Below are 72,089 nucleotides of genomic sequence, written 5' to 3'. Positions count from 1 at the left end.
TGGGCTGGTTTAGGCTGGCTGGAGCTGATTTGTTGCGAGAGAAAAATACTGTTGGCTAGTTGAATAAGCCTGGCTGAAATCAACAAGCGAACATGGTGATTTTGACAATTGTAATTTGCATGTATGTACCATAACTAAAAACCAATCTTTGTTTTAGGATTTTTTTTTCAATTACAAAGTACAACGTAGACACTGACAACGCACAAACACTCATCTTATGAACGCACGTACGTAAGTCTTACCCTTATAGGCATCTTCAAAGACTGAGCTGGCAAATCATCGAGATTGATGAAGTTACCACAGACATCTTGTTGTCGAGGAGAACGCCACCAACCATTGAAAAGCACAATGCCATCAAATCTAAAATATTCTTTTTTTATGGGGAGTTGTGGACCACTCAAGGCGTGTTTGATAAGGTGGGCCAGCAGCCCAGATGCACCCTTGGGCTACAAGTGCCGTGTTTGGTGTGCTTTGGCCCGCTCCCCGGCCCATCTCGCACGCTGCTCAAAGCACCTAAATGGGTGGCTCCCAGGAAACGAAGTGGAAGTTCATTTTTTCATGGCCTGGCCCGGTGGAGCAAGATGGAACAAGCGGTGAGCAAGCGGGTCATCTTCTGGCCTCTCACCTCTCACCTCGACGCATCCCGCACTCGCTCAACGCGCTGCTCTCCCTCATCGTTGTCTCCCTCGACAGCTCCATCGATCTTTGCCGAGCTCTCCTACTCGTCCCGCTTGTGGCCCCTCGTGCTCTGCCTCTCCACGTTGCCCCCGCATGTGATGCGGCTCCAGATCGATGAGGACTACTCCACCACCACTCAGCCGCACCGCCAGTTCCATGTCCCCGATGTCCTCTTCCCCGACCTCGAGGCTCGGACGCTCCACCTTTGCGAGCACAGGACTACCGTCGACGTATCCACTGTCACGCTCTCCTCCGACCTTGACGTCGTCATTAAGCACGATCTATTCGAGCTTACCGTCCACCGCGTTGGGTCGGGCAATCCTGTTCTCTCCTTCAACTCCCACGGCCTCTTTGACTTCGAGCCGATGCGGGATTAAGCCGCCTCCACGTCGCGGGACCAACGCCGTCGATGTGTTGGTCCAGCTCGTGTTCCTTGCCGCTGCCTACCAACTACTCGATGAAATGCCAACAAGAGAGAGGGGAGGTAATGCTACCGTATTTCAGATGCAAGATGACCATATCTATCTATACATCCCATCAAACACAATCTCTACTAGGGTTGGTTTATTTGTTATAGGTAACCAAACAAGTGGGCCTTGCACCACTTCAAACAGGCCCTGAAACAAGCCTACAGGCCGAGTCGGCCTCAACCATGAAATCAAACATGCCCTCAGTTTCCACACACCGAGGGCGACAGCCAATGATGACCGCACTCATGCTCACACCCTGTGGCCAGGCCCCGATCGATTTTACCCAGGAGGGTGAGTGAAAGTGCAATCAAGCCTTAATTGTGGGTTTTGGTGATAATGACCACGCAATTAGAGAACTAATGAGATTTATCGAGATGACAAGCAGGGAATTTATATTCGAGGATGCTATATGAAATGGAGGAGCCCTCAATTATAAATGTAGATGGCTTCAAACTCAAAGGAGGTTTAATTTCTTTTATATATTGAATTTGAATATAGGAAAAGCCATACTATAAAGGGGGCACAATACTTAAGCTAACATATGCTACCAAATGCTCAAACAACTACATGCATCCTCAGATTCACAGCTAAGATAGTCTACACTTCACTATTACCCTTGCTGTCTTGCATGATGCGAGCTCTGACTCGCCTGACCCCTTAGGTGTGAGCTCTGACTCGCCCGACCCCTTGGTCGTGGGCTTTGACTCGCGCGACCATAAGGTCGAGGGCTTCGTCTTACCCGACCCCAAGGTCATAGGATCCAGCTCGTCCGACCTCTTGGTCGTGGGTGTCTCACCCGACCTCAAGGCCACAGGCTCTGTCTCGCCCGATCCCTTGGTTGCAGTGAACGTTGGGGGATGGGAGTTATATATACCTTTTCCTTTCCTCATCAATGGCTACCTACAATTTAAAGTGATCGTTGGGGGCTAAGGGTATATGTACCTTTCCCCTTCCTTCCCAACAGGCAGGAACCAATCTGCTCACTTCTTCTCACTTCAGCACGACCAAAACAGAGCAGGAGCTCTCTCTCTCTCTCTCACTCCATTATTGACCTCAAGCCCCCAAGTAAATCCATTGATTTCCCAATCAATCCTTGAGGGATAAGGGTCCAAAACTCGATTTGAGAGCAACTTCATTGATTCCCAAACTCTAAAGAGCACTTGGTTCATGTTTTAGCTAGTGGTTGTCTTTGTTACTCTTGGAGCTTGGCTCCTAGCCGGCTAGAGTGTCACCCGTGAAGCTTGCCAACTTGTGTGGCAGCTCTGGGAGGTTTGTAACCATCTCTTGAAGCTAGTAAACTCACCCCTCATCTCAAGAGTTAAGTCTCTTGACTTGAGAATGAGGAAGGGCTAGAAAGCTCTAGCGTTAATATCTAACCTCAACAACATGGAGGTAGGCAAGTGTGGCAGAACCACCAGAAATAACACACCTTCGAAGGCGCTCGTCTACCACCAGACAATGAGCACCCTAAGAGCGAGCTATATCGAGCGAATTCTGTCGAGCACACCCCAAGGGAGAATCCAAATAATCCACGTTTTCTCCTCAGGATCCAATAATGAGGCCGAGTTTACAATACTTAATCCATTTAATACAACCAGAGTTCTTAGCAATACATTATTACAGAACCAAATTCAGAGTGTGGAATTTAAATAAACATCTATCGATAATATACAAGGATCCGTCTATGCCCACCAGAAGAATCCTTCACACAACAGCTACTCCTCAAGCTGCACCTACAATAGGGGTAAATAAACCTTGAGTACACAATGTACTCGTAAGACTTATCCGACTAGTGGGAATAATTTCCTAGCTCTAAAGGATATGATAAGCTTTATGGGTTGTTGGGTTTCCTTTTTACGGAAAGCAATACTAATAGTGAATCCTTATATATGTTTATTATTAGCAGTCATGATTAGTTAATTATCTAACCATTCTATGTAAGCACATGTTCTACTTTCAAGCAAGGGTTGAGCAAACAGTTCCATTTCACTATCTTTTATCTTCCAGTTCTTACTATGATGCTAGACTATAGACAAGCCATACCGGATTGCCCGGTGATTCACAAATAAATGTGCCCAGCTAGGTACCCCAAAAAAACACACGCCCCGCTTGTATCATAGACACAAGTAGGACCAACCCACCACTCTCTTGTCAAGGGGTCTAGGTCCTCATCCAAACTTGGACTCCAAGCCCCCACACCTGAGTTCCGGACTCAGTGCGGTGCTTAGACCTCCACCATCCCCGCCTCCAATCAGTCGGTTCAAAAAAAACCGGAACCCATGACAAAAGAGTAACGAGCCTTCCCTATTCCCATAAACAAGTATGTGCTTAGGATAATAAGTCTATGACTTGCCTAGAACCCAATGCAATGGCCGGTCCTTAACCGACACGGATAAGGAAAATAGTGTAACCAAGCTATGCCTCATTGGCCGCAGGACACAACCTCTTACACCCAACAATACCTATACCATATCCCTGTCCGGTCTCTATTTTCCTTTCACCATTTTATTATGAGAATGATAATAATAATCACCTATTATGAGTAACAGCAGGTTACTCACGCTACCGAAAAACCTAAGCATAGCACACTAGTACCGAAACAAAGCTGTACTCCTGGTTGGGAAACCCCTTTAGTCCTGGTTTCCCAACCGGGAGCACGAATCCAGGACTAAAGGGCTACTCTTTTAGTCCTAGTTTCTCGCCTGGGACTAAAGGTCCACCTTTAGTCCCGGTTGGTAATACCAACCGGGGATAAAGAGGTCTCCTGGCCTGGCCACATGGGCCAGCCCTTTAGTCTCGGTTGGTATTACCAACCGGGACTAAAGGTTTTTTTTTTCTTTTTTTGTTTCTATTTTCAATTGATGATTCATTTTGGTTTTTGAATACGCATTCTACGTTGCTAATAATATACGTATTCTACACGCTTATAATGTTCAAACATTTTGTACAAATTAAAGTATAAAACTAACGTATATATTACATGCATATACATATATTGTACGTTATTTTATGTACATATAATATGTATATATATATATATTATACAAATAAAGCTTGCATTGTATATTATATCATATCCTTGGGATAACAAATTCACTCCATCTGGTTTGGCTTTCATGTTTCGTTCATGTCATTGTAGAACTCACCGGCGGGGTTTAAGACCTAATCATTAAGAAATTCTGCTATGGTCTCTTGAATTGCTTTTAGTTGGTCACGTCGTATGACTTTTTCCTTCAACCATAGAGTCTTCAATAAAAGTTAAAGGAAAAGTATAAATATATATATATATGTATTGGTCACGTGATTACTTATATATATGAGCAATAAAAGAAATTGTGAATATATGAATATATTTATATAACATACTTTGAGGATCTCTTCAGGAGTTCTTTTTGAGTACGCCATGATGAACTCGCAAACATAGTATCCGCAGTAGTTGGTCCCCTATTCTTGCCTCAGAACCCACTTTTACGAGAAAAAAGATCCGGTGAATTGAAAGCATGCATGGTGTTAATTGAATTATATATATAAATGTAGCTAGTACTTACTTTGTGTGCGATTACATCCAGTGGCGCTTTGCAATGTTTCATGTGGTGTTCCTCAATGAAACTTTTCCAAACACTGCGCCCAATAAAAAAATTAATTTGGCCTTTAATAATTGTTGCAGTTAAGAGATCGGGGTATATATAGTTGCTAGAGAGACCAAATTACCCTTGGATAATATCTATCATGTCTTGGTACTCTGTTTGCTCTTTTCTTAATGAGTCTGAGATGCTCAACCGACTATTGACTATATCGATGACCATCAATATCCAGTGATCGCTGCATATATTTTTATACACAAATATGATCGACATTAACTAGAGTCAACATATATATATGGGAGATAGCTTAGCTAGTAAGCAAATAATTGAACAAATGTCCATATGATCGACATTAATTATTTAACACACACTTGAAGTTGTAGGGGAAGAGTATGTCCTTGTTTTGTTGGTTCACTAAGAACCACATGAGATTTTCTCGAGTTCAGCTTTCCATTTAGGCGGGGGATTAGGGTATTTGAATATGACATTTGGATCAACGAAACCAACATCATTATCCTTTCTCTTTCTGAACTCTGTCATCTCATATCTGCATATATAAAAATATAGTGTGAGGATATATAATTTATATATATACATGTAGCTTTATATATACACTTTAATAGTAGAAAATAATCACACTTACAGACAATAGCAGCTAATGAGACTTTTGTCGAGAGAGTCCAGGTGTCATAGTTGGTGTAATTCTAAAAACTCGACATATATAACATCATCGCCACGGAAGTAATGTTGGTTTCTAACTCTGATAGAAACAAAGGTTGTCCCTCCCCGTTCACACGCCGTCATGTACCACTTGTTTAGTAGGTACATTTGCGTACCCAGTTCACCTAAGGCCTTAGGGTTGTATAGACTCTTTCCATGTTCAAATTTCTTCCAAGGGTCCACTTTCGAAGCAGATGGTCCTTCAGCAAGCACTTGGGCAATGTCTAAACCAGTATCCTCGTAAAACTGAACCAGGTCCTCAAAATCGATGTCCAGTAAGTCTAAGTTTGAACCATATTCATTACGAATGACAAGAGGGGGGACTGATTGTTGCGATTGTTGTCTGAGTTGTGCAACACCTTTCCCTGCTCTAGTCTTTTTCTATGCTGCCTCAAATGACTTGGTGAGAGAACGGTCGTAGTCCGATTTTGGCAGGGTCTTTTGAGATTTCTGCTTTTTCTGGTCCACCTTCTTTCTTAGAAGATCTGGAGGTAGGTAGAAGTACGGTTTCTTCGGGTTCTCCCTTGCTTCTCGTTGCTTTCTTACTTTTTTGAAGAAACTGTTCACATCTTTTTGTACTACAGCATTAAATTCCTTTTCACTTTTCTTGTAAGATAGTTTTTGGGAATAACTGGATTAGAGGAGGCTTTCTTCTTTATCGGCTGGTGGGCCAACAGCTTTGTTTGTGGGGTGGACCTCTTAGGAGCTGGCTGCTTTTTGGTCATCAAGGGAGGCAGGGCAGCCATTGGAGACCTCCTTAGAGGCGTTGGAGACCTCCTTGGAGGTGGCGGCAGTGGCGGCGTTGCATAATCATTGCTCGGAGCACTATGATGATCTGGAGATTGAATAATTAGACTTAGGTTGGCGGAGGCCCTGCTGTGTGACTATAAAAAAGAATAATTAGGTATAAGAAATTGTTATTATTAATCATGCATGCCAATAGAAAATTAGTGAAAATATTGTTTCATTCACTTTTATCCGCACCTATTGTCTGGCAGTTGAGGAAGCGGTGGTGGACTAGAGACCCCGGGAATAATGATGTAGCGCTAGCACCATAGTATGAATGTCTTCTCTGCTTCTCCTAGAGTCTTCTCCCTATCACCTCCTGGAATGTCAAGAGCCAGATCACTAAAACATTTGTTAACTCTATCCACTAAGACGCTAACATATCCAGGTGGTATTATTGCCCCATGGATTCTTGGTGTCTTGGTAGGATCTGGAGGAGAAAAAATACCGAGCGCCACCATGATTGTGGCATTCCCTTTTGGAATATGCAGCTCACATGATGTAAACGGTGCAGTGATGTCATCCACGGGGAAATGTAGCATTGCGTCATCTTGATTTGGCAACTTCATGGAAGCGCAACTGTTTTTCAACTGATCAAGGGGGCTAATATTAATGTTGATTCCTAGATTTGATGCCTGCCTTTGGGCACTTATTGCTATTTGCACTTGCTTTATGATTTTCTCATGCATTCTAGCTTGCATGTCTTTTTTGCGCTCCTGTGCTTGAAGCAACGCCTCCCGTGACTCACGAACATATTCCTCCAACCTGCTGATCCGCGCTGCTTCCTCATTCTTCCTTCTCTGCCGGCTTCTGTAGGTATCTCTATCGTTAGGGAAACCATGCTCCCAAGAAATATTCCGTCCTAAACCTCTCATTCGGCCACTGTGTTCAGCAGTCCCGATAGCATATGTCAGTTCATCCTTCTCTCTATTGGGCCTAAACACACTAATAGCTTTAGCTTGTAGAGCATAAGAAAATCTTTGTGTTGCTCTTTCGAGTTTTGGGCCATGAACCAGCTTCCCGCTCTCTAGGTCTAGTCTTTCCCCATGAGCGAAAAACCAATTCTTTGCGTGTTTGGGCTAATTGAGTGATTCTGGTGTGATACCCTTGGCAAGAATGTCCGCTTCCATTTTTTCTCACTTGGGAATGGCAATCGCGTAGCCACCTGATCCCATGCCATGGTGGTATACCTTATGTTGGGCATTCTCTTGGTTTCTTCTCACCCGTTCCTCACCCTCTTTCGATGTCTTGTACTGTACAAAATCATTCCAGTAGGGCCTCAACATCGCGAGCGGACCCCTAGTATTGAAATTGGGCATTAGGTTCTTCTTGACGTATTTCGTGTATAGGGATTTCTTCCAAGTCTGGAATTGTGTGGCCATCTTCTTCATAGCCCACTTTCAAACTAGCTCCTTCAATTCATCATAGTTGATATCATCATAATCATCCGCTTGCAACGTGAAATGTTAAAGGATATCATCCCAAATTAAATTCTTATCAAGATCAGAGACAAAACTAACATGAGGCCCGTTGATCTTTTGCTTCCATTCACGAGCACTGATTGGAAGTATGTCCCTTACAAGGTACCCACAGTGTTGCACGAATTTCCTTGCATATGGACCAAGTGGTTCGCCTGTCTTAATATTGAATTCCGATATTATATAGCGCCCCTCCAATGGCTTTTTCGGGCCTCGAATATTTTTGTTTTTCGCCGTTGTGGTCGTCGATCCAGAGGGCTACGTATAAAAAAAGAATAAATAAATATCATGCGTACACATGATAGATGATAGATATTCAAATATATATATATAGTATTCAAATATATATATAAATATATATACCTCACTAGTATTTTCTTGCACAATATTTTCTTGCTCATTTTCAAGAGTCAGGTATTGACTCCCGTCATCTACATCCTGCTGGTCACTATTGGCAAATTGAGTGCCGGTTTTGATAATATCCATCATTTCTTCATCCATGTCGTCTCGGGGCAGCCATCTAACTTTTACACCACTAGATATATCTATAAAAAATAAAAATCATATATCTATAAAATGGATCTTGTCATGTGCTTAAAATTAATTAAATAACTACACTCAAAATTCAGGTCTCCAAATCATAACTTTGATTTCTTATTTTCTAGAAATATTTATTGGCAAGTGATATATATAACAAATTTATATATATAACAATATAAATTTAAAACTCTCTAATACATATAACTACACTCGAAATTTATTGGCAAGTCTTCATTTCGTCGTATTTTAAGTCTGACGCAATGACGTAGACATAATTTTTTTCAAGACTACTAATTCAAAGTGATGAGACCATCTTTCGACAATGCCCATTCAAAGCGATGGGACCATCTATATTATGTAGCATAATAGGTTGTTTTAGTTTTGCGAAAGTCTTCTAATTTTGACTAAGTTTAAAAAATATATCTTAAAATCTGTACCAAAAAATTATTGACAGTACACTAGTTTAAATTATAGCGGATGGTGCACTTATCTAGTATTGCAGTTGATGGTGCACTTATTCAATATTATAGTTGTTAATGAGATATTTCATAAACTTAGTTAATTTTAAAATAGAAAAATATGACTTGCAACAAATTAAAACAACAAACGCATTGACCATGGGCCTTTGGAGTTGCCTTCAAAATCTTGTCAGCACTTGGCTTTTCAATCAAACATCACATAAAAAAACATCCAAACACAGCGATTTCGACAAGACATCAATACCATAAACTGAATCAGCGGCCAATTTCATACCTACAAACTGAAGCAATGCTATATTTTAAATATGATTTTCATACCTATAGTACAAAGCAGTGCATCGATAGTCAAATTTAACAGAGACGTGAACACAAAAATAAGAGTACAAGACATTGGAACTGACAACATTGGCATGTAAATTTACAATGCAGTGTTTCAATTTTTTTGGGGTTTTTTGAGACATGAAAATAAACACACACATATAATATATATATATATATATATATATATATATATATATATATATATATATATATATATATATATATATATATATATATATATATATATATATATATAGACCATAGAATCTATCTAGACCGATGAAAGAAAACTTCTCCGATGACAACAAAATAGACTAAACTCTTCTAGACTAACTGTTTTTAACCAATTTCTGCTAATTTTTCTTATACCGATACACAACACATCAATAGACTGGAAGTACGAGTAATAGCATTAAGGTGTAAAATAGATGAACCATGTGCAAGGACGAAGCTAGTCAGTCACCCTCGTCGGGCCAGCTTGTGGAACCATGTGTAAAACAGATGAACCATATGTAAACAGATGAACCATGTGTAAAACAGATTGGAAGTACATTCTGCGGTGGCAGCGGCTCGCGGAAGAGGCGCACGGAAGAGGCGCACAGCCACGGGCGACGGTGACGAGGGCGGCGGCGGCGACAGTGGTGATGGGCGACGAAGATGAAGAGTGAGAAGGAAGAAGAAACGACCGTCATATATAGGGGAGGGACCTTTAGTCCTGGCTCCTGTAAACACCCAGGACAAAAAGACCTTTAGTCCTGGCTGGTAATACCAGCTGGGACTAAAGGTGTATTTTGGGGGGCCGCAAAAAATGCAGCCCACCTTTAGTCCCGGGTGGTCGATCTACCCGGGACTAAAGTTGGGCTGCAGTTTCACTTCCCGCCCGTTTCAAGCTCCATTTATTTTTTTATATATGTCTTTCTATAAAATATTTAAGTCTTGTTAATTGCACAGTAAATTAAACACAAGGCATCAAATTGTTTTAAAAGAATATGGATTTACTTTTGTTTTATTGCACATAGGAAAATTGTGTGACCTGAAGTTTTTTGTTTTTTTTTATAAATATTGAAACATAATGTCATTAATAATTACTATTTCGTTAATGCAAAAATATAGTGTTTAATTTAAATCATTAAAACTTTTGTTTTCGATTGAAAATTTGTTTTCACATCATTTTAACGTAAATCTTTTCATTTTTTCATCACTCATTGTCCAAAAGCGACATGAAAATCCCACCATCAAACACAAATTTAATCTGAACATAGAAAAAAAAGAAACACCTAATAAACATCTCTGAATTCATAATTATTACATAATACCTCTAATACACACTATTAAACATCACTATATATATCAAGCGGGCACAGTAGTGAATTTCTTCTTAACGTATATCCCTTGTTTATGATCACGCCGTAACCATGGAGTGTCCTCATTATTTAGCTGGATGCTTGGGTCTTTGTTCACTATGAAGGGTAGAATTCGGTCATCCTTTTTATAATCTTCTGATATGTCTGACTTGTCTTCAATTCCAACGATGTTTTTTTCCCTGAAAGAACTATGTGGCGCTTTGGCTCATTGATTGGGTCGTTGTTGTTTTCCCTCTCTTCGGTTTTGTAGACATGTCCTTGACATAGAACACCTGATTCACATCCTTGACAAGGACGAACTGTTTGTCTTTGTACCCAATATTGTTGAGGTCCACGGTTGTCATTCCATACTGGTTGTCGACTGCTACCCCGCCTCCAGTCACCTTTACCCATTGGCACTTGAACAAAGGTACCTTAAAAGTAGGTGCATAGTTTAGTTGATATATCTCCTCTATGCGGCCATAATATGTTTGCTTATTTCCATTAGGGTCGGTGGCATCTATGCAGACACCACTGTTTTGGTTGGTGCTTCTTTTATCTTAGGCTACTGTGTAAAATGTATTCCCATTTATCTCGTACCCTTTGTATGTGAGGATATGCCACGATGGCTGCCTAGCCAACAAATACAGTTGCTCATCAATACTGTCATCACCCTGACATTCTTTTCGCAACCAGTCGCTGAAAGTTTCCATGTGCTGACGCGTAATCCAAGCTTTAGACTTCCTTAGAAACTCGTATCGGAGCAACTCTTTATGTGTCTCGATATACGGATCCACCAAGGAGGAGTTTTGTAGAACTGTGTAGTGTGCTTTATTAAAATAATTATCCTGCGTACCAATATATGATTTCTTTCCTAGTGTCCCCTTTCCACTTAGTCTCCCCTCGTGTCGCGATTCAGGAACACCAATCGGGTCAAGGTCGGGAATAAAGTCAACATAAAACTCAATGACCTCCTCTGTTCCATAGCCCTTGGCGATGCTTCCTTCTGGCCGAGCACGGTTATGAACATATTTCTTTAGGACTCCCATGAACCTCTCAAAGGGGAACATGTTGTGCAGGACACATAGGACCAAGAATGCTAATCTCCTTGACTATGTGAACTAGGATGTGTGTCATGATATTAAAGAAGGAAGGAGGGAACACCAACTCAAAGCTGACAAGACATTGAACCATATCATTCTGTAGTTTAGCTAGATCCATTGGATCAATTGCCTTCTGAGAAATTGCATTGAGGAATGCACATAGCTTCATAGTGGCTAGACGTACATTTGGAGGTAGAATTGCTCTTAATGCAACTGGAAGCAATTGCGTCATGAGCATGTGGCTGTCATGGGACTTTAAGTTTAGGAATTTCTTCTCTAGCACATTTATTATACCATTTATATTCGAGGAGAATCCAGATGGTACCTTGATGCTTGCTAGGCATTCAAACATGTTTTCCTTCTCTTCTTTGCTAAGAGTGTAGCTGGCAGGACTTAAGTAATGGCGTCCATCATCTATCTTCTCTTAATGTAGGTTGTCTCATTCTTTCAAACACCGTAGGTCCTATCGTGCTTCAAGTGTGTCCTTAGGCTTCCCATACATACCTATGAAGCCTAGCAGGTTCACACAAAGATTCTTCATCAGGTACATCACATCGATCACACTACGGACCTCTAGGACTTGCCAATAGGGTAGCTCCCAAAATATAGACTTCTTCCACATGGGTGCGTGACCGTCGGCGTTGTTCAGAATAGGTTTGCTACTATGTGCCTTTCCAAATACTACTTTCACATCCTTGACCATATTGAGTACATCCTCACCAGTTCGGTTGCCCGGCTTGGTCTGGTGGTCTGCCTTACCTTTAAAATGTTTGCCTTTTTTCTTAGGGGGTGATTCGTAGGAAGAAATCAACAATGGCCAAGGTACACGACCTTTCGACATTTTTTCAAAAATATACCTTTAATGCCATTGAAATAGTGCGTGCATGCATTATATCCCTTGTTTGATTGTCCTAAAAGATTACTTAGAGCAGGCCAATCATTGATTGTTACGAACAACAATGCTCGCAGGTCAAAGTGCTCCTGTTTGTGCTCATCCCACACAAGTACACCTGGTCTGTTCCACAAAAGTAGAAGTTCTTCAACTAGTGGCCTCAGGTACACATCGATGTCGTTGCCAGGTTGCCTTGGGCCTTGGATGAGCACTGGCATCATAATAAACTTATGCTTCATGTATAACTAGGGAGGAAGGTTGTAGATACATAGAGTAACAGGCCAAGTGCTATGACTACTGCTCTGCTCCCCGAAAGGATTCATACCATCTGTACTTAAAGCAAACCTTAAGTTTCTTGCGCCATTTGCAAACTCTGGGAATTCTCTATCAATTGCTCTCCACTGGGACCTATCAACAGGGTGTCTCAACATATTGTCTACCTTACGGTCTTCTTTGTGCCATCGTAACAACTTTGCATGGTCTTTGTTTCTAAACAGACATTTCAAGTGTGGTATTATAGGAGCATACCACATAATCTTGGTAGGGATTTTCTTCGTGGGATGTTCACCCTCAACATCATAAGGGTCATCTCGCCTGATCTTATACTACGATGCATGACATACCAGGCATGCATCTAACTTCTCATACTCCTTGCCACGGTAGAGGATGCAGTCATTAGGATATGCACGTATCTTCTGGATTTCTAATCCCAAAGGGCATACTACCTGTTTTGCTTCGTACATAGTGGTGCACAATTCGTTATCCTTCAGAAGCATCTTTTTTTGGATTTTTAGTAACTCCCCAAATCCCTTGTCAGATACACCATTCTTTGCCTTCCATTGCAGCAATTCTAGTGTGGTACCCAACTTTTTCTACCCCGCATCACAAGTTGGGTATAGCAATTTCTTGTGATCCTCTAGCATGCGCTCGAACTTGATCTTCTCCTTTTCACTTTCGCATTCTTTTTGTGCGTCACGAATGGCCTGACCAAGATCATCACCGGGCTCATCTTCTGCCCCTACCTCTTCTTCAGCTTCCCCCATTGCAGTATCATTGAAGGCACCATATTCAGCAATAATGTCATCATCGTCCCATTGTTCTTCTTCACCTTCTTCCATTACAACCCCGGTTTCTCCATACTTCGTCCAACAAATATAGTTTGGCATGAAACCCGACTTCAACAAGTGTGAATGAAGACTCCTTGAGCTAGCATATTTCTTCAAATTCTTATATATGGCACATGGGCAGCACATGAAACCATCGTGTTTGTTTGCCTTGGCCACACGTAAGAAAGAATGCACGCCCTCAATGAACTCTTGGGAGAGACGATCAGCATTGTACATCCAATGCTGGCTCATCTGCATTACATGACATACATACCATATTAAAACCTAGAACATAATTAGTTAATTATATGACATGCATGCCACCACACAAGGTATTAATTTATGAAAGTCTCGCTACAATGTAGACAATCCCAACTACCACTAAAAAACTAAAGCTAAAATTCACTTCAGCAGCATAAGGATTTCGTGACCAATCCCAACTAAAACAGATAGATCATGTGTTTGTTCAACATCTATGGGCTTCTTCCGTAGGATCACTGCCTCATCAGCCACCGTAGCCGCCTATGCAAGAGAGTTTTGCATGTGTTCAATATACTCTTCCTCCCAGTACCAGCCTGAATATCCAGTGCTATCCCACTGAAATTAAAACAAAAAATTAGAACTTTAATCACAATCATCATGAAAATAAGTATAAATTAACCATAATCATCAAATGCGACAAAATAACTCATATTGCGATCCGGACACTTGTAGAAGATACGACCCTTGTTGGGACACTCCTTCCTCACCTGGTACTCCATCACAATCTTCTCCTCACACTTGCCGCATGCAATGAGAGGGAGGTCTGGCCTTAATCGCTTTAGAACCCGATGAGAGGCTGAGGACCCGGAAGCAGTTGCCATCTATTCTCTATACTCATTTTTAATATAATATAAATTTCTCATTTTATAAACAAATAAAATTAAAAAAACTCTAAAATTCTCTATATCTCTAAACCATGAAGTGTGCTATGCATGCTAGAAATGAAAGCTAAATACTAGTTTTGAATAACTACTTTAACCTTCCTTCATCCAAATATGCAAACTTTAAAGTGATTTTGAGCTTAAATGACTTACAAATAAAAAATCCACCATAAAAAAACACATATATCTAGTCCATAAAATGAGATATGCTACTGATGAAACATGAGAGTATAAAGTAGGTAACCTTTAGAACCAAAGAATCGATGGAGGAATCGAAGAAATCTTGTGATTACCGACGATGAGGAAGAAGAGAGGCCGGTGATGAAGCAAGAACACTGAGCTCGAAGTAGCTCAAGCTCGGGGAGGAAGAAGTGGTATATAGGAGGAGATCTTTAGTCCCGGTTGGAGACAGCAACCGGGACTAAAGATCCCTTTCTAGTCCCGGACGGAGCCTCCAGCCGGGAGTAGACTTTTACTCTCGGTTGGAGGGACCAACCGGGAGTAAAAGTTAACCTTTAGTCCTGGTTGGTAGATCCAACTAGGACTAAAGGTCCCCTACAGCAAAAGCTTGCCGCAGTAGCCATTGGGCAGGGACCTTTAGTCCCAGTTGGAGCTACCAACCGGGACTAAAGGTTTCTCTAGTCCCGGGCACGAAAAATACCAGGACTAAAGCCAAATTTTGAAGTGGATCAAAAGTCGTTTCTCTACTAGTGGCAGCTACTCGCACTTGTACTAATAGGACTCATAGGATAGATATATTTATGCAGGTGGTTTCCGTAAAATGCCTATAACGTAAATGCATATCATAGGTATATATATTCAGTGCTTATTCAAAATAAGGTTATGCACCAGGCCTTGCCTTGGGCAGGCATGGTATCAACAAAGTCAGTCGCTGGTGGCTCCGAGGCTCCCTCCTATACAAGAATCTCCTCCTCGTACTCTTCAATTATCTCCTTGTACTCCTGCTTGCCCATGGTCACGAACTCTACCAACTCGTTATCTATATGCATGAAATGATGATGCAACACTTAGTAATACGGCAACGGCAACTCTTAAAATAAGAATACATCTACCAAGCTAACTCTAATGACTAAGATGCTAAGCTACCTATTATTCCCACTAAACATGTATGAAACATTTCACGTATTATCTTAGCAACTAAAGGCATCCTTATTCTTATTACCGATTTAATATATATACTACAAAAAGGAGTACTTAGCAACCATATTTCTCAACCTATTCTAAGGCTATAAAAATTACAGAGAGCACACAATAATAGAATGAACCTACTGTAAAAAATTCATGGTCAAAGCTATTACCAATTTGCCACAAAAATTCCTACAAATATTAATCTAATTATATTAAACATTCACAATTGATTTAATGGCCGCTGGTATCAACAAATATATATATATATGAACTAAATACACTAGCAGATAGAGCACAATTTTAGGAACCTAATAAAACTAGTTTCATAATTTTTAGACACCTACATGATTTTATATAATTTACTAAATTAGGTCAAAACTAAATTAAAAAGCATTTATTGATTCCCTGAGAAAAAAGAAAACCTATTCCTCCGCATGGCCCGCAATGCGTGGCCCACACGTGAAAGCTCTAGTTTGGTTTTGGTGAATTAATGAAACCCTAAGTGCTAACCTAGTTTATCAAAGTGATTATGAGATAGGTAGGACAACTCCAAGTGGTGAAGCAAATGAAGATCATGACTTGATGATGGTGTTGCCATGGGGATGATCAAGTGCTTGGACTTGAAAAAGAAGTAAAAGATAAACAAAAGGCTCGAGGCAAAGGTATAAGTGGTAGGAGCCTTTTTGTTTCAGTGATTAAGACACTTAGCGAGTGTGATCACATTTAGGTTCGATAGCCGTACTATTAAGAGGGATGAAACTCGTATTGAAATGTGGTTATCAAAGTGCCACTAGATGCTCTAACTCATTGCGTTTATATTTAAGATCTAGTGGAGTGCTAACACCCTTGAAAACATTTATGAAAATGTGCTAACACATGTGCACAAGGTGATACACTTGGTGGTTGGCATATTTGAGCAAGGGTAAAGAAGATAGAGTTAAAAAGGAGTTGGTCGCGCGGGTCACAGAGTGACTAGACACGTCCGGTATGGTGACCAGATGCATCCGGTATTATCGATCGAACTCTGGCTCAGAGAGCAACCGAATGCTAAGAAGTTACTGTTCTACGTCCAGTCAATGTGAGTTTGCTTAGTTCAGGTTTGTAGAGAAGTGACCAGATACGTCCGGTCGCCACATCGGACGCGTCCGGTGTGAACCAACGAGTCTTGGATTTTCTATGCTAAAATTGATAGGACTCTGAGAGCGTCTGGTTTGGTGTGACCGAACACGTCTGGTCGGCCTAGAGTGGCTTTGGGAGCCCTCTAGACTCGACCGGACGTTGAGTCTCCTACGTCCAGTCTGGAGTGACCAGACGCGTCTGGTTGGCCCAGAGCGGCTCTGGGAGCTCTCTGGACTCGACCGGATGCTGCCCGTCCTACGTTCGGTCATCCACATCGGACGCGTCCGGTCGCAGTTGAGTGTGTTACTAGTGGTAGCAATGGCTACTTCATTTGAATGGGATACATGGCGAACTAGCAGTGACCGGACGCGTCCGGTGCACACAACCGGTACGTCCGGTCATCCTATAGTCTGCCCAATAATTGAGCCAACGGCTCTATTATTTGGGGGTGTCTATAAATACTATTTGGCTAGCTCAAGCTCACTCTCTTGGCCATTTGCATTGACATAGCAACCTTGTGAGCTTAGCCAAAGCCCTCCCACTCATCTCCATTATTGATTCATCATCTTTGTGAGATTGGGAGTGAATCCAAGTGCATTGCTTGAGTGTTTCATCTAGAGGCACTTGGTGTTTGTGTTTCGCAGTGGGATTCGCTTGTTACTCTTGGTGGTTGCCACCACCTAGATGGCTTGGATCAGCGAGGATCGTCAGGCGGAGGTTGGTGATTGTCTCTGGCTCCATTCGTTGTGATTGTGAGGGGTTCTTGACCTTTCCCCAGCGGAGAGCCAAAAGGTACTCTAGTAAATTGCTCATGGCTTGTGTGATCCTCATCTTGTGTTGGTTGTGCGGCACCCTATTGAGGGTTTAGTGTATGATGCCAATTAGCACATGAACCTCCAAGTGAGTGAATCGCCACAACGAGGACTAGCTTGCCAATAAGCAAGTGAACCTTGGTAAAAAATCATTGTGTTATCATTTGATTCTGAGGTGATTGGTCTTCATTGGTATTCATTCTTATGATTGATTGGTTCATTCCTCGACCTGGCGGTATAACTATCTTGCTCTCTATCTTTACATTATCGCAAACTAGTTATCAAGCTCTTTAGTATAGTTAGTTGTGAGAGCTTGTTAGTTTGGTTAGTGTGGCTCTTTAGTTAGCCTTTGAGAGCACACTAACTTAGTGTAGTGATATAGCCATTGTGTGGATAGAGACTATAGAAACTAGACTTGTGGTAGGTGGCTTGCATTTTTAGTAGGCTAGCGCAACACTCGCTTCGCCTCATATTTGTCTAACTAGTTTGTTAAGTGTTGTTATAGAAATTTTTAATGGGCTATTCACCTCCTCTAGCCATTAGGACCTTTCAAGTGGTATCGAAGCCAAGGCCACCATGATTTGAGGCTTAACAACCTTTGGTGTAAAAATGGCTCAAATCAACAACACCAAGAAGCCACCCCAATTTGATGGCTCAAACTATCCCTATTGGAAGGCTAAGATGACAACTTATATCAAGTCAATCAGTAGAAAGTTTGGAAGGTGGTAGAGACCAAGATTGAGATTGATGATGAAGAGGCTCCCACCGCCGCCGAAGAAATGCTTCTCCAAAATAATAACATTGCTCTTAGTGCCATCCATGATGCTTTGGATGAAAGAACATTTGAGCAAATCAAAAACATTGAGAGAGCTCATGAGGCATGAAAGAAGTTGAAGGAATCATTTGAGGGCACTCAAGCCATGAAGGTTGCAAAGGCATACATTCTCAAAGAGAAGTTTGCAAGCTTCAAGATGGAGGATGAGAGTGTGCCGAAGATGTTCCATAGGCTTCAAGTGCTTGTCAATAATCTCAAAGCACTTGGAGAAGAGGTGAAGGACAAGGACTTCTCCGACAAGTTCTTGAGATGCTTACCTTCAAGATTTGGCACATTGGTTACTATTCTAGTGAGGAGTGGTTTGGACACCATGACACCAAACTAAGTGTTGGGAGATATAATGATCGATGAAACATATAGAGATGATGATGAGAAGGAAGAAAAGAAGGAGAAGAAAGATGAGAAGAAGGATGAGAAGAAGAAGAGTATGGCATTCAAGGCCACATCATCCAAGGACAAGGCAAAGAAGATACATCAAGTGAAGATGATGGTTCATGGGATGATGATGATGTTGATAAGATGGCTCTCTTTGTAAAGAGATTTGGAAAATTTATGGTGAAGAAGGGCTATCGTGCAAGAAGGAAGAAGTCATCATCAAGGAACAAGGATGAAACAATGAGGTGCTTCAAGTGTGGTAGCAAGGATCATCATATTGCTCAATGCCCATACAATAGTGAAAATGATGATGACAAGAAGAAGGATAAGAAGGAAAAGAAAGAGAAGGACAAGATGACCTTCAAGAAGAAGAAGAAGGGTGGTTCATATGTGGTCACTTGGGATAGTGATGCTTCCTCAAGTGATGATGATGATAGTGATGATGACAAGACCACCAAGAAGAAGGCACTTGCAAGCATTGCTATCAATGAGAAGCCTTCTCTCTTCGACACTCCATCATGCTTCATGGCTAAGGCCACTAAGGTACAAAGTTGTGATGATTGAAGTGATGAGGAACATGATAATGAAAGTGATAGTGATAGTGATGATGACGAACCCACTAAAGATGAATTATTTGACATGCTAGAAGATGCTAAAGAACACTTTGACATTAAGAGAAGGGAATGCAAGAGCTTGAATAAGGAAGTAAAAGCCCTTGATGAGCTCAAAGCAAATCATGAGAGGCTAGAGGAAGCCCATGAGATGCTTGGCAAGGCTCACAAGAAGCTTGAAAAGGCTCATTCCTCTTTGCTTAATGAACAAAATAAAAAAAAGCATGTTGAAACTTGTGATGTTGGCTTAACTTGTGATATAATTGATGAATCATTATCTACGCCTATCATTGTTGCTCCCGCTAACCCTTCTTGTAGCACTTCTACTTCCACCTCATCTAGTAGTGATGGTTTCACTTGTGATGCCTCACTAATGGTTGAGAATGAGACCCTTCAAGAAGGAGGTCAATGAGCTCACTCACACCTTGGCTAAGGCCTATGGTGGTGAGGACCCCTTGCTTATGTGCTTGGGTAGCCAAAGAGCTTCTCTCTACAAAGAGGGATTGGGCTATACCCCAAGAAAGGCAAGGCGGCCTTTGCTCCTCACAAGACTAGTTTTGTGAAGAACAATAGTCAGTTTTACACTAGTTGCAAGCAAGTAGGTCATAAAGAGCATGAGTGTAAGAACAAGAGCAAAAATGTTAATGTATCTTCCATTAAGCTTGATTCTTTCTATGTACTTACCAAGGGTGCAAATGGTGTAAAGGCTAAGTTCATTGGTAAACCATGGATTGGCTCAAAGAAAAAAGTCATTTGGGTGTCAAAGAGCTTGGTCACTAACCTTCAAGGACCCAAGCAAGTTTGGGTACCTAAAAAGAATTGATCTTCTTTTGTAGATCAATTACAAAGCCGGAGGAAGGCATTGGATTCTTGATAGTGGGTGCACTCAACACATGACTGGTGATGCAAGAATGTTCAACTCAATCAACACCAATGGCAATGATGGTTATGATAGTATCATATTTGGTGACAATGGCAAAGGCAAGGTCAAAGGGCTTGGTACGATTGCAATATCCAATGACATGAGCATTTCCAATGTGTTGCTAGTAGAGAGTTTGAACTTCAATTTGCTATCCGTGGCTCAATTATGTGATCTTTGATTTAAATGCATATTTGGGGTAGATTATGTAGAGATCATAAGTGTAGATGGCTCTAACTTGATCTTGAAAGGCTTTAGATATGAGAATCTATACTTGGTTGATTTCAATGCTAGTGAGGCTAAATTATCTACATGCTTGTTCACTAAGTTTAGCATGGGTTGGTTATGGCATAGAAGGCTTGGTCATGTTGGAATGAAACAATTGAATAGATTGGTTAAGCATGACTTGGTTAGAGGCTTGAAAGATGTTGTGTTTGAGAAGGATAAGCTTTGTAGCTCTTGTCAAGCCGGCAAACAAATTGGAAACACCCATCTTGAGAAAAGCATGATGAGCACTAGTAAAGCATTTGAGTTATTGCACATGGACTTGTTTGGACCAACTCAATACACTAGCATTGGTGGTAACAAGTATATCTTTTTGATAGTGGATGATTATACTAGATACACTTGGGTACTCTTTCTAGTGGACAAAAGTGATGTGTTTGCAACATTCAAATCATTTATCAAGGGTATTCACAATGAGTTTGAAACAACCATCAAGAGAGTTAGAAGTGACAATGGTAGTGAGTTTAAGAACACTAGAATTGATGAGTTGTGTGATGAATTTGGAATTAGACATAAATTCTCGGCCAAGTACACTGCACAATCAAATGGCCTTGTTGAGAGGAAGAATAGAACACTCATTGATATGGCAAGGTCTATGCTTAGTGAGTACAATGTGAGTTAATCTTTTTGGGCCAAAGCTATCAACATGGCTTGCTATCGTAGCAACCGCCTCTATTGTCACCCATTGAAAGAGAAGACACCATATGAGCTCTTGAATGGTAGAAAGCCCAACATCGTATATTTTTTGGTCTTTGGTTACAAATGCTATATCTTGAAGAAAGGCACTAGATTGGGAAAATTTGACAAGAAATGTGATGAAGGATTCCTACTTGGATATTCCACTACAAGCAAAACATATAGAGTTTGGAATTTGGATAGTGGTACTCTTGAGGAAGTTTATGATGTTGAATTTAATGAAACCAAGGGTTCACAAGAAGAGAATGAGAACTTGGAAGATGTTAGAGGCATTCAACTTTCAAATGCCATGAATAACATAGATGTTGGTGAATTAAGGCCTAGGCAAGTGAATGATGATGAAGATGATCAAGTGCAAGTGCTCTCTAACTTAAATGTGCAAGATGATACAAATCAAGCTAGTACAAGTGGTTCTCATGATAATGAACAAGATCAAGTGGCTAGTGCATCATCTCAACCCAATGATCAAGCAAGTGCAAGCAATCAAGTTCCAATCCTCCAACCAACAAATATTGCAAGAGATCATCCATTGGACACTATCATTGGTGATATTTCTAGAGGTGTGCAAACTAGATCAAGATTGGCTTCATTTTGTGAGCACTTCTCATTTGTGTCATCTATTGAACTAAAGAAGATAGATGAAGCATTGAAGGATGTTGATTGGGTGAATGCTATGCATGAAGAATTGAATAACTTCACAAGAAATCATGGGAATTAGTAGAGAGATCAAAGGAACACAATGTGATTGGAACCAAATGGGTCTTTAGAAACAAGCAAGATCAGGATGGGATAGTAGTAAGGAACAAAGCAAGATTGGTAGCATAAGGATATACACAAGTTGAAGGTCTTGACTTTGGAGAAACATATGCCCCGGTTGCTAGATTGGAAGCAATTAGAATCTTGCTAGACTATGCTTGTGCCCACAACATCAAGCTCTATCAAATGGATGTTAAGAGTGCATTTCTCAATTTTTACATCAATGAAGAAGTATATGTTGAGCAACCTCCTGGTTAAGAAGATGACAAGAAGCCTGACCATGTATACAAGTTGAAGAAGGCACTGTATAGCTTGAAGCAAGCACCTAGAGCATGGTATGAGAGATTGAGGGACTTCCTACTCTTAAAAGGGTTCATGATGGGCAAGGTTGATACCACTATTTTCATCAAGAAGATTGGCAAAGACTTATTTGTGTTGCAAATATATGTTGATGACATCATATTTGGATCAACTAATCAAGACTTTTGTGAAGAATTTGGCAAGATGATGGCTAATGAATTTGAGATGTCCATGATTGGAGAGTTAAGTTACTTCCTTAGTCTTCAAATCAAGCAATTGAAGAATAGTACTTTTGTGAGTCAAGGTAAGTATATCAAGTACATAATCAAGAAGTTTGGCATGAGTGATAGTAAAGCCATTAGCACACCAATGGGAACAAATGATAACTTGGATAGTGATGCAAGTGGCAATAAGGTGGATCAAAAATTGTATCGGTCTATGATTGGAAGCCTACTCTATGTGACCGCCTCAAGGCCGGATGTCAAGTTTAGTGTATGCATGTGTGTAAGATTTCAAGCCTCACCAAGAGAAAGTCATTTAAAGGCTACAAATATAATATTGAGGTACTTGAAGCATACACAAAATGTTAGTTTATGGTATCTCAAAGGAGCAAAGTTTGAGCTAGTTGGTTACTTTGACTTGGATTATGTGGGATGCAAGGTTGAAAGAAAGAGCACATTGGGCACATATCAATTGTTGGAAAGATCACTTGTCTCATGGTCATCAAAGAAGCAAAATAGTATTGCATTATCAACCGCCGAAGCCGAATACATATCTACCGGTAGTTGTTGTGCATAAATACTTTGGATGAAGTCTACTTTGGGTGACTTTGGAATCAAGTTCAAGAAAGTGCCATTGCTATGTGACAATGAGAGTGCAATCAAGTTAACCAACAATCTGGTTCAACATGCAAGACAAAGCACATTGATGTCCGCCACCATTTCATAAGAGATCACCAACAAAAAGGGGACATTTGCATTGAGAGTGTAGGCACCGAAGATCAACTTGCCGATATATTTACCAAGCCACTGGATGAGAAAAGGTTTTGCAAGCTAAGGAATGAGTTGAACATATTGGATTTCTCAAATATGTATTGATGCACCCCCCACTTATATGACATGCCTCTCCTTTGAGTAATCTAAGGTAAAAGTTGATTGGCATGGCATACATCCTTGCTAAGGACATGTTTAGTGCATCTAGATATCTTTTATATTTGATAGACTCATTCATGAAAATCAAATGAATTTGATAATTGTATGGTACCACTATTGCTTCTATGCTTGATTTAATCTAATGGTAGCATATGACATGTTTATGGGCTTATAAACCTAGTGTTTGATCTAGAAAATGAGCTCTAAGTGTTTAACTCAATATGGTACAAGATAACCCTTATTTGGAGGTATGAAGAAGCTTGTCCTTGATCAAACCGAGTTAAATATCCTTGGCAAGTGTTCTAGATTAAATCAAATTTCAGAAAAATGATCATCACCCCATTGATTGACATTGATAATCCTAAACCCATCTACATTTTGAACCTTTGTGGTCATTGATAACAAATGGGGAGAAATAGTGTACAAAGATATAGTGAAAAGACAACTAAGGGGGAGAGAAACAAAGATATAAGTGATAGGGGGAGAATTTAATGTAGGGGGAGAAATATGACAAAGGAAGAGGATCAATTATAATTTTAAGGACACAAGTAGGGGGAGCAAGCTCATAAACTTGGTGGATGCATTTGATTGTGCATTTCATATGTTTGCTTGCATGGCACAAGTTTTAAATTTCAATATCCATGCTTCTATGGTGTATGCTAGTTATAGGTTTGAATGATGAAATGAAAAACTAGCATGCATAGGTTAAGTGACTAGACTCATGCTCACATTATGAAAACTAGACCCTTACTTCTAATGTTGATCTCATGGGGTATTCTAGTTTTTGTGTATGTCTAGTTACTAATGGTGCTAAGGATGGTATATTGGCGCACTTTAATTGGAATCACGCTTCAAAGGTCTATCTCTTATACCTTAGCATCATTTAGTAGACATTATCTCCTATATTTCACTACTAGAAAACAGACCTTTCATCCCGCCTCTATTTTTGCCTTTAGTCTCGGTATTTTTGTGTTCGGGACTAAAGGGACTATTAGTCTCGGTTGTATCCTCAAACAAGGATACAAAGTTGCTGCCCCAAGTGTGTGGCGACGGCAGGCAACAATTAGTCCCGGTTATAGCCCAGAGCCCCTTTAGTCCCGGCTGAACGCTCCAATCAGGAATAAATCTTTACTCTCGGCTTGAGGAGCCAGCCGGGACTAAAGGATGACCTTTAGTCTCGGCTCTGGGCTATAACCGGGATAAAATCTTTCTTAATAAAATAATATAGTCATGCTGGACAAAAAAATGGGGCAGCCAGGTATTGAACCCACGACCTCATAGCCAAGGTCCAAACCGCAGCGCACTAGCTAGCCATCTGAACTAAGTCACTTTCTCGACAAGAAAGCACCCAAACATTTATTTAATAAGAGAAAAGACCCTTTAATTGATTATATTCTTTTGTTAACTATACTTTGAATTTTCTAGTCCATGTGCTTTCTAGTGCCTAATTGATCTCATAATTTTTATTAGGGTTTCAAATGCCCAATGTGAAGCCACCACCAAGTTCAAGATTTTTCTGAATTAGTTTGGTAATTTTTTCACTTTAATTGAATTTCCACGCGACTTCACCGATTAATTATACGTTGAACTGAGTCCACCCCCGAAAAGATCTGGAATGGTGCCAAACTTTGTCAAATGGTCTCTTGTGCCCTAGGAGACAAATATTTGTGGAGGTTGATGCAAAATTATATTGTTTTGAATATGTAATTCGTCGTATTTCGTCTCACGCGGCACAAAGAAAAATGTAATAATAAAAATAATTATCAGAAAAACCTAAGATCTTGTGTGGGGCCATATTTTGGGTGTAAATGACTGCCAAAATTTTTTTAAGCCATTTCAACATAGGCAGAGTCGATGTGCTTCATAGAGGTATATAGAACCTTTCGTCGAACCCTATCTATACAACTAGGTTCTCTAGGATTCTGAGGTCCATATGCTTTCTACTGTAGGATTGGGCTCAAACTTTTTCTCAAGACTTCAAATGCCTTATGTGTAGCCACCACCAAGTTTGAGATTTTTCTGAGGTGGTTTGGTACTTTTTTAACTTTAATTGAATTTCCGCCCGAACTCACCGATTAATTATACAATGATTAATGAAGAACCTAAAGATTTACATTACAATTATGTGAAAACTAATTTCCTATCAAAAACCAATAAATTTAATAATTTCAATTAAAGTCTACATTTTTGCATTAACAAAAATAGTGAGTATTAGTTGCATTATGTTCAACATTTATAATAAAAAACACAATAGTTTAGGTCACATATGTTTTTTGTGTGCAGTAAATGAAAATAAAGTTTATTACTTTTTCTAAAAAAATTTATGCCTAGTATTGAATTTACTGCGCAAATAATAAGACTTAAACATTTAAATACAAAACATATATAAACTAAACTGATCTGCTTAAAAGTTGGCTGGAAATGAAAATGTAGCCCACCTTTAGTCCCGCCTCCTGCCACCAGCCGGGACTAAAGGTGGGCTGCATTTGGCGGCCCGCCAAAAAATCCTTTAGTCCCGGCTCCTGCCACCAGTCGGGACTAAAGGTCCCCCCTTTAGTCCCGGCTGGTGGCAGGAGCCGGGACTAAAGGTGCTTTAGTCCCGGGCGGTGGATGGAGCCGGGACTAAAGGTCCCTCTCCTATATACCGCCACCTCCCTTCTCTCTTCCTAATCATCGATCGTCTTCATCTTTAGCGTGTCCCCAGAGCTTCGTCGCCGCCGATTCGCCTCCCCGGCCACCCCCGATGCCGCCTTCCTCACCGGAGGGCACCCCGAGGCTCGCCCACCTCGCCGGAGTAGCCCCGATGCTACGCCCCACACCGAGGATCCCCCTGGCTACCCCCGATGCTGTGCGCGCGCCACGCTGCCGCCGTTTCGCTTTCCCGGGCCACCCCAGCCTGATGCCACGTCTTCTTCCTCACCGGAGGGCATCCCGACGCCCACCCACACCTCACCGGAGTAGCCCCGATGACGCCGCGCTCGGCCAAGAGCCCCCATGCCTCGATCCAGGCCGCTATCCACCACCGCCCATACGCCAACACTCCATTCTAAACCGCCAGTATATATATATTATATTTATGAATTATATTGACGAAATGTGTATTAATGTATATATGTATGTAATTATATATGTATGAAATTATGTATGTATGAAATGTGTATATATATATCAATTAATGTATATATGTATAAAATTAATGTGTGTATATATATATATCAATTAATGTATACATGTATAATTTTTCCTTAGGAAAAAAATCAATTGTGTTATATTCTGATACCATATGGCCTATACCCTAAACCCTAAACCACTCTAAACCCTAAACCCTAAACCCTAAACCACCCTAAACCCTCCCCGGCCACCGACGCTGGCCGGCTACCCCGCGCAGGCACCATCGCCCCAAAATGTGTATGAAATGTCCATGAAACCCTAATTGCATAATTATTGTTTTATAATTGTTTAGGCTCTCTATGGCTGACCCGAGAGACGATGACCTGGAGGCAGAAATGATGGATATTATCAACACCGGCACTGAACATTGTGCCGATGTTGATAATGACCAGCAGGAAGACGACAGGAGTCAATACTTGAATCTCGATCATATTGTTGAGGAACTTGTTCATGGAGATAATTCCGGCGAGGTATATATTTCTCAATATCTAGCTCTCATTTATTTATTATGCATACATGTAGCCCACTGGATCGACCTTCATTTTATAATACTTTTTGTGTTTCTATGCGTACATAGCCGTCTGGATCGACGACGATGACGGGGAACACAAAGAATGTTTGAGGGGCCAAAAAGCTGTTGGAAGGCCGCTACATCATCTCAGAATTCAACGTGGCTACAGGCGAACCACTAGGACAATATGCATAGAAATTCATGTACCACTGTGGGTACCTTGTAAGGGACAAGCTCCCGATCAACGCCCATGAATGGAAAAAATAACAATGCTCCTCATATTAGTTATGTCTCTGATAAGGACAAGGAGCTAATTTGGCAAGATGTTCTTGCACATTTCACGCTCCAAACAGATGATTATCATGAAGACATCACCCACGAAAGGTTGACGGAGCGAGTTAGGCACTGGACAATGAAGAAGATGGCCACCCAATTCCAATCTTGGAAGAAGTAGCTATACAAATCATACGTCAAGAAGAACAAGAATCCAAATTGGAACGATAAGGGCCCAATCACAAAGGCAAGGCCCTACTGGGAGGAATTTGTATAGTTCAAGACATTAGAAGAGGGTGCGAAACGGGCGAGAAGGAACCAAGAGAATTCTAGACAAAAGTAATACCATCATAACATGGGATCAGGTGGCTACGCGACTTCCGTTCCCAAGTGGCAAAAAATGGAAGCAGACCTTATTGCTAAGGGGGTCGTACCTAAATCAGCACCGTGGCCTGAACGCACAAAGCGTTGGTATTTAGGTCATGGGGGAGGATTGGACCCAGTCACCGGGAAGCTCATCCATGGCACAAAACTCGAGAGAGCAATAGAAATGTTGATTCAAATTCTAAAAGCTAGAGATAGTGGACTATTCCGGCCCAACAGAGAAAGATGAACTGACATATTCCATCGGGACTACTGAGCATTGTGGATGAACTAGAGGCAAAGGGGTCGTTCCGTGGGTGCAAGGTTTCCCTAAATGGATCGATTCATACAGAAGCTGCCAGAGACGGAAGGATGAGGAGGCAGAGAGGATCCGCATCTTGTAGCAATATGTTATTGAGTCACGGGAAGCGGTGCTTGAATCACAAAGGCGAGAAAAAGAAATGCAAGCGAAAATGCAAGAGGAAGTCGCAAGGCAAGTGCAAATACAATTGAGTGCCCACGGGATTACAACAGCTCCGGGAATCAACATTAGCCCCCCCCCCAATCAGTTGAGAAGCAGTTGTGCTTCTACGGAGCTGTCTGATGCCATAAAAGATGCAGAGCTGCGCTTCCCCGTGGATGACGTCACTGAACCTTTTACATCATATGAGTTGCACATTCCAAAAGATAATGGCACAGTGAACATGGCTATTGGTGTTGTAAACCCTATCGACCGTACCAAGACACCAAGAATCCATGGGGCAGCAGTACCAGCTGGATATGCTACCGTCTTGGTGGATAAAGCTATTGAAGGTTTTAGCGATGTGCCTCTTGACATTCATGGAGGTGATGGGGAGAAGACCGTGGGAGAAGCAGAGAAGTCATTCATTGCATGGCGCAAGCGCTACATCAATATTCCCGGGAAGCCGTTGCGGCACAATAGGTATGGATGAAAGTGAACGAAATAATTTTTTTATTAATTTTATATTGCCTCTTAAATAACAATTGACTCATTGTCTTCTGTACGCACACGGCAGGGCCTCCCCCAACCTAAGTCTAATAGTACAATCACCAGACCAGCATAGTGCTTTGGGCGGCGGTTACGATGGGGTAGAAGACACGGCTGTATCCCCACCATCTCCAAGACGGTCTCCACCGCCGCCGCCACTACCTCCAAGGCGTTCCCCAACGCCGCCTTGAAGGTCTCCAACGTCTATTCCCCCACCTCCTCCCATGAACCAGGGAAGACGGCTACAAACAAATAAGCCATCTGCCCCTTCGGCGAAGATGACCAAGAAGGCCCCTGTGAAACCAAGGTCAATTCCACAGAAATTGCCTGGTGAAATGAGTAAAGAGGAGTTAGATGATGCGGTTAAAAAAACCGTCGGAGCATTCTTCTCAGGCATAGAGAAGAGGAAGCAGCAGGAGCAGAAGCACTTCCACCTACCTCTAGCTAAACTAAGGCGGATGGTGGAAGCTGAGCAGAAAAAGAGGCGGCAAGCTCATAAGCCCTCGCCACCATCAGACTTTGACCGCACTCTTAGCAAGATAATCAAGAAAGCTACTAAAGCAGGGAAAACTGTTGCACAACTCGGAGAACAAGAATTGCAATCAGTCCCTCCTCTAGTTATTGCTAATGAATATGGTTCAAACATAGATATACTAGATATGATGGAAATACCTGCTGATAAAGAAGTGGATATGGCAGAACTTGCTAACTTTTATGCTATGAGAGGTATCGACCTTGGCGATTTCCTCTTCGAAAGTGCGCCGGTAGCGGATGAATGGCAGAAATATGAGCATGGCAGGAGTCTATGGAATCCTAAGACCATCAATGAACTGGGTACACAATTGTTCAAGCTAAACACCTAGTACCTCGACGCGTGTCACCAAAAAGAGTTCTATATTTCTATCAGAATCAAAGACGACCATTGGTTCCATGGCGATGATGTTATGTACATTGAGTTTGCTAAATTACACCAACTAGTCCACCAGAACTCTCTCGACAATACTCTCATCAGCTGCTATTGTCGGTAAGTGATTCTTTCTACTAATTAATAATAAATCGCTATGTACGTACATGTCTGTGTTTATTATCCTCACTCTATATATATGATGCAGGTTTGAGATGGGAGAGTGCAAAAAGAGAGGGTGTACTAATATTGGTTTCATTGATCCACATATCGTATTTAAAAACCCTAAACCCCAACCAACATGGAAAACAGAAACGGAGGCCAATATCAAGATGTTCTTAGAGAAGCAATGTGACAAGAAATGTATACTCTTCCCCTACAACTTCAGGTAAGTGTTCATAATGTCGACGATCGTGTATCCATATATATATGTTCACTGTACCTGTTAGCTAATTAATGAGTGTTAATGGACATGGCAGTGAACACTGGATATTGATGAAACTCGATCTGGAGAAAGGTCTTCTAGGCATCTTGGACTCGATGAGAAAAGAGCAAAAAGAGTTCCAAGAGATGATAGATACTATTCAGAGGTAATTGCAGTCTCATTAGCAAAACTATTCCAGTCTCTCTGAATGCAAATTAATGGTCCAAATATTTTTTATGTTATTTGGTAGTTGTTGGAAAAAGGTCTGTCAGGAACACCATATGAAACACAAAGTGCCACCGAAAGTAGTGCTATACAAAGTAAGTACTATATACCTACCTTAGTTCAATTTCCCTATGCTCGGATGATGACGAATCTTTTTCTCGTAAAGTGGGTTCTGTTGCAGCCCCAGGGGACTAATCTCTGTGGATACTATGTTTATGAGTTCATGAGAGTGTGCTAAAAAAGAACTAGTCTAGAGCAAAAAAGGGTAAGTGTACACACACATATATATTCTTCATACATATATTTATATATATATATATATTCGTGATAGATACAATTTATTTATCATTATTCTTGATACATATATATATATACTAATATACTTTTTCTTTATCTCATATCTCAAATTGAAGACTCGTTGGTTGAAGGAAAAAACCCTAGACACACACCATCTCAAAGCAATCCAAGAGACAATAGGTGGATTTCTGAATGATCAGGTCTTAACTCCCAGCGGCGAGTTTTACTATGACCCAAATATGTGATGATGAAAGCCAAATTTCATATTGATCCAAAGAACATGTGATGATGAAATGTACAATTAATGCAAACTTTACATGTGACGATGAAATGTAATATTATGTTTTAGTTTACTTTTACTTGTGTTGCTTGCGTGCATTGATCGAGCGAAAACTTTATAGTACGCGCGTGTATACGTATATTACTTTGCAGTGAATAATACATATTCGAAAACCAAATTAAAACAAAAAAGAATCATCAATTGAAATAAGCAGGAAAAGAAAAAAAAGACCCTTTAGTCCCGGTTGATAATACCAACCGGGAATAAAAGGGACCAGCCCAGGCGCTGGCGTGGCTACCTTTTTAGTCCCGGTTGGTATCACGAACCGGGACTAAAGGTCCACTTCTATTCCTAGCTACTAACCCTTTATTCCCGAACTCCTATTCCTAGCTGCGTAACCGGGAATAAGGGGGTTGGCAGCCGGGAATAGAAGCCCTTTTTTACTAGTGTTTCCTATCTAAGCATATGTGCAAGCTACAATCCAAACTCTTAGCACATATGTAGGGGGAGCAATTGCTACTATTTGGGGTTCATGAAACTTGTTCATATCCTTTTACACATGGTAGATATGCTTGGGCAAGCAAAATGGATTCAATTGGATTTCAATTCATATCTTTGTGTAAGGGTTGTCATCAATTATCAAAAAGGGGGAGATTGAAAGCTCTAGTTTGGTTTTGATGAATTGATGAACCCCTAAGTGCTAACCTAGTTTATCAAAGTGATTATGAGATAGGATAGCACTACTCCAAGTGGTGAAGCAAATGAAGATCATGACTTGATGATGGTGTTGCCATGGTGATGATCAAGTGCTTGGACTTGGAAAAGAAGTAAAATAAAAATAAAAGGCTCGAGGCAAATGTATAAGTGGTAGGAGCCTTTTTGTTTCGGTGATCAAGACACTTAGCGAGTGTGATCACATTTAGGTTCGATAGCCGTACTATTAAGAGGGGTGAAACTCGTATTGAAATGCAGTTATCAAAGTGCCACTATATGCTCTAACTCATTGCATTTGTATTTAGGATCTAGTGGAGTGCTAACACCCTTGAAAACATTTGTGAAAATATGCTAACACATGTGCACAAGGTGATACACTTGATGGTTGGCACATTTGAGCAATGGTAAAGAAGATAGAGTTGAAAAGGAGTTGGTCACGCTGGTCATAGAGTGATCGGACGCGTCTAGTATTATCGACCGGACTCTGGCTCAGAGAGCGACCGGGCACTGAGAAGTTACTGTTCTGCATCCGGTCAATGTGAGTTTGCTCGGTTTAGGTTTGCAGAGAATCGACCGGACGCGCCCGGTGTGAACCCGCGAGTCTCGGGTTTTCTATGCAAAAATTTATCAGACTCTAGGAGCGTCCGGTCCAGTCAGCCCAGAGCGGCTTTGGGAGCCCTCTAGACTCGACCGGACGCTAAGTCTCCTGCATCCGGTCTAGAGTGACTAGACACATCCAGTCGGCCCAGAGCGGCTCTGGGAGCTCTTTGGACTCGACCGAACGATGCTCATCCTTCATCCGGTCATCCACACCAAACGCGTTCGGTCGTAGTTGAGTGTGTTACTTGTGGCAGCAATGGCTACTTCATTTGAATGGGACACGTGGTGAATTGACAGCGACCAGACGCGTTCGGTGCACACGACCGATGCATCCGGTCATCCCATAGTCTGCCTAATAATTGAGCCAATGACTCTATTATTTGGGGGTGTCTATAAATACTATTTGGCTAGCTCAAGCTCACTCTCTTGGCCATTTGTATTGACATAGCAACCTTGTGAGCTTAGCTAAAGCCCTCCCACTCATCTCCATCATTGATTCATCATCTTTGTGAGATTGGGAGTGAATCCAAGTGCATTGCTTGAGTGTTTGCATCTAGAGGCACTTGGTGTTCGTATTTCGCTACGGGATTTGCTTATTACTCTTGGTGGTTGCCATCACCTAGATGGCTTGGAGCAGCGAGGATCGTCGAATGGAGGTTGGTGATTGTCTCTGGCTCTGATCGTGCTGATTGTGAGGGGTTCTTAACCTTTCCCCGGCAGAGAGCCAAAAGGTACTCTAGTAAATTGCTCATGGCTTGTGTGATCCTCATCTTGTGTTGGTTTTATGGCACCCTATTGAGGGTTTGGCGTGTGATGCCAATTAGCGCGTGAACCTCTAAGTTAGTGAATCGTCACAATGAGGACTAGCTTGTCGGCAAGCAAGTAAACCTCTGTAAAAATCATTGTTTTATCATTTGATTCTGAGGTGATTGTTCTTCATTGGTATTCATTCTTATGATTGATTGGTTCATTCCTCGATCCGGCGGTATAACTATCTTGCTCTCTATCTTTACATTATCGTAAACTAGTTATCAAGCTCTTTAGTGTAGTTAGTTATGAGAGCTTGTTAGTTTGGTTAGTGTGGCTCTTTAGTTAGCCTTTCAGAGCACACTAACTTAGTGTAGTGACATAGCCATTGTGTGGATAGAGACTATAGCCATTATGCGGCCCATGATGAAGAGGCCTGCGCGGATGCGACATATATGTAAAAACGCCCCTAAACTCTGGGGAAACTAATCTGCAGTCCATGTTACTATTCCAAGAGACAACACTTATGCAAAGGAACCCTTAGAACTATCTCTCCTTTATAACGGTGAGGCCCCCGACCACCCGCGCGCGCGCCGACACGGCGACGATGGCATTAGGCAGACACGCCGGCCAGCCAGGACCCACGCTGGCTCCACTAACGGGCCGACACCCATCTACAACCCTAGCGCCTACACTAGCCTAGCCTACAGGAGCGGTGGAGCTCACGGAAGTGGCGACCATGCGCGACAGTGGCGCGACCACGCCGGCCACCCTAAGCCACCGTGGGGTGAACTAGCTAGCATATAGCATCACTATAGTACCCTAGTTGTGGCTATGATGGTGGTTTGGTCGGAGGTTCCCCGAATAGGGCTGGCCACATGCGGGCAGTGGGATGCGGTGGCGCTCTGAGATGGCACGGTCACATCAGTGGCTACGGCAAGGCAGTAGAGGTGCAAGTGAGGTGCGCAGGGTGAAGTGGAGGTAAAGACGGAGCTCATGGTGAAGATGGATTGATGAGGGGTGGTGCGGTGGGTGGCTGCCCTCGGCAACAGCCGGTTCCGGCCTTAATGGCACGACGGAGGGGAAAACTCCAAATTGGAGTTTGTCATGGCTCAATTCAAAGCGGGGTGGGTACGGTTGGCACGCGGATGTCCAGGCGCAAACAAGGGCATGCGGGATTGAAGGCGAGCCTCTATGCCCTAGCACACCGTGGTCATGACGCGATGGCATAAAAAGAGGCGGTCGGTGCACAGAGGCGGGTAGGGGAGAAACAAGGGTCGGGAGGCGGTGAGGACGTGGTGGCTAGCTAGCGAGTGCACCTTGGCGCGATGTGGCTGGTGCAACCAGTGAGGCCCCACACCTGCCGCTAGCCGACGACACACGCACAAGGTCGGCGTGGTCCGCGCGTCGTAGTGTTATAAATGGCTTGGCGACGGCGGTCCGGCCCTGCTAGCACAACGCCCATGCGGACCAGAGATGCAGCGCGGTGCAGCGGCAGGCGAGAGTGGAATGGTGACGCGGCGGCATAGGGGCGCGGTGACCATGCCTACGCGAGGAAAACGACCAAGACCGTGTCATGCACGCTTTTTAAAGCATCGACCACGACTAAACCGTTGATCCAATCCCCAAATCACTTTTGCTATACCAAAGAGGGCACATTAGGCTACCAAAACAGGCCATGACACTACTCTTCTTCTTAACTAATTTTTTCTACAAAAATTGATGAGCACAGCAATGTCTACCCTTTTCAAAGTTCAAGAAATTTTCTAAGTTCTGAGTTTAACTCTATATTAAATTACATTTCTAAGCTATTAGAAATCTTAGCTAGTAATATCGTTTTTCGACCGCTGGTATTTCATCGTCATCTACAAAGTTTGTACTTCAAACTTTATTCAAGTATCACATACATGTTCTATAGCATTTTGCTTAATAAAAATTAGTTTTAAACCCTAAGTGATACAACATGATTATTAAATTAACTTTTATTTCGCACTTCCGTTGATCGTTTTGAGTCACAGAACTTGATCTACACTCTATATTATATGCATCAACACATAAACATAATGCCCATGACATGATTTAGCAAATGATTCACAGTGTAACACTAAGGGTGTTATAGCAAGCCTTGGTGACGTGCCGAATCATAGGATAAATTATTGTGTCACTTGTGCTTGATTTATATTACTTGAGGCTGATCTACCTGTGTGTGGTGTTCCCACCACTTTTCAGCCGTCGATCTATGATCTACTACCCTGTAGGAAGCTAAGAAATTTACCCAATCTAAATTTCGTTGGGTAGATTTTGAACTGTGAACTAATCTCTCCTGTAGGTGCAGCAGTGCCGCGCTCACAGTGCGATAGTGCCGCGGGTGAATTTGACTTCGGTTTGAATTGAATTTTTACAGTTCTATTCACCCCCTCTAGACGTTCCAGAGATCCTACAGTGAGGCCTTATTTAGTTTCTCCTCCTAAAATTTACTCCTTATCCCATCGAATGTTTAGACACATGAGTATGAAATATAGACTAAAATAACTAATTGCATAGTTTACGACTAATTTACGAGACGAATCTTTTAAACTTAATTAGTCTATGATTTGACAATGTGATGTTACAGCGACACATGTGCTAATAACGGATTAATTAAATTTAATAAATTCATCTTACACTATAATTTATTTTTTTTATTAGTACACAGACACCCCATCCAACACCTCCATTTAACACTTCACGTCCGGGATTTAAAAAGGGCTAAACCGCTCGCGCGACCTCCTTCTTTATTTGGCTCTCTCCCCTCTGGTCCCGTCCCCTTTTTTTACCCTCGCCTACCGGTCGCCTCACCCCGTCGTCCACCACGAAACGGGCAAGCGTCGGCCTCCACCGCCACCAGTCCACCTCCTCGGCTCCTCCTCCGTCCGGGTCACGCAGTTTCCCCGCCCCCGCCACTATAAAAATCCACCCCCAACCCGAACGCGCGTGTGTACGGTACACACGCGTGCACGGGCGGGCAAGCACCAGAAAGGAAAGCGGAGGCCGGCCGCGCGGTGGGCGCCAGCCGAGCCCTCCAGTTCACCACCGCCTTCTTGCCTCCTTCGCTTTGCCATTTTTGGTGAGCGCCCTCCCCTCTCAGATCTGCCTAGTTTTATCTCAGTCCCGTGGCATCCGATCCTCTCGTTTTTAAAAATTTCTCACCTTACCTCACTGTTGCTGCTGTTGGTTGGCTGGTTTGCGTTCGGTGCAGCTTGTTCGTGCAGCGTCCCTGGATTGGGCCCGCTCCCGTACGTTTCGGGAAGCCGCGGAGGGATCGGCCGGCCACGATGGTGCGGGGGAAGACGGAGCTGAAGCGGATAGAGAACGCGACGAGCCGGCAGGTGACCTTCTCCAAGCGCCGCAACGGGCTGCTCAAGAAGGCCTTCGAGCTCTCCGTGCTCTGCGATGCTGAGGTCGGGCTCATCGTCTTCTCCCCGCGCGGCAAGCTCTACGAGTTCGCCAGCGCCGCCAGGTGCGTCCTCCTCTTGCCATCCTTCCTCCGGCCTGCATGCTTCTCCCGAGTCCCGACCCACCGACGAATCTGAATACGAGTCCCGCGCGTTCCATCCGTTGTCTAGCTCGTTGCGCCCCGCAGGCCGCAGCAGTTGCTCCTTCGATTTCAAACTGTCGGTGGTGAATTTGACTTGATTTTTCTGGGATTTGGTTGAACTGGGTTTTCCTGCGGTTGGGTTCGCGCTTGGGCATTTCTCGCCGCAGTTTTGTAAATCCCACGCTTGCTATTATTGGAAGCCGCGAACTCCTGTAGCGCCTGCTCCACCCTCCCCCAAAAAATATCTGTACGGCCTCGATGCACACCAAGCGTTCTTTCTTGCCCCTGCCTCTCTCTGTCTCTCTCCTCCTGCGCCTTTGCTGCTACTGTTCCTTTCGCTCTCCCCAGCCACACCCATGTCCATCCCTGTTTTCGTGTCTCCTCCCATTTGAGACCTGGCGGACTGGCTGAAAACAGCAGGACCGGCAGGAAAAACAATTAAAGCCTGAAGAAATCGATGACAGCATCGTACATGGGGGCAACCCAATGCAATGCCAAGTCCTGAATGTTAGGGCCTTGTTTAGATACTATCCAAATTCTAATTTTTTTCATTCTCTCCATCACATCAAATTTTAGCCGCTTGCATGGAGTATTAAATGTAGGTAAAAAAAAAACTAATTATATAGTTTAGTTGGAAATCACGAGATGAATCTTTTGAGTCCACGATTGAATAATATTTGTTAAATAAGACAAAAATAGTACTATTTATCGGTTTGAAATTTTTTCACAATCTAAACGACGCCGAGGACTCGTTATTTCGAGTGTCACATCATATGTCAGGTGAAATTGTCTTATGGACGGAGTGTTCGGATAAAAAACAAATTACAGAATGGTAGGACGAATTTATTAAGCGCAGTGAATACATCATTAGCACATGTGTTACTACAGCACTATATGGTTAAATTATAGTCTAATTAAGTTTAAAAGATATCTCATAAATTAGTCGTAAATTATATAATTAGTTTTTTTTTTCTATATTTAATACCCTATATATACAAACATTTGATGGGATAAAAAGTAAAAGGAACTAAACAAGGCCGAGTGAAAAGAGGCAGGCGTGGCCAGTAACTGCGTGGAGGATAGCTGCCCATGGCTAGTACAACAAACGGAGAAACATCGCCATGTGACTTCTGGTCGCTTGCCTTGTTCCTCCAGCCAGCCAAAGGCACTCTTTTCTTGGTATGGAGTAGTGGTACCGAATGACTTTTCTTGCTTGTGTTCTCCAATCACATCAGTTCCGGACGAGGTATATGATGGCTTGGGCCTCACCTCATTTTGCTGTGACGGTCGCTACAGTTTGTAGTAGCATATTAAATTATTTGGTTTATTGGTTTGCGTGCTTTTGGTCTGGGTTTATTGGTTTCATCCAAAGGTTAAGAAATATAGTACATGCGATATTGTAGTTTCAGCAAGATTTCTACCTTCGATTTTATGAGAAATAGGTCTGGTGACCTGAATGTCTTTATCTTCTCTAGTTTCAATTAGTTTCTCCTGTTTTACTGTGAGTATTCCATCTTAATTAATCTTTCGTTGGGTAGGTTAGGTTTAAAGTTTTAAACTAACTTGACTTCTTATTGCCTTTATATGTATATGAAATCTGACCCTTATGAACATATGAGAACAAACTGTCTTGGTTGGTTATCATCTTAACGGTTTTATCCAATATATATGCTTGGCAGATGCTTAAATTAATAATCTATAACATATTCTGATGAATTGTTTTTCCATGTTCCAACCAAATTTACGCACACAACCAATTCTCCTTTCCGTACATCATTCCATGCCCATATCTGCACAAACCTTTGGGATTGGTTCAGCCTTGATAGTCCATTGTTTGATGATATAATATTATATTAGCTAATAAGAGTAATTATTGTTAGCAATCACAAACTGTACATGGTGTGTATTCCCTTTCATACAATCCAAGATGACTTTTTTACTGTGCTGGAGCCATCCCCTTTATTCACCATGGTTTTCTCCAAACAATAAACAGTATTATACGCATTCTGAACATGTTACTACTGGGGTTGCAGTGAATCCGATTTAGTTTGGTTAGTTCTTGAGATGATACACCTCGGTTATGAGGTTTCATTTATCAGTACTGGTTGATTAGGAGATATTACAGAAATCATCAAGTGTTACGTGTAATATAATTTTTTCCAGACCATGTAACGTTTTGTTGAGCCCTCATTCAGTTAACCCTTATCCTTGACTATTAATGATCTTGTTCTGAAAATTTCACTAACTGAAGTGTAAGAGTTATGAAGCTATAGAGAACTAGAGTCATATGTATGTCGTGTAGGTTGCCAGATTACTCATTAGGTCAAGCTATCTTACATCACAGTTTGGAGCTTTTGTTGAGACGATACCTACATTTGAAAACAATAATCCATATATTTTAGTTGTAGGTACGTCCAATTATCTCTCGAAATAAAAAACATACTACTGCCAAGTTTTGCTTGAATGAAGCATGTGATAATGGCATCTATTTTCCTTACCAGAGATTTGGTTTTGTTCTTGTCACACTGTAGTTTTTCAGATTGTAGCCAAGTGGATTTTGCTTGACGATACCCATAGCATGAGGTGAAGAACCATTATTACAGCCCCCAAAACTTGCACTCGACCGGCATGTTGATTTTGCTTACAAGTTATTATAAGGCGGGTCTCAATAGGATTTCATTCTCGTTTAATGCTATGACACATCAGTAAATTTTGTTGAGTGGGCGGGTTAATTATGAAGAGATATAGAAAGTTTCATAGAGTTTCATCTAGATGGAACCTATTGTCACAGTTACCAACACAAAAGCTGATGTGTCAGTCTTGTAACTGTGTTATGAAACCTCCCATTGAGATTGGCCGAAGAAGCACAATTATATCTATTACTATCTAATTACAAGTGTTAAAAGAAGCCATCACATTCATGGAGAGTTCTTAGAAATTTCCACATAACTTAAAAGTAAAAGCGCCTACACCATTTGATTTTAAAATGATCTAATAGCATATATTAAAGCAACGAGTCCACAACCAGAAACTGTAACTTCTCCTAGTGACGTGAGATTCTCCTAGTGTTTTGGCATTCAACATTTATTATAAACCTTTCCTACCAAATGCCTCCTAGCTAGTGAGGATTTCCATGAGCTATGACTAGTGGTAGTGTTTTTATTAATACTTAAAAACACTAGGAGAACTCCACCATTTTGTTAGTGATGTCTAATACAATTAATAAATAGCGAATTCAGAATAATAAATTTAGGAAAATTAGCAATTTGATTTTCATATGAGTTGGAAAGCAAAAGGTACCTAAATTAAGAGTTCATGTAAAACGCAATCATTGAAGCCAAAATTTGAATAAAACTGCGCAAAACTAATAATTGATTTCCAAACGAATTGGAAAGAAAAAAATCCAAATAAATAGTCTATATAAAATTCAATTATTAAATAGCTAAATTCAAATTTCAAAAAAAATAGTAGTTTTAATTTCATATGTTGGAAAACGCCTAAAAATTAGTGTATTAGTGTAAGTAAGTTAATAGTTATGGTTAATCGAATATATTTCATTATAAATGTTACGTTTGAGCTATACCGTTACTATTGATCACATTGAAATGGTGCCATTACAATTCTTCACCTCTCTAAACCGTCCCACTTTATATGTATTCGATGATGTTAGGCCCATGTGCAAAAGTGCCCCATGGTCTTCCTATTTCTATCTTTTTATCTTTCTTACTTCTTTAGCCCCCTCCTCTATGGCCGCCATGCTTGACCTCATCTCTTTTCCCACCCCAAATAATGGGTGTGTAAGACCTCCTTGCCCTTTTCTAGCATTGACCTCTTGCGTCCGCCGCTGACATTGGCCTCACTGCGCTACTCCTCCGCTAGACCTTGCGTTCCCAAAGGTGGCTGAACTCACAGAGCACGGCGAGCTCATCAGGCACTGAACGACGATGACAAGCACACACCACATGGTGAGCTCAAGCGCTCTGACCCTGCTACCACTAAGCGAGATGCAAGAGAACATTGTAGCGAAGAGCTTGGAGACTGGGGAGGTCTTAGCGACATAGATGTCACCAAGGAGGAGGCAAAGGGAGATGAGGTTGGCCACATGGGCTTGGCCACCATCGGGGATGCTGGGTCGAGCATTCCCTAGCTCCGTGCTTGTTGGTTCCATTCTCCACTACTACAGAAATTTTAATGGAGGCGGGCAAAAATGGTAATGGAGGCGGTTGCAATGCAATCAAAGGTCATGGTAAATCGTGATTTAATGGAGGCGGTTGCCCTGTCCGTCTCGATTAATCCATTAACGGAGGCGAGCGTATTAGGGTGCCCGCCTCCGTTAATCATTTAAAAAAAAATAAAAAGCTCGGGCGAGCCCAATCGAGCCCACCGCCGTCGTGTCCACGCTGTCGCATCTAGCTCGAGGCTCCCCGCCGTGGCCGGATGTGGACCCACCGTCACCGAATTGGGCCTCGCGGTGGCCGGATCTGGCCTTGCTGTCGTCGGATCTGGACCCGCCGTCGTCGGAGAAGGACCGACCGGCTACAGATCTGCAACGAGGAGAGAGGGATGAGTGAGGGAGATGAAGAGAGGAAGGGGGAGATGGGGAGAACTGATCTACCTCCACCGCGCGTTGCCCGGAGGACGAGGGGGCCGGGGGCCGCGTGTTGCGCTGGAGAGGAAGGAAGGGACCGCCCGCCGCGCCGAAGGAGAGGGAGGAGGGAGCCGGGGCCATGCCGCCGCCCAGATCCGGGCCCGCGAGCCGCTGCCGCTGCCGTGCCGGAGGAGAGGGAGGAGGGAGCCAGGGCTGCGTCGTCGCCCAGATCCAGGCCCTCACGCCGCAGTCGCCGCCCCGTGCCCAGCACGCCGGTGCCGCCGGTGGGGGCTGCCCCCGCGCCACCGAGAGAGGGAGAGAAAGGAGGTGTGAGTGAGGGAGGAGGGGCGGCGCTGGGTCAGCCTCGTGAGGAGGGAGAGGGAGGGGCTCAGTCTGAGAAAGAGAGAAGTGAGGAGAAACCCTAAGTCTCCTTGTATTTATAGTCGAAGATGGTTATTGGGCTGGCCTGGGCTAGTTGGGCCTCGACCTTTTTGGAGGCGGGCATTATAGTGTGCCCGCCTCTGGAAATTGTCTTATGGAGGCGAGCATCTTTAGCCAACCGCCTCCGAAAATAGATTATTTTTTGAGGCGGTTGTGCAACGGTGACTGCCTCCGTTAATACATTAACGGAGGTGGTTGCTTGAATGATTAACCAAGGCGATCGCGTTAAGGTAATGCCTCCATTAAACATTAACCGACGCGGCCGCTCGGGAGGCTGACCTGGCTAGGGATTAACGGAGGCGGGCAAAAAGGGCGCCCGCCTCCATTCAAAAAAGGGTGCCACCACCTAAAAGGAATCCTGTAGTAGTGCTCGCAGGCTTCTCAGTTGTGCTCGCACTCACTGTGCTACATGTGGAGACATCGAGAGAGATAGGGTGGTAGGGAGTAGATGATAAGTTTGATGAGTGGGGCCCATGCAATAGTTAGTGGGAGAGGGACAAAATAGGGGCATTTTTGTCCATGCAAAAATATGGTAGCCTAGAGTGAGTCAAATCGCATCCCAAACATATGGCAGGTAGATCTCAGTTGGATGTAGAATTATAAAAGCACCGGTCCAATATGAAGAACAGTAAATGGTATAACTCGGAAGAGCGATGACATTTATAATGTCATAGATCTAACTGACCTAAAATTTTAAACAAAATAGTCATCTCTTTTACTCTCAAAGGCCAAAAGCAATCACAATGATCCTATAGATCTAGATTGTAGTGGTCTAGATCTATCAAAAGATATAGGAAAAAAATGTAAAGAATCCAATATAGATAGAACAAGTATGGAAAGAGATAATAATATATAATTCATTCAATACTACAATCCGATTTTTGTGGTGGTAATAAAATTCAAGGAAACCAGATGCAATGTTTTTGGTAGGGGTTACATTCATGCACGTGTTCTATCCAAACCGGATACAAATGCCTTAGCACACCCATAAAAAATCTTCAAAGCACTTTCAATCCCCCCACCGGTCTCTTCACCTGTCATGCTCTATACCTTGCAATCTTAGTCATCGCAACTTAGCTCTGAGTTCATTGACTTGCTCTTTATGCACGTTCCTATCTTGAAAGCTTTGGCATCACTAACATCATCAACTAAAACAATCAGAATGTGTTGATTCCAATGCGCGTGGCTCAAATATGAAGACTTTTATGGCTGCAACCTAGGGGAGGGAATAGGTACCAACAACCGAGATTATGATGAAATCATGAAAGCATATATACTTTTGATATCTTATGTGTAATTGGTCCATCTATTTCTAGATGCACGTGCATGAGAAAGCTCGTGTGAGCAGCACAATACACATCATTTGGCTTTTTTCTTCACCAGAAGCTGGTTACAAGTGAGAACATACATGGTCACAACATGGCCAATTGCAATGCAGTAGAGTGGCATGGCACATGGGTTGCAGGCATGATATTGGTAGCTTTCGGTAGTTTCTTTGTGACGGCTTGAGGCGGCAACGGATGTTGGCACGATGACAAGGCCGATCAGTGACTGCTTGAGGTAGTAATGGCTCTAACAAACACAAGCAACCATTACTACAGAATTGGACATCACCGTCGGCCCCATCACTGCCAGATTTTAAGAAATCGATAGTGATAGCCCATCGCTGTTGATTTTTTGCTAAAACCGGTAGTGATAGGACCAAGCGATATTGATATTCAGGTCTTTTGTTGATTTGAGCCAAGAACCGACAGTGATATTGGGTCATCACTGCTGGTTTTTGCCAGGAACTGACACTGATACTATCACTGTCGGTTCATGGCTTGAACCAACAGTGATGCCGCAAGAAAACTTTATAAGTTTGTCATATGATGTCCGATGAAGACGAACTTTACATCAAAGTTGTAGTACTCAACGAGATCTACAACTTTGTAGTTCAAACTTTTTTTAATTTGAGAACATTTGGATGTTCAAATATTTTTATTTGAAATCATCTATCTAACGAAAATTACGTTTGATTTCTAAAATTTAAAATTTGAATTTTTTAAACGACCTCGAATAGAGAAATGGCCAAAACAAAAGTTGTAGATCTCGAAAAGTTATGCAACTTTGTAGTTGACAACTTTTTTATTTGAAATCATTTACTACTTTAAAATACTATTTGAAATTATTAAAGAACTCTTATTTCTCTTTTTAATCTTTGGCTAAAATTTGTAACTAGTCTTTCTCCCTCATACTAATTTGAAATTTGATGATTTTTCCCTAAAAAATTCTAAAATCATGCTCTATCAATTTATTGTGTTCTTACAACTATTATTTTATTCATCTTTTCATATGACTTTGTTTTATCTATTTTAATTTTGAATTTAAAAAAATGTTAACTTCAAACGTTATTTTAGAATACTAAATAATTTCAGCTGAAAAAGTCATGAACATAGAAGTTGTAGAATTTATCAAGATCTACAACTTTTATTCTAGTCATTTTTCCATCCAATAAAGCGGTAGTAACATTGTTCATAAATGTTACATATCCCTCTTATAGTTTCATAAACTATAATAAGAGGGATATGTAACATTTGTGAACAATGTTACTATCACTATGTCAGATAAATAAATGATCAAATGACAAAAATAAAAGTTGTAGATCTCGAAAAGTTATGAAACTCTGTAGTTGATAACTTTTTGAGTTGAAATCATCTTGTCAAGGAAAACTATGTTTAAATTTCTAAATTTTAAAATTCAAATTTTATAAACGACCTCGGATGGAGAAACTACCAAAATAAAAGTTGTAGATCCCAAAAAGTTATAAAACTTTGTAGTTGACAACTTTTTGATTTGATTTAATCTTATCAAGGAAAACTATGTTTGAATTTCTAAAAAATTGAAATTTAAATTTTTTAAATGCCCTCGGATGGACAAACAGCAAAAACAAAAGTTGTAGATCTCAAAAAGTTATGAAACTTTGTAGTTGACAACTTTTTGATTTGAAATCATCTTGTCATAGAAAACTATGTTTGAATTTCTCAAATTTAAAATTCAAATTTTGTAAACGATCTCGGATGGAAAAACCACCAAAATGAAAGATGTATATCTCGAAAAGTTATAAAACATTGTAGTTGACAATTTTTTTATTTGAATTCATTTAGGGTCCTAAATACTAATTTTAAAATCAGATGAACATAAAATGACTAGGACGAAAATCTCATTTGAGCACAGACAACTTGTAGGTGGAGTGGTCAGGGGCTGAAGATGCGAAACAAGAGCGTGAAGCGCGCGTTTTTCGCGTGAAAATCGCGTGACCTGTGGGGCAGAACTGGCCGAAATAACATGCTTTCGGAGGCGCTCGTCTTACTCTAGACACTAAGCACCTTGAAAGTTAGCTACATCGGATAGTTTCGTCGAGCACACTCTAAGGGAGAACTCAAAACAATCCACGTTTTACATCCAGAATCTAATAATGAGTACGAGCTTACAATACTTAGTCCATTTCATACAACAAGAGGTCTAAGAAATTATTCATTGCAATACCAGAGTTCAGAGTGCGATAATTAAACTGCAGAATGAAAATAAGCATCCAGTGGAAACGACGATACAAGGATCCGTCTGTGCCCACCAGAAGAATCCTCCACACAAGAGCTACTCCTCAAGCTGCACCTGCAACAGGGGTAAAATAAACCCTGAATACACAATGTACTCGCAAGACTTACCAGACTAGTGGGCATAGTTTTCTGACTTCAAGGAGTATGATAGGCAATATAGATTTGTTGTTTTCTTTTTGTTTGCGAAAAGCATTAGTAATAGTTGATCCTTACAGTCAAGTTTTATTAGCAGTCATGATTACTTCATTAGCTAACCATTATAGTAAGCACATGTTCTACTTTCAAGCAGGGTTGAGCCATCAGAACCATTTTATCATCTTTCATCTTCCAGTTCTTACTATGGTGCTAGACCATAGCCAAGTCGTACCATCTCACGGAAACGACGATTCGTGAACCATTATATTCCAGCTGGGTATCTCGAAACACACGTCCCGTTTGTACCCCAGGCATAAATAAGACCAACCCATTTTACTCCTGTCATGGGGTCTAGGTCTCCATCCAAACTTAGACTCCAAGCCCCCACACTTGAGACCCGGTCTCAGTATGGTGCTTAGACAACCTGTTACACCAACCAATACCCATACCATATCCTTGCCCTGTGTCCATTTTTTCTTTCATCATTTTATTATGGGAGTAATTATAATAATCATCTATTGTGAGTGATGGTAGGTTACTCACGCTACCGAAAACCTAAGTATAGCAGCTACTCGAACCGGTACTAGTAGGACTCTTAGGATAGGTATATCTATGCATGTGGTTTCTATAAAATTCCTGTAACGTAAATGCACCACACATATATATACGGTGAATTATAAAATAAAGGTTATGCACCAGGGCTTGCCTTGGGCAGGCGCGGTGTCAGTTGAGTTAGTCAGTGGTGGCTCTGGGATCTCCTCCTGCACGAGAATCTCCTCCTCGTACTCCTCGACGATCTCCTCGAACTCATGATCGCCGGTGGTCACGATCTCTGCCAACTCATTCTCTACATGCATGCGATGACGATGCAACACTTAGCATTTATGCAACAGTAACTCTTAACATAAGAATACGCATACTAAGTTACTAAGCTAGCTCTAATAACTAAGGTACTAAGCTAACTATCATTTTTACCAAGCGAAGTGTTGGGTTCAACTAACAAATACCTAGCTTTACAAATGAAGAATATATCTTTATTCCTACTAATGGTTCCATGTATATTGAAACAAAGAATATTTAACTACCCTAATGCTTAGTCTATTCTAAAGCTACACAAATTACAGTGAGCACATAATAATACAATGAAGCTACCGTAAAAATTTTAGGACTAAAGCTATCACTAATTTATCACAAAAATTATTACAATAATTCTCCTAACAATATTAAATATTTTCAAATGATTTAATAGCTCCTGGTACAACATGTATATATATGAACTAAATATACTAACAGATAGAGCATAATTTTAGGAACCTAACAAAATTTGTTTCACAATTTTTGGACACCTACATGATTTTATATGATTTATCAAAGATCAGCTCAAAAATTAAATTAGAAAACTATTTCTAATTCCTTAAGAAAAAGAAAAATGAAATCTTCTGCGTAGCCCACGCGACAACGGCCCACGCGGAGATGGCCCGCGGCGGGGAAATCCCGCGTGCGCTGACGTTTTTGTAAAATAGGCATCGCACTTATCTCAAATTACAACTAAGTACTAACACTACTTCCCCCTCTCTCAAAACTTCTCACTTAACCCCTTGGACTTTCCCTAATTCACCAGCGCACACCCCCGATGACTCAGTGCACTATGGCGTGGCGAGCGGCGGCATTGAGCGCTTACGCCGGCCACCTAGGACCTGCACGGGCCCACGTAATGGGTCGATCACCATCTCTGACCCAAGTGGCTACGCTAAGCAACGGTGAGGGGTGATGGAACTTGTTGGGAAAGGCTGTAGTGGCGCGGCCATCCGTGACGGCAGCACCACTGTTTCGGTGAGCTAGGGCAGCTATAGACCTAATCGGTTATCACGTGAGCATCAGGAGGCTATCATGGACCAGTCCTAGGTGACAGTTGAGGCGGAAGAAGACGAAGAGAGGCTGGCCACGTGTAGTCGAGCCGTGCGACGGCGCACCACGACAGCACGGTCGCGTCAACGACGAATGGTAGGTGGTAGTGGTTCGACTAAGGCGCGCAAGGTGGAGAGGGGGTTAAGGCGATGCTAGTGGTGCAGGTGAATTGGCTCGGAAGGACGATGGGAGAGCTGCCTAAACCCACGGCCAGACATGGCCTTATCGGCACGGCGGCGGGGAAACTCCAAAATTGGAGCTCGACCGGGCGCCATTCAAGGCGAGGTGGGGACGGGTAGCTAGACAGCTTGATGTCGGGGCCAACAACGCGACAAATCGACTTGAGGTGATCTCTCCCTAACAAATTTATTGGCGCGGCTCGACGGCGGCAGCAGAGGGAGAAAGAGAGAGACGGGGAGCGGCAGGTGGGTTGGGCTCGTCCTCGCCTTGGTGGGACGCGAGCGGCGCGATTAGGACACCCACGCGCAGGCCCTACGGACAAGGCTTGCGCGTGTCCGACCGGCGTGGCCTGTGTGGCTACAGTGTCTTAAATGACAAGGCGACAGCGGCTCGGCCACATGCGCGCAGTAGTGGCGCCCTTGAACTCGGCCGGCAGCGACGCAAGGGTTACAGTGGACAGGCGCAGACGCGACGACGATGCGACGGCAATGGTAACGTCGCGGCGCGAGGCTAGTCGGTAGTGCGGCAAGGCGATAGCAGCGCAGCGCGGCCATGGCGGCACCAATGGCAGCAACGTGAGGCTGGGCAGCAAGGCATGGTGGGGCCAACGACTCGCTCCGGACGGCCTCAGCCAAGCCCAGGCGGCCCAACCGGCCAAGCGTGGCGGCACGGAATGACTGCGCGGGACGCGACCATGTGCGCGGCGCGGGGTGGCCGCGCGGTGACCGCGTGCATAGCGCCGACCATCCCAAGACTATGATGCACACGAATTTTAACGCGCCCAAAACGACTAAATGGTTGCCCCATGAGCCAAATCATATTCACTATGCTCAAGATGGCACATGAGACTACCAAATTGAGCTATAACACTATACCACCCTTTAACCCAATCTCTTAAAATAATTTGCTAAACATAGCAATGTCTAACTGTTGACAGACTTGGAAATTTTCTAAGTTTTGAGCCGAATTTGATTTCAATTTGTGATTTCGACGCTAGTAAAAATATTAGCTAGCAATATCATTTTTCAACAGCAAGTATTTCACTGTCATCTACGGAGTTTGTACTTCAAACTTTACTTAAGTATCACATATATGGTCTATAGTATTTTTGTTCAATAAAAGTTAGTTTTAAACCCTACTTGATATACATGAACATATTGAATCAATTTTCGTTTAACATTTTTATTGATCATTTTAAGTTACAAGAAATTTATCTACACATTCTATCACATGCATTAACACATAAATATGATACTCATGACATGTTTTAGTAAATGATTTAGGGTGTAACATCGAGGGTGTTACAACTTGTGACTTGCGACATGCGACCGTGTGCCTGTCCAATGGGACCTCTCCCAGAATTAAAAAAAATTCTTTTTTATTTTTTCAGCCTGTTTTTTGGATTTCCTAAAAATCACATCACTGTCGGTTCATAAGAACCAGCAGTGATGTCAATTCCACATCACTGTCGGTATGTCACTGCCGGTTTAAAATCTGGCAGTGAAGGGGGTTTATGAACCGGCAGTGATGTCAAGATCTGGGGTAGTGAACATCTTTATGAATTTGATGACATTTTTAGAGAAAAGAAGCAAGTATAGATACACAATACATTGCACAGGATGATCTAGAATTTAAATTTATAAGACATAAACAGCATGGTTATGAACCGAACAATTTCTGTTAGTTTGGAGAAGAGTTGACCAAGAAATTGAGCTCATTAAGAGGATTCTAAAGCCTATCTTGATTTGACCTCAATAGAAATACAAGGGATATGACAAGAGAAAAGGGATACAACAATAGCTTTAAGTGAAGGAATTGTTTGACTTGGTTAACAATCAATCAAACTTCATACAGAACTATTTACAAAAGATACTTTGAAGTAAAAAACCTCAAATGTTATAGAAACTACATGAAGTTCATGCCCATAGAGGCAGTGGGATGCATATAAAGAGGATAATTACAATGAATCAAACATACATAACTGTTTGCAAAAAAAAGATCAAGTGAAAATGATCCTAAATGTTAGAACTGAAAAAAGCTCGCTAGGCACGTTACTTGTGCGGGCCACCTTGCCAGCTCATAATGCATACATGATTTAGGGCTGAAGGGAGGAGTTCAGATGAGCGCAACAAAGTTCATAATACCAATTAGCAAAACACAGTTTATGTCATTTTCCATCTATACAACATCATGAATATCCAGTGGTATATATAATAGAAGAAATTTCTTTGCTAATGGATGCATCCAAATGTTGTTCTATACATGGTAAATCTTTTTTTAGACGTATGCATGGTAAATCTGAGTATATAATAAATGCAGATACTTGATTTTCTTGAAAACAAAATCACATTGACATCATAATTAATTACCAAAAGTAAGATACATGCAATGGCACGTGTACAAGTTTCTATCTAATAATTATACTTGCATCTGGTCTCTGCAAGTTGTCACATTGAAATGATTTATTTTTCTTCAGCAAACACTGAATGTAATTTTGCCACTGAGTATCAAAATCGTGTCGTCCCATGTAAAGCTGGATATCGAGCTGTCTCGGCTCGGCTCGGTAGGATAACGAGCTGGCTCGGCTCGGCTCGTTATACCTAACGAGCTAAAAAACTAGCTTGGCCCGGCTCGGGAAAAAGCTCGAGCTAGCTCGTTTGGCTCGTGAGCCAGGGACAAAAAAATGTAAAATGAAGACTACCATACATTTCAACGAGTCATACATGATACACCACATATTTATCCATCATACATGCTAGCAGCAAGCATCATATGCATACACATGCAATAGAGTACAAATTAGGTCCATCGTCCATGTCTCCATCACATATTCATCCATGCAAATTGCAAAGTACGACATCAGCTAGATAGGAAGGGCGCATAAACATAAGTACATAACATAAGTTAACATAGCAGAATGACACATTGTTGAAGTTCCATCATTCTGTATTTCCATGCAAACACACAAAAGGCATGGTCAGTTAAGACTTCTCCAATGGCAAAATGTCCCTCGTTCAGTCCTTCCCCCTTTCCTATAGGTCAATAACAGTACAACAAACAACACTGTGTTAACAAGATGATACGCAACAAGAAAAAAAAAGAATGCACAAACTGAGCACATGTACCCCACTAGACACTAATTGCTGGACACCATGCATTTTGGGAATTCAATAGACTCGACATCATCTTCATCATCTCCAACCTAAAAATAGCAAAAATATTAGCATGTCACAAGACAAACAAAGTTGAACAAAGAGAACAAGGTATATACTTATATATATGAATCCATACCACGAGAGGATGATTGTTGTCATCATAAGTGCCCCTTATCCAGCTAGATGCACACACTAATGCATGAACTGTGGCTGGCTTTAAAGAGCTTCTGTAGTCATCAAGAACTCGACCTGCATTACTGAAGGTGCACTCTGATGATACACTGCTCACTGGAACAACCAAGAACCTCTTTGCCAAGCTAGACACAACTGGAAATCTATGACAGTTCACATTCCAATATCTGAGTAAGTTGAAATGCTTGTTATCTATGGGCTCATTTGGTTCATCTAGATAAATTAGCAGCTCAGATTTTGAACTTTCTGTAACACTAGATTGCAAAAATGACTGGAAATCACTTGCAATAGAAGCCATTGAGCTGGTTGTATCAAGTGAAGCTAAGGTTGATTGCCTGTTCGTGCCATTGTCACCCATCTTTTGCCGATTTAATATCTCATACTTGTTATAGAGCCTTTCCAACTCTTGGTTGATGTCATTAATCTCAATTTCGCACCTAACTGGGTCAAAAATCTGTACAAAACACCATTTAATGTACCTCATCTTGAACCTAGGGTCAAGAATTGTAGCAATAACCATAACATTGTTCTTCTCCTCCCAATATTTATCAAATTTTTCCAACATAGCAGCAGCCATACTCATCAAATATGTATCTCCAGATTGCTGTGCTCCTATCAATGCTCTCTTAACTTTCACTATGTAAGGATAGAAACAATTGACAGTTGGATAGAGTGACCCAGAAAATGCAATAGTGGCCTCTGCCATTGTTCCTAATATTGGCCTAATTTTTCCAAACAATACCCAATCTGAATCTGAAGGTTTTCAAACATAGCTGGTGTCTACGTCTTTGTAATAACCAAATGCATCCTTATAGGCAATGCACGCATCTAGCATTTTATAAGTTGAATTCCACCTTGTTTTAACATCCAAAGCTAAACCTCTTCCTACTTTGACAGAATAATTGTTGCATACTTCCACAAACTTATACATGCGAGATGGAGACCTCTTAAAGTATTTCACTGTGTTCCTCAAGCAAGTTATCAAATTATCTATTGGTTGGAGGCCATCATTAACAACCAAATTGACTATGTGAGCAGCACAACGAATATGAAAGTAATTAGGATCAAATACTGAATTCTTTCTAGCAAGAAGCTTTGCCTTCAAATTTGTAACAGCCGTATCGTTGTTTGTAGCATTATCAAGAGTTATTGTTGTGACCTTGTCTTCTATTTTCCATTCTACCATACACTCAAAAACAGCCTGAGCTATGACAATACCAGTGTGGGGAGGATCCACCTCGATAAAGTTCAAGACACGGCATTGCAAAACCCAATTCTCATCTATATAATGTGCCACCAAACACATGTACTGAAGGTTTTGATTAGACGTCCATAAATCAGTGGTTAAACTTATTGATTCTGCCTCTTTTAGACTCCTCTTGAGTTGGTTTTTTTCAGATTCATAAACCCTTATGCATTCATTTTTTATAGACTTCCTACCAATAAATTCATAGTTACCATTCATCCATTTCATCAAGTTATTAAACCATTTATGCTCTACCATCCTAAATGAATACTCATGAGCAATTATCATCTTGGCAATCAATTCTCTAGTGTGCTCATGATCATATTCAGTAGGATTAACAACAAGAGAATTGCCATCATCTGGACCAAAGTTTAGTGTACCTTGAGCTTTAGCCTTTGCCAACTTGTTCTGATATTGTGTGCAATTACCCAGGTGCCAGTTCAGAGTTGTTGTAGTACCACCTGGATGGTACACATAACTCCTATAGCAGAACTTACACTTTGCCTTTGTCTCCATGACACCCCTCTCCTTCTTGGATGGGACATTGACAACCTTAAAATGTTTCCAGCAATTAGCCTTTTTGCCTCTTGCTATCTTGCACTTGGGAGACAATGTAACACCAGCTTTTTTCCCTCCTGTCTTTGCCTTCTTAGCCTTTGATGTGCCATCATCAACCTCATCACCCCTCTGGCTTCCACTTCCACCATCAACTGTAGGTAGGCTTTCAGACATATCATCCCTATGGTCGAAGCTGTTATCATCGTCCTCATCTTCTAAAACTTTCTCCAATGGCTGCACAAAGAAACATACATGTATTAATGTATAGCTGAATCATTACTATTGCATTAAAAATAAAGTATGACATTCTTCATTTTTGGGGATAAATTCATTATCTGGATAGCAATAATTAAATAATCTAGATAGCAATGATTCCTATAACTATGGACCAATCAATGAATCAAGCAAATTCAACTTTCAAGTCTGTACTGTACGAACTAGTATTTGGAAACTAGATAACATACCACCACGTCCATGGACAGAGTGGGATTCGATGAAGACCGAGTGCTAGTTCGTCGTCCACAAAGCTTACTCCTTGACTCCAAACTTGGAGGACGCGGCGATGCACTATTCTCGCCCTCCATGGCCGCAGCTGTGGGCCTGGAGCACAGCAGTCAGCAGGTCAGTAGCAGTTCGGCAATCGGCAAAGGAAGATCTAGAGGAAAAAGGAGAGAGGAGTGACCGAGTGAGGACCAGAACCAGACCTGCTCGCAGACGGAGAGGCGCTGGTCGCGGCCGCCTGACTTGCGGTTGCGGCGTCGGGCGTCTCGCTCGCCCCGTCGTCGCCGCGGTCCCGTGCTGGCCCTGCTGCAGTCGCGAGCTTGCGGCGGCCAGGCGGCTATGCGTGAGCGGTGAGCCCCTGAGGAGGCTTAGGGTTTTGTTCTGTTATGTGCGCATGGGCCATGGGCTGTGGACTGTGGCAATGCGGCCTGCAGACTTCCTTTCCTGGAAACGCAGCTCGTTGAGCTCGCGAGTAACTTGCGAGCTAGCTCGGCTCGGCTCATTATACTAACGAGCTAAAACCTAGGCTCGGCTTGGCTCATTATCCTAACGAGCCGAGTCAAGCCGAGCCGAGCCAGCTGCGAGTCGAGCGAGCTAACGAGCTTCGAGTTTTCCGTCCAACTTTAGTCCCACATTAGGGTACTAATCATACTGAAGCAATAATTTCTGCTGGAAATGTACCTGCCATGATAATTGAGATGTCTCAGGTCTTACTACTGCCTACATTATTAATGTACACAAAGTTGGCCCACAAATTATTTGTACTTAGGGAAAATCTTGGCTACAATCATCAAATAAACACGGGCTCTTTGCAAACTGCCGCTGAATTTTATTTTGTTCATTTCAATATCACTAAAATTCAGAATCATTAATTCTTTTGCTATTGCCTATCAAATTGCTTATTCCAAAAAAATTTGACCCCATTCTAGTGTTCTAACTCAATACCCCGTCTTTATCTAGCTACAACTGTTATTTCTCTCTTTTTGTTCTCTCAGCACATAGCTACAGGGAAAGGAATTTTGGAGGTTTTGTTATCTGATATTGGCGGCTAAAGACGATGCAAAGTGGAGCATAGTTTCCCTTCAGGTCACAATGTACAACTAGAAATATGAGGTCATCTTTCTCGTTTAAACTACTCACGTTTCTAATACAATAGTTCAGATTAGAATCAGCAGAAAGGAAGGTTGGTTGGAAGTAAAATTTGTAAGTAAAATAAGCAAAAAAGGGAAACCAAAATATGACTGGAATATAAAGAAAAGGGGTGAACACAGTGGTAAAGCTCCCACACAAGCTGGGGTCCAGGTTTGCAATCTCTAGGTGAGCTTACACTTATTTTGTAAGGAAGCTCATTCAAATTGAGGATTTTAAAACTAATTAAATGCAAATCAACTATGAGTAAACAATATTTCAAAATAAATTGAAGTAGTTGTGATATTTTTAGATAAATAATAAATTGAAGACTTTGTGAAACACACAATAGCAAACTCAAGGACCGCTGTCAAATGGGGATGAAAATTTGATTGATAATTCCCAATTGTCCAACTGCCCAAAGGTTTTGTTAAACAAATATGAGATGCAATAGTGAATATCCAATAGCATATATGTCTGATCTGAGTTCGAGAAAAACAAATGCGATAAGGTATTGAGTAGTACCCATATTCAAAGTATACGTATCCAAGATTTTTTTTTCTGAAAATGTAGAGAGCAACATGTCGAGTCGCGGTCTTCTTGCATTGCACAGGCGAGGGTAAGGCTTTCCACTGACACCCTTCCTCAAACCCCGCATAGAGCGGGAGCTCTCTGCACTGGGTACGCAGAGAGCAACATGTCTTTGTATTAAGAAGATGACTCAACCAAGCTTAAGCCTGCTATTGTTCCCCATTCAGCACAAAGGCAAGGAGGTGAGAAATTCCTTTAGCCTCGGCCAAACTCTAGTCCATTAGTTCCTCTTTAGTGAGCGATGATGCACTAGCTAAATTTGGAGATGCCATATCAAAGACACACCAATTGTAAGATTCTCCAAATTGCCAAAGCTCTCAGGATTATAATAGAGTTGAGTCCTCTTCGGGTCTGATTTGATTCTGCCCTCAACCACCAATTGTCAAAACAGTCATCATTAGTCCGTGGGGTTAGAGCCCGCAAGCCGAGCCTTCGTAGCAAAATAAACCAAAATTCCCGTGAGAAGGGGCAAGCACAAAGCAAGTGGTTTATCAATTCCTCTTGATCACAGAGTAGATGAGTAGATTGGCACATATGAGTAAATAGATAATACAAAATGTTCTTATTTTCATGTTTTAGCAGTCACTCTTCCGGATCACCCCTTTATCGTCTAATGTATTGCACCTGTAAGTCCTGTATACAAATTGAATATGTTTAGTCCATCCAACCAACTTAAAGCTTTCGGCACTCCGTGTTTGAAACTCCGACTAACCATGGCAAAAATTATCCTATGAGTTTTCATATCCAATTTAGACTCTTAGAATATTGTAGGACATCATCTGGGGTATTTACTAGTGTGCAGTACGTTAACTAGGGGTAGACTTGCAAGAATGAAGAAAAAAAAAAGTGTATTAGAGTTATCATGGATATATAATTGGTGCACTTGGGAGAACGGTAGATTGACTTAGTTATATCACGGATCAAAAGGATTGCCGCATTTGTTCCTTTAAAATGAACTTCACTATTTAAGGGGAAATGAAGATAATTGTTTTATTTTTTACCTTAGCATATATGGACAAAGGTGAAGGTTAGTTAGGACCAACATGGGCCATTGCCCTCATTTCATTTTGTGACTCCTTGAAACGAATACTTAATATAAGTATAATGCCTAAACTTGAAAATGCCAACCACTTCCTTGTGCAATAGAGTCACCCTAAATGTTGTCCTATCTAACAATGATTGCTCTCTTCATTAGTTATAAACTGTAAACAGCCTCTTTGAATTTTTTATTGAGTTGTCTGTTCTAACTATTGATTGAATTCTAGTGCACATTATAGAAATCTCTATAGATTTTATTTAATGATTTCTCTTTTGTGGGTCATACAAATATGGAGATAGATGCTTAGTCAATGGAGTGGCTTATGGGATTTATAAGCACAATTACATTTATATACAAGATGGTTTTCCGATTCTTGAATCACCACGAATTAAGGCCAATGTTGCTTCCTTCCCTACGGAAAGACTTACATCACCAACCTTCTTTTAAAGATGCAGATCAATAATACCAAAAACTACAGATCATAAAGTTTTTGCATTTTTCTTGTGAATTCTCTTTTGGTTGGATCGCTGTTGCATTTACACATTTCTTCCTAATTAACATCCAATGTTACACTGTGATTGCAATAGTTCCACTGAAGTGATGAGAACATGAGACTAGATGATAGGATTGGTATCCTAACAGTATTGGTTTAGGAGGATGCATGTGGACTATACATTTTTTTTCGAGGTCATGTGGACTATACATGAAGCAACGGTTATCCCTTGATTAGAATAGCAACCTTTTGATACTCTTCATCTCACATCTAGCCCCTGGAAAATTGGTTAAAGAAGTTTTACTTCCTCTCAAAATCACCAAGGTTATCTTTGCTTATTCTTGAATATAAGGATTCTTTGATCAGCTTTATGAGCCATCACACCCTTTACTATTGTATGTTTCTAATCACCTGTGGCGTTACCAATTTGGATTCATTAGAAATATTTTCCAGTCAATAATCTTTCTAACAACAAGAGCTCCTTATTACTGATCCTACTCTAACTCCAACTAGGAAACTCAGCCATATCTCGATCATGCATCAGCTGCAGCTTTTTAGCACAATGCTATTATCATCTCCAGACTGTAGTACTGCATATCAGCTGCGTTTGGGACTTTGGGTAGATGTGCAACAAAACAAATGGTCATTCTTTTGTGTACAGCATTAATTGTATTCTTGTTTTTTCATCTGAAATGACCCAATATTATTTTAATTTCAGTTTACGACCAGCTTCAAAAAATAAATTTGATGTGAATTTTGAGAACCTATTCAAAGCATGCACAATTTCTTCTTAAACTTCAACCAAATTGCTACCACACTATTTTCTCCTTGTCAGCTTAGCTCCAGTATGCGCAGATACAATAATATTTGCTTCATTTTCGCATGTAAGTATATAGTTTTAGTAGAGTTGAGCCAAGGCTCATATTCTCACGTATTTTGGTTTTTGTTCTTTTTTAAGTTTCCTTGTATCTACTATGTCAATTAAGTACCTTTTTTTTCTAATTATGGCCAGAAAGATGGTCCTGTTCGTTTCGCTAAAATTTGGCTTATACTGATGCTTATGTTGGTTTAAGCGAACAGGGCCTAGTTGATGAATAATGTTAGTGCGATCAACTAATGTTATGCTTAACTTTTTTTTAAGAAATATTATTATTTTCTTACTGTTTGCTTCATTCTGCAGCCTCCAGAAAACAATTGACCGCTACAAGACGTACACAAGGGAAAATGTCAATAACATGACTGTTCAACAAGATATACAGGTGAAGTTCTCACAGTATAGTACGTATGACCTACCTTGTTTTGATCTGTTATGGTGGGAAAGGTATACCACCGTCGAAACAAGACGAGTGGCTAAGGTAGTTGAGTGGGGGGCTTGCACCAGAGGTGCGGCAACCAGGGCCAGGCGTGGGAGCCAGGCTGGGCTCCAGCCGGTTCAGTAGGAGATTAGTTAGGAGGAGAGCTATTTTAGTTGGAGTTTTGTTAAGTCAAGTTTGTTAGCCCTTAGATTTAGGAGAGGTTTGTTATTGAGTTGGTATAAGTGTCAAACAATCAAGAGGAATAAAGGAAAGCCTGAGATTGAGTTTATCTCAGCCTGGGCTCTCGGGCATTACTGTTCACGGTCTCTTGTTGTCGCCGAGCTTCCAGCCAGGCGCCGAGCACGGCGCCGCCAGTTCGTCGCCGGGGTTTCAAGCCCAGGCCTCTCATCTCCCACTCCTACTCCCTCAGGTCCCTAAGCTCCAACAACCTGGTATCAGCCATGTCTGGTCCTGGGTCGTCCGCCGCCGCCATCGCTCCAACCACCGCCGCTGCCACCGCCGCCTCCACCACCTCCGCATTCCCTGTGTTCACCACCTCCGCGCCAATTGTTGCCACCACCGCGTCGCTGCTCAGTCCACCATCCGCGACCCCAGCATCTCCCACCGAGGCATTCAACGCCTTGACGACGGCCATCTACACGATGCAACGCCAGATGGGGGACATCTCCTTGCGTCTCGCTGCGGTGGAGCGACAGCCCTCGTCTTCGGGGCAACCGTTCTTCCAGTTTGGGCTGCCGGGCTACGACGGCATTCCGGCGCTGCCTGCGTCGAGCTCGGCCAGCTTGGAGTTCCCGTTCTCCGCACCACCAGGGCCGACCACGGGAGTCACCATCGCCGGTGCCCTGTCTTTGCCACCGCAGCCGCCATCTACGGGTGTTCCCATCACACAGATTCCTTTTCCACACTCGTCGTCGCCCGTGCCTTCCCTGTCGTCCATCATGCAAGGAGCAGGGGTCGCTGCGCCGCCACCTTCGGCCGCGATGCACACGCCGCCGCCACTGCCTCATCTACTGCCGGAGCCGGAGGGCCCTGCTGTTCCCCGTTACCATAAGCTGTCTTTCCCCACCTATGAAGGCAAGGAGGATCCGCTCGGCTTGCTGCTCAAGTGTGAGCAGTTTTTCCATGCCCAGCATACTCGTCACGCGGATTGGATCTGGCTTGCGTCCTACCACCTCACCGGCACAGCCCAGATGTGGTACACAATTCTGGAACGTGACGCCGGCCGACCCGAATGGGAAGAGTTCAAGCGATTGTGCCATCAACGCTTCGGACCCCCACTCAGTACCAATCACTTGGCAGACCTGGCACGTCTACCATTCCCATCATTGGTTGATGCGTACCTGGATGCATTTCAGACGCGTATGGAGCACGCCGGTCGCCTCTCGCCGTACCAGCAAGCTCAGCTGTTCACCGGGGGCCTTTCGGACCACATCCGCGTCGACGTCGAGCTACACGACCCGCAAGATCTCTAGCAGGCCATGCGACTGGCATGCGCGTACGAGCGGCGGAATACGCCTACACCGCTCGCCCTGCCAGCGCCGTCGGCCCGCCCGCCTCGCTGCAATGCGGGGACTGCACCAGCACTTACCGCGTCGGCGGGTTCCCAGGGGAGTTCGGCATCAGCTTCATCCGCGCCAGCAGTCACTACAAGGCCATTCAAGCGGCTGTCACCTGAGGAGATGGCTGAACGCCGTAAACAAGGGCTCTATTACAACTGCGATGAGTAGTACGTCTGCGGCCACAAGTGCGCCCGGCTCTTTTATCTAGAGGCATCAGACTACATTGTCGAGGAACCAGATGACGCCGATGAGGAGCCGACGGCACCTGCAGCAGCGAACCAGCTGCCCTTCAACCCCGATGCCCCCATGATCTCGCTCAACGCCATCACTGGCATTCGAACTGAGGACACCATGCAGCTCTACATCCAGATTGGCAATGATCAGTTTGTTGCGCTCTTGGATTTGGGGTCCACGCATAATTTTGTGCACGGCGACGTCGCTCGACGCGTTGGCCTTCAGTTTCATTCCTGCCCGGGCACCAGGGTCATCATCGCCAACGGTGACCGCGTGACCTATCGTGGCCTTACGAAGGACGTCGCCATTCGCATTGCCGACGAACACTTCTCCATCGACTGCTACTCGATCCCAATTGATGGCTACGACATGGTCCTCGGCGTCACTTTTCTGAGGAAGTTGGGGCCCATCCTCTAGGACTTCGATGATTTGTGTATGGCATTCTCACGTGATGGCCGCCGTGTGTTCTGGCGCGGCATCGGCTTGACACGACATGATGTACAATCAACTCAGCGCCTCCATGCACTTCGCCAAGATGGGTCGGCTCTGATGGAGCGCTTACTGCAGTCTTTCGAGGACCTCTTCGCTGAGCCCTAGGGCTTGCCACCGGTCCGCTCATGTGATCACCACATACACCTACAACCCAACACGGCGCCGGTAGCAGTCCGCCCCTACAGATACCCATAGCTCCAGAAAGAAGAGCTCGAGTCACAGTGTGCGGCTATGCTGTCCCAGGGCATAATCCGGCCAAGTACGTCACCTTTTTCAGCGCCGGTGCTGCTGGTCAAGAAGCCGGACTCCTCCTGGCGCTTTTGTGTAGATTATCGTGCCCTCAACGACCGCACAGTTAAGGACAAATTCCCCATTCCAGTGGTAGAGGAGCTCCTGAATGAACTCAAAGGCGCCAAATTTTTCACCAAATTGGATCTCCGTTCGGGCTACCATCAAGTCTGGATGCACGCTGATGACATTGAGAAGACGGCCTTCCGCACACATCATGGGCACTTCGAGTTTTTGGTCATGCTGTTCGGCCTGACCAACGCGCCGGCGACATTCCAGAGCCTCATGAACACGGTCCTTCGGCCGTACCTCCGTAAGTTCGTATTGGTTTTCTTGATGACATTCTAATCTACAGCCCTTCGTGGACGTCGCACCTCCAGCATGTCAAGGCTGTCCTCACAGAGTTGCGGGAACAGCAGTTGCGCATCAACCGCAGCAAGTGTTCGTTCGCCGCGGCCTCCGTCGCGTACCTGGGCCACATCATTTCCGCTGGTGGGGTGGCCATGGACCAATCCAAGGTAGAGGCAGTGACGTCGTGGCCTCAGTCGCGCTCAGCGCGTGGCGGGCTACTACCGCCACTTCATCAAGGATTTTGGCGCCATCGCTGCGCCTCTCACGCAGCTCCTACGCAAGGACGCTTTTCTGTGGTCTGAGGCGGCAGCAGAGGCGTTCACGGCATTGAAACAAGCGCTGGCTGCGGCTCTGGTTCTCCAATTGCCAGAGGCTGCGGCTCTGGTTCTCCAATTGCCAGACTTCGAGTTACCCTTCACGGTGGATTGCGATGCGTCTGGATCGGGTTTCGGCGCTGTGCTGCATCAGGGCACGGGCGCTATAGCATTCTTCAGCAGGCTATTCTCGCCAAGGCACATGAAGCTCGCTGCATATGAGCGGGAACTCATTGGATTGGTACAAGCTGTTCGGCACTGGAGGCCATATCTTTGGGGGCGTCGCTTCGTCGTGCGCACAGATCAATATGCGCTTAAGTTCCTCCTGGACCAGCGCCTCTCCACCCTGCCTCAACACCAGTGGGTTTCCAAGCTGTTCGGCTATGACTTCGCCGTCGAATTTCGACCGGGGCGCCTGAACACGGTGGCCGACGCGCTGTCCCGACGTGACGAGGCTGCTGATCATCTTCACGCCCTGTCTGGACCATCCTTCGACCTCTTCGACAACCTCCACCGCGAGCTCGAGGAGGACACAGCCCTGCGCGCGCTGCGGGACTCGATAGTCGCGGACCGCGGCGCCCCTTGGCGCGTTGTGGACGGCCTCATCCTCCACGGCACCCGCGTCTTCGTGCCGGTGCAGTCGGCGCTGCTGCCCACAATGCTGGAGCTTGCCCACTCGGTTGGGCATGAGGGCGTTCAGAAGACCCTCCACTGCCTACGTGCCCAGTTCTACGTCGAGGGCGATCGTGCACAGGTGCGCGATTTCGTGCACGCCTGCGCCGTCTGCAAGAAGAACAAGGTGGATTCCCTTCGACGGGTGGGGCTGCTGCAGCCCCTGGAGGTGCCATCACAAGTGTGGTCCGATATCTTGCTCGACTTCATCGAAGGACTGCCGCGTGTTAATGGCAAGAGCATCATCTTAACGGTGGTCGATCGCTTCTCCAAGCATGCGCACTTCATCGCGCTTAGTCATCCGTACATCGCGGCTTCGGTCACCAAGGCATTCTTCGAGGCCATCGTTCGCCTGCACGGGTTCCCCAACTCCATTGTCAGCGACAGGGACCCCGTGTTCACGGGCAATGTGTGGCGGGATCTATTCAAGTTGGCAGGGGTCAAGCTCCGCCTCAGTACGGCGTTCCACCCGCAAACTGATGGCCAGTCCGAAGCAGTCAACAAGACCATTGCCATGTATTTGCGCTGCATCACCGGCGACCGTCCCCAGGCTTGGTTGGAATGGCTACCCTGGGCAGAGTACTGCTACAACACGTCCTATCACACTGCCTTGCGGACGTCGCCATTTCAGGTTGTTTACGGCCGGCCTCCGCCTGCCTTAATTCCCTATACTGCAGGCACAGCACGCACCGACACCGTCGACGTGCTTCTCCAGGATCGAGACACCTTCCTGGCTGAGGTGTGCGAACGCCTTCTCCAAGCCCAAGAGTATGCCAAGCGCTACTACGACGGCCACCATCGGTCCTTGGAGTTTGCGGTGGGTGATTGGGTGTGGCTCTGCATCCTCATCGACCGGCGCAGTCGCTGCTGCTAGGGCCACGGGGCAAGCTCAGCCCGCGGTTCGCCGGCCCGTTCCAGGTGACCGAGCGCATTGGCGACGTCGCATACCGGTTGTTGCTGCCCAAAGGAGCGCGCATCCACAACGTCTTTCATGTTGGCGTCCTCAAGCCATTCTGGGGGCCTCCTCCAGCAACGTCCCCGGCCCTTTCTCCACTACGCCACGGCCGTCGCCTCCAGTAGCCAACACGTGCTCTGCGTGCCCAGCTTCGGCGGAGCGCTTGGCATGTTTTGATCCAATGGGCGGCATTGCTTGAAGGTGAAGCCACCTGGGAGCCGCTGGACGAGTTCCGTGCTGAGTTCCCCGCTTTCCAGCTCGAGGACGAGCTGTTCGTCGAGGGGGGGAGTGATGTTATGGTGGGAAAGGTATACCACCGTCGAAACAAGACGAGTGGCTAAGGTAGTTGAGTGGGGGGCTTGCACCAGAGGTGCGGCAACCAGGGCCAGGCATGGGAGCTAGGCTGGGCTCCAGCCGGTTCAGTAGGAGATTAGTTAGGAGGAGAGCTATTTTAGTTGAAGTTTGTTAAGTCAAGTTTGTTAGCCCTTAGATTTAGGAGAGGTTTGTTATTGAGTTGGTATAAGTGTCAAACAATCAAGAGGAATAAAGGAAAGCTTGAGATTGAGTTTATCTCACCTTGGGCTCTCGGGCGTTACTGTTCACGGTCTCTTGTTGTCGCCGAGCTTCCAGCCAGGCGCCGAGCATGGCGCCGCCAGTTCGTCGCCGGGGTTTTAAGCCCAGGCCTCTCATCTCCCACTCCTACTCCCTCAGGTCCCTAAGCTCCAACATGATCATGACAGACATGAGTCACAAGGCTGATGAGATGTTTTTATTCGGAAGATACTTAATTTGCTCATTATTTCAGATTCTATTACTTTTCATGTGGCTGATGTATCTACTAAACACATCTTTTGACTATTGCATCTTCACTTAATACAACAAACCCGAAAGTGAATTTACATGACTGTTTTTATATATATAAACCGCAACGAAGACGCTGACACGCTTAATTGAAAAGTAAGGAATGAGGTCAATTTTTTGACCTGAATACCTCAAGGCTCCAAGGCATTAAAGTAATGTTATACAGCATCACTTCAAAACATGGGTAGATAATCTTCTTGTGGTTAGGCCAGTGTTGTCAATATAAAATGGAACTTGCAGTAAACATTTGGGGGCTTACTCTCATGACAGAATGTATCTGATGGCGCACTTATCTTTTACCATTCAATCATCTGAAAGTGCAGCGAGTCGAAGCAGATGTCGTAAGCTTGGCAAATAGACTCGAAGCCCTTGAAAAGACCAAACAGTGAGCAATCATGTATTTTAGTAAAGATTAATGACATTCCTCTGAGCAAAAAGGCCAGCAATTCATTGTCTTTACATGAATTGCAGAAAGTTTTTGGGTGAAAATTTAGAAGATTGCTCCATTGAAGAACTGCACAATTTGGAGGTTAAACTGGCAAAGAGTCTTCACGTCATCAGAGGAAAGAAGGTTAGTTAATGCTAGACCTGCCACATAAACGACATAAACCCTAGCCTCTGAAATTACTACACAGACGATAAGAAAGATACTGTTCGCCCAAGTTGATATGCATCCTACTTTTGTTTTGACAGACACAACTGCTGGAGCAGCAGATAGCCAAGCTGAAGGAGAAGGTAACATAATGCATGGGCCCAGAGTATCCTGAAACTCTAGTAACCAATTCCTGACCTCTGTTGTTTCTTACTTCTACCACTTCCAGGAGAGGACCCTGCTGAAAGACAACAAAGAATTGCGAGATAAGGTAAATGAAACGAACCACCTGGTATCAACACGACACTGCAAATTGCAGAGAACGGAAGTCAAAATCCCCCTCAATCCACTCTGATCTCCATGGTTTAGGCCTTGTTTGAATGCGCATGTATTCATCTCAATCCACATATGTTGGAGGGATGAAACGCAAGGACTGAAAAACTGTGGGGTAGTCCACCCTCAGCAGTCGAGTTTTTCTTTTCAATTGGAAACTGAAAATTAAATTCTTAACATCATATGCGCAAGAAAGACAATCTCACGGCCATCATGTATGTATGTACATAATCTAAACAGGTCATGTGTTGTTTGCCTTTTGTAAAAGTTAACCTACTGTTCTTATCGCTGCAGCAGCGCAATCTCCAGCCTACACTGGAGGCGCCACCAGTCCTGAACCGCTGTGTCCCTCCTTGGCCGCGTACCCTGAAGGCACCCAGCAATGACGACATGGACGTGGAGACGGAGCTGTACATAGGATTAACCGGCAGGGAGCGCCCCTCCAACCGGGACTCTGGTTGAGCCACGGATTTTCAGCTCGGCTAAAAGGAATAAACTCTCTGAAAGCATCAAAGGGCACAAGGCCAATGGTTTTACTTGCAACTTAAATACAAAGTTGTGCTTGAAAAATAAAAAATCTGTAGTATGTGGATGAAAGAAACGGCTGTGTAGCTAGCTGCAAACCTGCAAGCCTTTTGTGGGGTCCACTGTTCGCCTAAACGGCCGTTTAGCCTGTGTAAACACTACATGGTGGTACACTGTTTTCATTTAATCATCCGTTTAGTCTGTTTAATCATCCGTTTAGCTCGTTTCATAGATTGTTTAGCCTGAATAATGACGAGATGGTAGGTGACCGACTGTTTATCGTTTTAGGAAAATATTACTGGGGCCTGAAAATGAAAATTCATATAGTGAAACACCCACTCAACAAGCTTGTGCTCTCTTGGCCGGTTGCCTCATTTGGCGGTCTACAAATGCGCCTGGATGTCCATTGATGCGCTGCTTTTATACGCAGCTGCTGAAGTCTCTAGAGTAGTTCAGCTAGGGGCAGCACATGTCATGTAGCGCAAAGGGATGCGTCTGGACACTGGCATTGCTGGGAATGGGATATGCGAGCCCGGTTCCGCTGGAGAGAGGCAGCGAGCAGATTCGGCCGCCTGCCACTGCGGCCTTTTTGGGCCGAGATCCGGTGTGGGCCAAGCTGGGCTTGAGAAGAAGCACAGTCAGTTTCCGATCTGTCTGGTCATGAAAGAGCGGCCTTAGTTTAGCTAGGCTTAGCCCATGCTGAGGCGCTTCTGAGCCCCACACAACACTTCGAATTTATTAGAAAAATGGTAATGCTCTTAACCGAGCGTCCGGCCGGCCGGACAGGATGAACCTGCCTGCCTCTCATACCTCGCGTGCTCCACCCATGCCTCGTGCCTCGCGCCGCACACTGCGCTCGACTCACATCGCTCGTGCCTAGTGCCGTGTGTAGCTTACGCCTCGCGTCGCGCGCTGCTCTCCGCCGCACCTCACGCCTCCTGCCTTGACTCGTGCCGCACACAACCAAGGTTTGTGGACCGTGGGTGACCTCCGTGTTGTGGCATCGAGCTTCATGCCATTGTCGAGCTCCGCGTCAATGAGCCTCCATTGGGCGGCAGCAAGTAGATGGGCACACGTTACAACCGTATGTTTGATGCGTTTCAGATGTATGCTGCATATGTTTTATTTGGATGTTGCAAAAGTAGATCTGGTGTTGCATATGTTGCAATATCTATACACATATGTTGCAAGTATATATTTCAAATGTTTCAGCTGTTTTCAAACGTATGTTGCAAATGGTTTATCTAGATGTTGCATATGTTGCACTGGTGATACACGTACGCTGCAAGTGTATATTTTCAAATGTTTCAGCTGTTTCAAACATATGTTGTAAGTGTTTTATCTGAATGTTGCATATGTTGCAGTGGCCATACACTTATGTTGCAAGTGTATATTTTAAATGTTTCAGGTGTTTAAAATGTACATTGTAAGTGTTTTCTAGATGTTGCATATGTTGCGGTGGCCATACACATATGTTGCAAGAGTATGTTCTAAATATTTCATCTGTTTTAGACATATGGTGCAACAAATACTTCATGTTGCAAGTGTTCCATGAGCAGATATGGGAAGTGGGTGCAGGCAGAGGTGGTCCTCGCGTGGACAAGAAGCGAAGTGGATGAGGCAGTAGGCGCGCGTACCATAGCAATAGGCGGGACCGGGTTGGCGGGCGCGACAACAGCAGTGTGCGGGCGGGCGGCAGGAGCTGCATGCAACCATGCATACGAGTGATCGAGTGAGAGAGAGCCTTGCAGCCTACGGACATGCGAAATAACAATGGGAGTCAGGGGGCACTGCGGCTGCCGAATTGATTGATGGGATAAAACCAAACGGGCGGGCAGTAGGCGCGGGCGTCCGGACGCATCTCACTCGTCGAACATTTGGACGCTAGCAAAGCCCTTAGAAAAAAGTCTATTTGACTTGGGCCTCCCTAATTATTGTACGTTGAAGTCCTATTTATTTCCTCCAATCGGAAAACCAATTTGCTAAAGCTCCACCATACATGTTATAGGATCTTAGTCTTGTTTAGTATAGTTGGATCCTTCATAGCATGGGTTTCTTCATTCCTTAGTTAATGCTCTAGTCTAATCCATCGCACGGGATTAGAGTAGTATAATATAGTATGAATATAGTGTTTATGCTATCAGATACCTTGGTTTACAACCTACCCCATGGATTTGTTGTAGCGCTAAGAGGTGATGATAGCCCTGTCTAGCCTACGTAGTGCACCATGTTTGGGTTGTTCTCGAATTGTAGGGCTCTTTGCTACTTAATCCAAGCACCCTTCTCATCCCTTTTTCGCTAATGGTTTGGGTCATGCTCTGAGTGCTATTGAATCCTAGCTTGCTATACCTTGGTCTTAGTTGTATTTTCTAAAGTTCTATAATAATAGTGTTGATCATAGTGGTAGATAAGATCTTGGGAAATTTATACTCAGTCATTGTCCTCCCACTAGCTATGTCATTTATCTTAAGTCATCCTTCTATCCTTCGGTGCACACTACCCTATTACTATTGTTTACCCCATCTAGACTTTGGCAGTTGATTATGATACTATTCATGGAAATTATATTTATCAATACTCTTGGACATAAACTTTCCTTGAGGATAAAAATTCGATACCTAGAATACTTCTAGGTGAACTGCTATAATAATATTTTGTGCACTTATGGAATTATCTACATGAGCATAAGATATATCAACATGCATGCCATAGGTGTTGGTTATGTATTCATGTCAAAGGCTTTGTCTCTTCGGGTTGACTTGGCAAAGAATGAAGATTTGGGTTTAACAAGAATTTTAGCAAAAGTCTTAAAAAGGATGGATTTTTGGGTCATTACAATTGGCCCTATTGACTTGGCCTTTGGTGCATGTGTGCCATTGCAACCCAATTGAGTCGGGTATTGTAGTCATCATAGAATTGAAATAGACTTTGTCTATGAATTTAGTGCCATTGCTAGTGATGATACTATTTGGGATGTTAAATCGATAGACAATGTCTAGATAAATTTGATGGCCTTAAATGGAGTTATCTTGACAACTAGATTGGACTCAACCCATTTGGTGAATCTATCCACCACAACATAGAGATGGATGGTTGTAGCCCCTAGGTGTCATTTTGAGGGGGATCAACAATGTCCAGAGCCCCCAAACTACAAAGGGCCATGGGATTGGAATCATCTAGAGCTCCTGAGTCAATTGGCATGTATGTCTGCCGAGCATATTTCTATCAACCCTCGTAGGTGTGTATGATGTGATCTGTGTTAGCAACTGTGATTAACCAACAGAAGCTTTGTCAGAAGGCTTTACCATCTAGTGACTTTTGTGCCACATCATGATAGGAGACTCTTGAGTGGATATTGTGTAATAGTTGCTTGCCTTGATAGCTCATTCCCTATCACAAAGTAGTACTTGGCACATGGGGAGAGGCGCCTGGCTTGGCTTTGTCCTGTGGTAGTGTGTTTCACAAGAGGTAGATGAGGTAGGACAGAGTCTAGCTCGAGTGGATGACCTTGACCTCTTTTGTAAGTTCTATGCTATCAACTGGCTCCCTATGCTTCATCTGTCTTGATAGATGGCTTATATAGCTCCTAGACGAAGAGTCTATTTTGGACATGCTCCCTTATAGATCTCTTCTTGGCGAATATATCTACTGCATTGTTGTATTGCCAACTTGATTATAGACCTATCTAGTGTGTTGGTTTTAGGCTCAATCTATGTTTCTCCCTCATTGGCGTCTTCACCAAGCAATCAGGTGTACATATACCTTGGTTCTCAAAAGTCACAAGGGGTGCTAGTACACTGAAGACTTGTTTAACGTTGGTGTGTGGCGGCTCATCTCATTACTCGGCTCATTACCACACTACTATGATTGAGCTATCACCGCCCCCATTATCACTATAGCTTATGTAATAACTGGTAGTAAAACTGTTTCATCGATGATTAAAGGGACAACGGGGCTTGGAGTACAATCAAACTAGCGGAGAAAAGTTGTATCATCAACGGGTGACTGTTAGATCAGACGGTCATGTTGGGGTTTCTTTCGCCACCATATTATTATGTTGAGCTACCTATGATACCCATTCTGGTCGCTAGCCCTAAAACAATGTTTGGTGGAACCGGTGAAGAGGTCACCTAGTTGAAAGGTCTTAATATGGCTAGAGGGGGGTGAATAGCCTATAAAAACTCTACAAAGTCACTGGAGCAATTTGTTAGTACGCTAAACGGTGAAATACAATTTTGCTCTAGCTCTACAAGGGTTGCAAGCCACCTACCCAACAATTCTAGTTGCTATGATCTCTAGTCACACAAGAGGCTAAGTCACTACTCACTAAGAGCTCTCAAACAAGCTACACTAAAGAGCTCCACTAGGTTAAACTAAACTAGCAAGCAAGCTCTCAAAACTAGCTACACTAAAGAGCTTGCTACACAACTAGTTTGCAAAGAATGTAAGGAGGTGAGTGGGATGATTATACCGCCTTGTCGAGGAATGAACCAATCACAATATGAAAGCCAATTCAATCATTGGGAGAATTCCAATCACAATAGACACCAAGATTTTTCTCCCGAGGTTCACGTGCTTGCCGGCATGCTAGTCCCTGTTGTGTCGACCAACACTTGGTGGTTAGGCGGCAAATAGGTGTTTCACAAACCAAGTCCAACAAATGGACGCCGTAATAACCTATCCACAAGTGAGGAAACTCAATGACACGAGCAATCCACTAGAGTTACCTTTTGGTGCTCCACTAGGGAAGGTACAAGAAATCTCACAATCACCGAGAGATGGCCACGAACAATCACCAGCTCGTGTCGATGCTCCTAACCATCTAGGTGGTGGCAACCACCAAGAGAAATAAGAAATCCATAGCCACAACAATCCCCAAGTGACACTAGATGCAATCACTCAAGCAAATGCACTTGGAAACACTCAATCTCATTATGATGATGAATCAATGTTGGAGATGAGTGGGAGGTGTTTGCTTAGGCTTACAAGGATGTATCATAGGTGAAAATGTCTAAGAGAGAGCCCAAACCGAAGCACTTCTATTTATAGAGCCCCTAAGACTTAGAGAGCCGTTGGGAGCTCGGGCGTGACCGGACGCACTAACCGGACACACCCTAGCGTCTGATCGCCTAGAGTCCAGTCGCCCTTGGCCGTCCACGTGTCCCTATTTGAATCCCACGTGTTGATCTTCAACGGTCACTAGCCAATCAAACACGAAGTCAAGTGATGACCGGACATGCTCGAAGAGGATCAGACGTGTCGTCACCGCGTCCGCTCACGTACTCGTGCACATTTGTCAAGCCATGATCGGACTCATCGTTCAAGTGACCTGACTCATGTACACTATACATTAGATTATTTCTAGAGATGTTCTAGAGCCAATTTTAATTGAACGGACACATCCAGTCAGGGGTGACCTGACGCGCCCAGCGTCTGGTCTTCATTCCGCTCACGCACGAGGCCTGCGTCAGCATACATCATCATGGACCTAACGCACCTCCTATACATCCAGTCACATGACCTTGTTAGCATTTGATCATGAGGCCGAGCACCTCCTTCTCTGCGTAGACTAATCGAACATGCCTAGAGTGAGTCTGGTCACCCCGGCCCCAGTCTAGTCACTGTTGTCTCCTCCTTTTTCTATCTCCACAACTACTTCGCTCTTGCTTCCAAGATGCTAACCACAAAGTGTAGAACTTGTGTGCACGTGTGTTATCATTTTTCAAAGCATTTTTCAAGGGTCAATTGTTAGCACACTAGGTCCCTAAATGCATATGCAAGAATCATGTCACCTAGTGACACTCGATAATCGCTTAGCCAAAGATTTCCCCTCTTTATAGTACGGCTATCTATCCTAAATGTGATCACACTCTCTATAGTGTCTTGACCACCAAAACAAAACCCCTATTTATACCTTTGCCTTGATCTCCATAGGGTTTTGTTTTCTCTTTCTTCTTTTCTAAGTTGAGCACTTGATCATCATTACATGTGGCCATCTCATCATTTCATGTGATCATCACCATCTCTTGAGTGTCACCATACTCCACACTTGGACTGGACTACCTTATCTAACACACACACTTAGATCAAAGGTTAGTCCTAGGCTTCATCATTTATTCAAAACCAAACTAGGGCTTTCAATCTCCCCCTTTTTGGTAATTGATGACAACCCTTCACAAAGATATTTAATGAATTTTTTTTGGATTCATGTTGCTTGCCCAAGTATTTTACCATGTGTAAAGGACATGGACAAGTTTCATAAACCTGAATTGGTAGCATTAGCTCCACCTACATATGTGCTAAGAGTTGGGATTTGAAAGCTTGCACATATGCATGGATTAGGAAGTGTGGGGAAGTAATGTAAACCAAGTGATGCTAAGGTGTAAAGAATGGACCTTTGAAGCGTGATACCAATCGGAGTTGCCATTTGAACACCATCCTTAGCACCATGGTTTTCTAGATACCACTTGAAAAACTACAACCACTAGATACCTCATGAGATCAATATTATAAGCAAGGCTCTAGTACCACTTGTAAAAGATCAAGGTATATCTAGCTATGCTACACATGCTAGTTTTTCATCTCATCAATCATTTTCTATAATCTTGCATACACCACACAAGCATGGATATGGAATTTAAAACTTGTGCCATGCAAGCAAACATATGTAATGCACATACAAATGCAACATACAAGTTTATGAGCTTGCTCCCCCTAATTGTGTGCTTTAAATTTTAATTGACCCCCTTCTTTTCTCCTATCTCATCTTTGTGCTTCTCTCCCCCTATTTTTGTGAATTACTTCTCTCCCTTTGGCATCAAATACCACAAAAGGTGAGCTCAAATTTTAGATAGGTTGGGGTAAAACCATGTTAGGTGAGGATCATTTTCCAATATTTGGTTCAATCTAGATCACTTGCAAAAGATATTTAACTCGGTTTGATCTAAGGGCAAGCTTCTTCACACCTCATTTCAAGGGTTATCTTGACCATGTTGGGTTAAACACTTATTGCTCATTCTCTAGATCAAACACTAGGTTTATAAGCCCACAAACATTCATATGCTACCACTAGATCATACCAAGCATAGAAGCAATAGTGGTACCATATAAGTATCAAATCCATTTGATTTTCATAAATGAGCCTAAGACATGTGAAAAATAGATGCACTAAACAAGTCCTTAGCAATGGATGAATGACATGTCAACCAACTTTACCTTGCTTTGGTCGAAGAAGAGGCATGTCATATAATGGGGGTGCATCAACACATATTTGAGAAGTCAAGTATGTTCAATTCATTCCTTAGCTTGCAAAACCTC

The 72,089-nt window shown here is 43.1% G+C and overlaps 2 protein-coding genes across 3 annotated transcripts; one reads left to right on the top strand and one right to left on the bottom strand.

Moving 5' to 3' along the window:
* The first annotated feature begins 35,789 nt into the window (after nucleotides 1-35,789).
* On the top strand, nucleotides 35,790-64,983 carry LOC136528370 (MADS-box transcription factor 56-like). Of its 2 annotated transcripts, none has more exons than XM_066521339.1 (8): nucleotides 35,790-36,055; nucleotides 36,188-36,448; nucleotides 57,461-57,539; nucleotides 63,646-63,707; nucleotides 63,794-63,893; nucleotides 64,016-64,057; nucleotides 64,144-64,185; nucleotides 64,545-64,983. In XM_066521339.1, the coding sequence occupies exons 2-8, from the start codon at nucleotides 36,264-36,266 to the stop codon at nucleotides 64,707-64,709; spliced, it is 675 nt and encodes a 224-aa protein (XP_066377436.1). In that variant the 5' UTR covers nucleotides 35,790-36,055; nucleotides 36,188-36,263; the 3' UTR covers nucleotides 64,710-64,983. The 2 variants fall into 2 exon arrangements, with proteins under 2 accessions (XP_066377436.1, XP_066377428.1); XM_066521331.1 differs by having other exon boundaries at nucleotides 35,794-36,055; nucleotides 64,542-64,983.
* Nucleotides 50,514-53,004, bottom strand: LOC136513495 (zinc finger BED domain-containing protein RICESLEEPER 2-like). Its single transcript, XM_066507491.1, has 4 exons — nucleotides 52,993-53,004; nucleotides 52,351-52,762; nucleotides 50,669-51,477; nucleotides 50,514-50,579 (listed from the first exon to the last, which is right to left on the bottom strand). The coding sequence occupies exons 1-4, from the start codon at nucleotides 53,002-53,004 to the stop codon at nucleotides 50,514-50,516; spliced, it is 1,299 nt and encodes a 432-aa protein (XP_066363588.1).
* Nucleotides 64,984-72,089: the final 7,106 nt, after the last annotated feature.

The sequence above is a fragment of the Miscanthus floridulus genome, chromosome 2 (genome assembly GCF_019320115.1).
Source record: "Miscanthus floridulus cultivar M001 chromosome 2, ASM1932011v1, whole genome shotgun sequence".
NCBI classification, from domain to species: domain Eukaryota; kingdom Viridiplantae; phylum Streptophyta; class Magnoliopsida; order Poales; family Poaceae; genus Miscanthus; species Miscanthus floridulus.
The sequence above is the reverse complement of the archived record's forward strand: the minus strand, read 5'-3'. Positions and strand labels throughout refer to the sequence as shown.

Coding starts and splice junctions, on each gene's coding strand:
- LOC136528370 (XM_066521331.1), top strand. CDS start 36,264: ATGGTGCGGGGGAAGACGGAGCTGAAGCGGATAGAGAACGCGACGAGC. Junction 63,894..64,015: donor ACGTCATCAGAGGAAAGAAG/GTTAGTTAATGC, acceptor TTGTTTTGACAG/ACACAACTGCTGGAGCAGCA. Junction 64,058..64,143: donor TAGCCAAGCTGAAGGAGAAG/GTAACATAATGC, acceptor TACCACTTCCAG/GAGAGGACCCTGCTGAAAGA.
- LOC136513495 (XM_066507491.1), bottom strand. Junction 51,478..52,350: donor GGCAAAGGCTAAAGCTCAAG/GTACACTAAACT, acceptor GAAAACCTTCAG/ATTCAGATTGGGTATTGTTT. Junction 50,580..50,668: donor ACAACAATCATCCTCTCGTG/GTATGGATTCAT, acceptor TGCTATTTTTAG/GTTGGAGATGATGAAGATGA.